The sequence below is a fragment of the Ipomoea nil genome, unplaced genomic scaffold (assembly GCF_001879475.1).
Source record: "Ipomoea nil cultivar Tokyo-kokei standard unplaced genomic scaffold, Asagao_1.1 scaffold3069, whole genome shotgun sequence".
In the NCBI taxonomy this organism is placed as follows: Eukaryota; Viridiplantae; Streptophyta; class Magnoliopsida; order Solanales; family Convolvulaceae; genus Ipomoea; species Ipomoea nil.
Genome location: NW_017619497.1, coordinates 8,222,820 through 8,289,800, shown reverse-complemented (window position 1 = coordinate 8,289,800; position 66,981 = coordinate 8,222,820). Strand labels below are relative to the sequence as shown.

The following is a 66,981-nucleotide window of genomic DNA, read 5'->3' as shown; positions in this document are numbered from 1 at the left end:
ACTATTGCTGTTAGGGCTTGATCTTGTGTCCTTGCCTACAATCTATCACCCAATAACCAACTAAGCTGCTCGTGCAGCTGACCAGGATTTTTGTTTTGTTTTGTTTTTGAGCAATATGTGTTTCTGCAGGTGGAGAAGGTGAAGAGATTGCCAGGGGTGAGGTTAGTGGAAAAGGACAGAAGGGTTAAACTCATGACAACCTACACTCCACAGTTTCTAGACATGGCATCAGCATGGAGTCAAGAAGGGGGAGACAGAAATGCAGGTGAAGGTGTAGTTATTGGATTTGTGGATTCTGGCATCAACCCATTGCACCCCAGCTTCAGCTATGATCCTGCAAATCCGTTTTCGTCGAAAGTATCCCATTTTTCTGGGGACTGTGAGGCAGGCCCTCTCTTTCCTGAGACTGCCTGCAATGGGAAGATTGTGTCTGCTAGGTTTTTCTCAGCTGGTGCACAGGCTGCTGCCACCCTTAATGCCTCCATTGATATTCTATCTCCTTTTGATGCTGATGGCCATGGAAGGTAGTAGGAGAAATCTGCATCTCTTATTTTTCTTCACAATATATATGACATTTCTTATGAAAAGTATCAATTTTGCAGCCATGTTGCTTCAACTGCTGCTGGGAATTCTGGAGTTCCTGTTGTGGTGGATGGCTTTTATTACGGAACAGCCAGTGGAATGGCGCCTCGAGCAAGGTTTTTCTTCATCTGTTCTTCGATATTTACTAGTTTTCTCGACAAAATATGAAGTCATTTTTCTTGACAGGATTGCTGTTTATAAGGCTATTTATCCAACAGTGGGAGTTCTCTCAGATGTCTTAGCAGCTATTGATCAAGTGATTATCAATTCTGAAGCTCTCAGTTCAGAGTTTTTTTTTTTGGGATCAACTGTAACTATCTGTCATCATATTTTGCAGGCAGTGATAGATGGAGTGGATATCTTATCACTCTCAGTAGGTCCAGATGAGCCACCAGGACAGGCTCTCACATTCTTGGCACTTTTCGAGATCTTCATGTTGGCTGCCCATAGGGCTGGAGTTTTCGTCGTTCAAGCTGCTGGGAACCACGGGCCTGGTCCTTACACCGTGATCTCTTACAGTCCGTGGGCTGTGGGGGTTGCAGCCTGTGACACAGACAGAAGTTTCCCCGGGACTCTCATTCTTGGTGACGGTCAGAAGATCAGTGGAATAGGCCTGTCAGGTCTGTGTGAATTGAAAAGTTTGGTTTTTTGGTTAAATTTGACAGATTCCTGAGAATGGGATTGTTTTTTTTCTTAGGCTCGACGTTGGGTAGTGGAGTTCTTCGATATAAGCTCGTTCTTGCCAAGGATGCAGTGAGGATAAACGGGGCGTTTCCCAGAACTGCAGAGTACATAGAGGAGTGTCAGTATCCAGAGGCATTAGACCCTTCTGTTCTTGCAGGAAGTTTGGTGATCTGCAGCTTCTCAGCTGGCTTTTCCAATGGATCATCTAGCCTAACAGCCATAATACAGACTGCAAAGGCTCTTGGATTCTCGGGATTTGTATTTGTTGCGAATCCAACCTATGGTGACTTCATAGCTCAGCCTCTCCCCTTCCAAATCCCCGGGATTATGATCCCCAGAGCTGCTGATGCACAGGTACTAAAAGTCTGAAACATACCAAATCAGAATGGGAATTTAATTTTCGCCTTTTCTTGACAGATTATACTGAGCTACTATGAAAAGCAGACTGCCAGGGACAACAGAGGCTATGTAACGAAATATGGCGGGAGTGCAGCCATAACCGAGGGAAGAATTGCTTCTTACACAACCCGAGCTCCCGTTGTTAGCAGATTTTCTTCCAGGGGTCCTGATTTCAGTGATCAAACCAGGAATCCAAACGATGTACTTAAGCCCGATTTATTGGCTCCCGGGAACCAGATTTGGGCAGCTTGGAGCCCCATGAGTGTTGCAGATCCCATTCTATCTGGTAAACCTTAATATCTGAGTCACTTCTTCATATGCAAATGTTGTTGTTGTTGTCTTTTACATCAAGAATGATGTTTTTAGGACAAAACTTCGCTCTGATCTCGGGGACGAGCATGGCAACGCCGCATGTTGCTGGCGTGGCAGCGCTCATCAGGCAGCAGAATCCCTCGTGGACGCCATCCATGATAGCGTCGGCCATGTCAACCACTGCCACCACTCAAGACAATCTTGGGGAAACCATGATGGCTCAAGGGTCTGAGCTCTACAGCTTGCATACTTCTGCTCCTTTTGGTTTTGGCTCGGGCCTTGTCAATCCCTCCCGGGCACTCGACCCCGGGCTCGTCTTCTCAGCAGGCTTCGAGGACTACATCGGGTTCCTCTGCTCTCTCCCCGACATCGATCCTGAAGTGGTGAAAACCGCGACTGGGGGAATCTGTGGTGGCATTTTTGACCACCCTTCTGACCTCAACTTGCCTTCGGTGACCATTTCAGCTCTAGCTGGATCACGGGTGGTCCACCGGAGGGTCTTGAACGTTGCCAGCAAACCCGAGAGCTACCTGTGTGCCGTGCTGCCTCCAAAAGGAGTGGCGGTCGATATACAGCCATCTTGGTTCAGAATACCCCCACAAGGAACTCAAGATCTGCAAATAAGGCTTAATGTGAGCCTGGCAAGTGAGGACTTCTGCTTTGGTGAAGTTACCTGCACTGGAAGCTTGAATCATATCATGAGGATTCCCTTGTCAGTTTTGCCCATATCCGCATTCCAAACCGAATAGAAATCCTCTTCTGAACAAGCTCTGATACCATGTTTCTAACATTGGGTCAATGCCCCGGCCCCAGGCCAAACCATATTAAAAAGATTGAATCGAATCACTTAGCTAGTCTAACTCATAATAAACTCTTATTTTTCAATGCGGGGCTCTTAATCCCGATTTGAAGGTATCAAGATTAGCTCAAAAGGTAAATCAAGCAATCAATGAGTCTCCACAGCAACATCCAACTAGGAATGTAAATGCAGCAAGAAATTTGTCTGCAGATATAATGCCTATATTGAAACTCCCAAGTTCTTACAAAACAGGAAACTGCAAAATAATTACATATTTGATATTTCTTCTTTGGCTCTTTGCATATAAGATGGTAAGGTATCCTCTATTATTCGCTTTTTTTATCTGTCGAAATTACTTACAAAGTTGCAAAAATTTATAGTACTTATAACGGCATGTCAGTAGAATCATGGTCTGGAGTCCTGTATGAAAATCCATGTTCATCGCTCGATTGTCTCGTGACCACACTGGCTCTTTGCACTAGCCGGACAAGCGCTTGAACAACCTCAGACATAGGAGGGCGAAACTCGGGTTCAGGCTGTGTAAAACAAACAATTGTGCAGATTTAAGTCCACAAATAGCCGGTTTCTTATGGAATAACATCATAAATGAAGCAATATAATGTAACCATTGAGACCAAAAAGAAATCTATAATGCAGACAATTGAAGCATGTGCTCCATCTCAACTAAAAGTCTAAGCTAATAGTTGGACTGCACATTAATGGCTACATGCTCAACACAGACCATTTTAATAGTTACCTGAACACAAAGAGCAATGATATCAGCAAAGCGGGATAATGACTTGGCAGGATACATGCCATTTAGAGCGGGATCAACCATTTTCGCCAAGGCATCTATATCATGGAGCTGAGGCGTGGCCCATCTCACTAGAGACTGTTCTGATCTCGCCCTTGAACTAAACGACGAGTTACACAAGGCCAAAAAATCATTGCAAGTACTCGAGGAGATATATTATTAACTATTTGTATGTGTAGTATGGAACTTACGTATCGAGTGGCTTCCTTCCTGTCAATAACTCGAGCATTACCACTCCAAAACTATACACATCGCTCTTAACAGTATATATTCCCGACAAAACAAACTCAGGCGCACTATAACCAAACGAACCAACCATCTGTGTTGATGTAACCTGTGAACATTTTTTATCCTTAAACAACTCAAATTTGGTCGGTCCTATGTTAAAAAGTAACACATATATAGTACACTAGCTAACCTGGTTTTCCATGTTTGGTGTGAGAGCAGCTAATCCACAGTCGGATAATTGGGGATTGAGGGCGTCGTCTAGCAAGATGTTTGCTGATTTGAAGTTTCTGTGTACGATCGAAGGCAGACAAACTTCGTGCAAGTACTCTAATGCTCGAGAAGTGCCAAGTGCAACTTTAACCCGAGCATTCCAAGTCAGCATCTTGTTCCTCTCGTCTCCAAAATGCAGCATATCGTGCAAGCTGCCATTTTTGACATACTCGAAGACGAGGAGGCGTTGGCCATGCTCCACACAGTATCCCACGAGTGGGACGATGTTCGTGTGCCTCAGCTTTGACATCTTCGTGACAACTTCAAGAAAATTATTGTCTTCCTCTTGCAATGACAACACTGCAGTGTCAATCTTTTTGATGGCCAGTATCTAGCATAATATAAGTATAACATGAAGAAGTTAACCACTCGATCGAGAGATCAATATAATGTGTTTATAGGAAATGATCGAATTTACCTTTCCATTTGGAAAATCTGCTCGGTATACACGCCCAATGGAGCCTTCACCTACAAGATTTTCTTGGCAAAAACTGTTTGTGGCAGTTTGAAGAGCAGCAACAGTATAAGGAGTGGCACTTATAGCAGAGTTCACTCGCTTCAAAGAACCGTTCCTCTCAATTGTCATTTTCTCCATTGGTAGAGGCTTCAAGTCTATTGCCCTTTGCTCGAGCGCTTCCCTACTCACAAGAACTAAAGACGGGAACAAAAAAAATGAATCAACTTTCATGACACTTCACCAAAGTATGATGTATAATGTTACCTTTATTTGTGTTTCCAGTAAAACGTCTTGCAGAGGGTCTAGCTGCAATTTCCTTCCACTTGAATCTCCGAAGACAAAACAAAACTCCAAAAATGGCGAAGAGAACGAATGATAAAGATCCAAGAACTATGCCTATGATAGCTCCAGCTGACAAACCTTTCTTTCTACTTCTATTACTATTATCTGGATTGGGCGGTTGGGCATCAGAGCCTCGTTCTTTATGCAGCTCTGGTGGAGAACGACTCCGGTTGTGAGATCTTCTACTAGGAGGAGGCGGTGGAGCAGAAGGACTATTGGCAAACGAGTTTCCATCGTATCTGTTTTCGATTGGAGAATGAATGAATATCCATCACAAAACACACATAATTTAAGAGCATTTAATATATACTTACATGAAAATAGGAATGGAAATGAGTTCATCTGGTATCAATCCACTGAAATTATTGTTTGCAACATTCCTGCATAGTAGTTTGGCATCAACATATCTATTCAAAGGCGTCGATCCGAGGAGCTAAAGAACTTGAAAGGTAGGAATCAATGAGACTTACAAATCATTCAAAGGTAAATCAGCCAAGACATCAAGAGTACCCCTCAATTGGTTGTCCTGCAAGTGACTGCAGACATCATCATGAGAAAGCTAAATAAACCAAATGGATAATCTTAACAAGCAACAACTCGGGCACTCTCACAGTGTAGACAGCTTTGGCAATGAACTCAAGGAAGGAGGAAGATCTCCGCTAAAATTGTTGAAAGAAAGATCCCTGTAGTAGATGAGAATTGAATATTAGTGCTTAAGCTTCAAAAACAGATCCCAAAGATGATATCAAGAACACTAGTTGAGATGGCTTACAAGGTTTCGAGGTCAGAATGGTTGGTAAACACATCTCCAATCGATTGATAGAGCGAGTTGCTGCTAAGATTCCTAAATCACGATTTTCTTAAGGTTAGGCACTTCAATAATTGCACACATAGTTCTAAATCTTACAATTGCACACATACACTAAAGAAAGCAATGAAATTAAGCAGACAAGTGAAGCTACTCACAGATAATTAATCGAAATCATGTCATTGATGGAATAAGGAAGACTTCCACTTAAATTATTGTATGCAAGATTCCTGAACACACAAACCAAAACACTACTACTTAGAGAACTAAACAAAAACATAAATACAAAATAAAAACACTTCACTAATAATCAACATTACAAGCTTGTGAGATTGGGTGGTAGCTGATATGGTATGGAGTCATGGATGCTGTTACTGCTCATATCCCTACGAGGGTCAAAACCATACAGACAAGTCAGATCAGTCTGAAACTCGATCGATGATGCAAAATAGGTTTTAAGCTCTTCAAACCGGGGGAGAAAGAAATCTTACAATGTTTTCAATGATTTAAGACCATTGAGCATGTAACCCAGTGTTCCATTCAGTCCCAGTCCAGAAATTTCACTGCTCCAAGAAAAATTTCAAGAATACAGCCAAAAATGTTTGGAGATTAGAGAAACTCAGTATTCGTAGCATAAACTCACATCGAGACAACAGCAGAGCCCTGACAAGCAACTCCTTTCCATGACTCGCTGCAAGGATCTCCACCATTAGCCTTCCAGCCAGTCAGCTGTGAAGGACTGTTTAGTGAAGTATATATAACCTCCAGTGCTTGCACTGCAAAACAGAATAGATTTTACTTCATATCACATTAAGCACAAACACAATCCCTCACATAATATAATTCTCTTTGTAGATGCCCTGATCCTCAGGAGCATTTTTAAATGGCTATATATGCACCCATAGACACAAACATTCACATATCAGAAAATCAATATTATTCAGTTTTCTTGAAAAGTTTTCATCTTTTTTTACTGGCATTGTCTCCAAGACTCTGAAAACAGAAAAAGAAACTACTCATAACTCATAAGAGATAATGGTGCCAAAACAGACAAAGATATACATACATTTTCAGCACACAAATCCAAATCCTTTGATCACAATCATTGAAAATAGAAATAATGCTAAAGATTCCTCCTTTATACCATATTGTTCCGTACAAGAAAAGAAAATAACATTCACATAAAGTTCTTCAGGCATCATTCACTTAGAAACGTTAGAACATCAAAAATCAGAATCACAAGTTACAAGTTCGAGTTATCACCCAAAAAAAAAAAAGAGAATTTTTTAAAGCAAAGAGGTGGAAGAAACTTACAGTCCATGGGATCAGTCGCTGCTCTTACAAAACCCAATCCTGAAATCCAAGCCATGATCACTGAAACAAGCAGAGATATACCCTTCACCATCTTCATTTCTCTCTCTCTGTTTATATAGCAGTATTTGTTCATCTATTTTTTTCTGTACGTTTAAGCGGAGCCAAGAAGGAAGATAAGAGAAATGGAGCTGGCAGGAGGCCGTATCGCCATAGATAAAAAGGAGACAGCTTGGGGCGGTCTGAGATTCGAAACTTCATTCATTAACATAAACAGAAACACTTTTGCATATCAATCGAGTGTGAGACTGTGAGGTAAACGTGTATACGGAAACTGCAGCTACAGGTGTCGGCGAAATTTGAAAACTTTAATGCCAAGTAATTATAAATAAATGCCAACTAAATATAATGTGTTTTTTGTAAAACTCAAGCTCTAATCTCAAGTTTAAGGAGCCTTCCTGTTACTGTTATGCCCTGTGATCATTGGACAAGAAGAATTAGAATCTTTATGTTTAAAGATGACAATTAAATTATTGATAAGATATTATATTGTTTAAAATGTTCTCATATTATAAAGTCTTCAAATCTCCGATGAGTCTATTGCATAAAAACTTTTTAGTGTAATTTACCTCTTCTTTCTAAATACAGCCTATTGAAACCAGTGAGTTTAGCGGGTGAGAGCAACTTATGCAAACTCTTGGTTAGTAATGTATAAATTTATAGTGAAAAGATCTATTTATTTATTTGATTATTCCTTTTTTATTTTCTATCATTTTTAAATATAATTTTTTTTTTTGATAATCTATTTTTTTCCACTTTACACGAACTATATCATGGACTTCATGAACTCGTCTCAGTCCCATGAAAAAGTATATAATTTCAATTTTCTTCCTTTATGTTTTGGACTTGGTTGTAAAATTTGTCATCTTTCTATTTTAGGCAATCCAACAATTAGGGGTGTTCAATCGGTTAACCGTTCGGTTAACCGAACCGAATTAACCGAAGTTTTTTTTCTTTTAACCGTTAACCGAACCGAAGTTTTCTCTACCGAATTCACCGAACCGAAATTTTTTTCGGTTAATCGGTCGGTTAACCGATTAACCGAACTTTTTAAAGTTAAAATTTAAAATTCTAAAAATAACACCTAAAATAATAAATCCAATTAAAATAAAATACATATTATAATAAATTCATAACAAAATATACAAAAACATTAATTATAAACTCCAAACATCCATAACTTCAAATTAGTATTTATATTTATATTATTATTTATATATATATTACAAACTTCGGTTAACCGTTCGGTTAATTCGGTTAACCGTTCGGTTAATTCGGTTAACCGACCTTTCGAACCGAATTAACCGTTAACCGAAGTTTTAAAATTTCTTTAACCATTAACCGAACCGAAAAAGTTCGGTTCGAAAACGGTTAACCGAAATTTATCGGTTCGGTCGGTTAACCGAAAATTATCCGAAGTTTGCACACCCCTACCAACAATTGTTTACAATGTTATCCTATTCTGAAAGTTAAAGAAAGATTGCTGCAAAGGATACCCTTTACTGGAATTTCGAAGGGGGTGGGGGGTGTGGGGTGTGGGGGGCGGGGGGGATTTCACTTTGTCTAAAGTGACCAAATTTGTAATTTTGTATTGATGTGAGTATTGAGGTTGTCTGTCCTCCATAGTTCATAGCTTTGTTGACTTTGACACTTTTGCACATGTTTGTATGTAAATTGTAATGAATAATAATGACTTCTTTTGTTAGGGGAAAAGGGTGGAAAACTACAGAAAAAGAGGGGCAAAAAGGAGAGATGAAATTATTAATTTTGAACAATTAATTAGCACCAAAGAAAAAAAAAAAAACCTTAATTATGAGGACCTCTACTTTAATTAATCAATGAATTCATCTTTATGAAGAGTAGTTTTAAATTATTGTACTATTAAATTTAATTTTAGTTCCTTTCAATTTTTTTTTTTTTTTTTTTTTAATTTTAGTTGGCTAAAGACTTTGTGGTCAAGTAGCATGAAATTATTTTTCTAAATGAGAGGTCATGAGTTTGAGTTTTAGTGGAGACGAATGGTATATATAAACGTAATTTGTTTTTTTTTTTTTTTTTTTTTTTTCCCTCAATGCCCTAAATCCCCTAATATAATCAATGAATGATAGTAAAATGAACTTATAGTAAAATAAAAATCAAATTGTGACAGTGATCCACTTTACAATATAAATCATATATAATTCATGATCTAATTTTCCTAAATTAGATCTACTTGCTGCGAATCTAGGGTTATACCTCTAAATTAATGGGCCAAGCACATTGGCCAGCATGCTAAGAATAGCTCGTGGAGGAAAGAGAGCAATGTCACGAACAATTTAGGAGTATAAGCTAGGTAACTTGTAAGGACTACAAGTTCAAGTGACTTGTTCAGTTAATCTTTTAAACCTTTGACATAGATCGTTAAAATCGTTGACTAGGAGTAGTTGATTCACTCTACTGATATCATCTTGACACTAGCAAGACGTGACAATGGCATGTAGCTGACAAACATACTCATCTTTTCACATTGTCGTGTCTATTATATATTGTGCATGTATTTCTCACAATAAATAGCTATAAAAAGAATCCATTAACTCATTCGGTGGGGCTCTTCCACCTCCTCTCCTTCTCCAATACGTTCTCTCTCTCGATCAATCTCTTCATATGTGTGCACACGTACATATTATCTCATAATGCTACGTACATTATTATTAAATTAATTTAAATGAATATGTCACCATTGCATGCATCACCTACCTTCAACCTACTAAAGTACTAATAACAAACACAATAGGTTTTTTGAAAACTTGGTGCATGCTAAGCTATAGATTATCTAACACTATATATATAGGAGTAATATTGAGTAATATATAACTACTTATCTAGCTAGTAATTAATTACAATTTACAACTAACCTTGAAACCTTTAAGTTGACATCCATCAACTGCCCTGATAAAATACTACCACCCATTCTATTCTAGCTACCCATTTCAATGTATATATGCACCCACCCAACTAATACTTCAAAGCCAATTAAAACCAATATCTCAATCAGCTTGTCTTTATTTATATAACAGCTAGTCATCACATTTTGATAGTAAACTGCATGCTGAACTTGATCTTTCAAACCTCCATCCAACACTGATCCTTAAAATGATCGAAAAGTTGGTTGGAACTTATTACCGATCAGTACTGACCAATGCATTCATTCCCTCACATCGCGTCAAGATAAAGATCGACAAGACAACCTTAATATTCTAATGTATGCATGCATGCTTATCAACCAATCCTCTCAAGTCTCAACCATGAATGAAAAAGAGGGAAGATTAGAATACTTTTGATAGCTTCATTCAAGAACTTGTCTTCCTTAATGCACTTTCTATACATGACTTCACATAAATATAGTTTTCTTTTTTTCTTTTTAGACACACATTCCCTAAAGTAGATATAGAGTAGAGATCAGATGAACTACTTTAATTTCTTTTTGTTGACTTGAGATTAGAGGCAGAAATATATTCCATTTTGACACCACAAGGCAATGTCGTAATGTAATTGAATCCACACTCAAATTAATCTATACCTTGAAGGACTAAGACCAAGTGACCAACCCTCTACAGGAAGGTTAATTTTGATCAGTTTGAGCCTAAAATTTTTCAAAAATAAGTCCTGTGAATCGGCCTATGGGCATCCTGTTGGGAATCAAAGGTACTTTCCAGTTTCCATGCATTATTATTAGACTGATACATCATATCAAAGCGATGTCATTTTGAACGAATAACCTTAAAAAATCGCTATGTTTGTTCAAAGATGTCCAGACGGACAAACCAGAGACTCTAATGCTGCCTCCGCCTCCACCTCCATATAGCACTGTCGCTCGCCGCCAGTGGCGGAGCCACATGTGTGCACTGGGTATACCCAAATTAAACACTTTACAATTATTAACTCTTAACACATTGTTCATTACACACTCATAAGTACTAGGCGCGGAATATATTTTTTTGGTCACCCAAAAGAAAAAAAAAAAAAAAGGGGGGGGGGGGGGGGGGGGGGGGGCATTCTTGTGGATTTGGAATATCATATACGTCGCATTCAAAATAATAGAGGTCCCATAATGCGCTGAACAAGACACTATCATACGCCATAGGCAGTGTATGTATATTAGTTATTATTATGTACTGTGATTTCACCATTTCTTTATCACTTTAAAAAAAAAAAAAATTGGAATGCCGCATGTGCTGAGCAAATATTCCGTAATAAATTAAATGTGCAATTTAACTATCCGTTTAAATTTTTAGTCGAAAGAAAAACATCTTTAAATTACATTAACATGAACTTTGTATTCCTTGTCTATGTAATATTATGTGATATTGGATCCCAAAAAAAAAAAAAAAAAAAAAAAAAAAAACACTAGATGGTAATGACTTTGAAGTGCACTTTTTTTTTTTTTTTTTTTTTTTTTCTGTCATCGATTACAAAATTAGTTTCTACCCTCTTAGTAAAAGACAAAATAATGATTATATACTTCGAAAGGAGTTGCTGGGTAGTGGAACATGATTCTCATACTATAAGGTCACACGTCCGATTTTTGTCAACACTATCTCGGTTGAACGTAACCTATCATATCACACCGAGTCTTTTTAATGTGATTTATATATCATATGTGATTTATAGACTATTACACATAAGTAGTCTAGGTGGCTGGATCCTGAAATTCTTCATCAGTTCATCATTATATGAGAAAAAATAATTTTTAAAAAAAAAAACGATAAAAAATAATGAAGGAGCCCAACTGCATATTGATCATTCATTCCAATTTGGGCTTTCTTGTTTTTGCATATTACCCAGGCATTATAAGTCTGAGGCCCAACACATTTGCTTGATATAGGCAATGACAGTTGTTATATTATAGACCCCGGTGCATAATCGATTATGCACCGCGGCCCATATACGGCGCCGTTTCTTTAAGTAAAGAAACGGTCCGCCGTTAGAGTTAACGGAGTCCGTTTGTTTGGTCTATTAAACACTAACTGACATTACAGTATATTCAAACCGACACTGCAGTTATATCAAAATGATACTGTAGTTATAGTGAAATGAAACTGCAGTGTATATAAACTGAAACTGAATAACATTTCACATATTTGAGTGTATATTGTACAATGAAGCTGTAATTATATCAAAATGATCATGTAGTTGTGTTTTAATAAAACTATAGTGTATATAAAATAAAATTAAATAACATTTTCACATATTTGAGTCTATAAATATCGAATGAAACTATAGTTATATCGAAATGAAACTGTAGTTGTGTTCAACTGAAACTGCAGTGTATACAAAATGACACTGAATAACAGAGTTACTTTTTGTAAAAGGGTGCGAAACGACGGGAATAAACACTGTTAATTTTCATTTAAAAAAAAAAAAGACGCGCGGTGCATAATCGATTATGCACCGCGGTGCATAATATAATTTGCCAGGCAATCAGCAGTTGTTATACCTGGAGTAGGGCAAATTATATTATGCACCGCGGTGCATAATCGATTATGCACCGCGCGTCTTTTTTTTTTTAAATGAAAACTAACAGTGTTTATTTCCGCCGTTTCACACCCTTTTGCAAAAAGTAACTCTGTTATTCAGTGCCATTTTGTATACACTGCAGTTTCAGTTGAACACAACTACAGTTTCATTTCGATATAACTATAGTTTCATTCGATATTTATAGACTCAAATATGTGAAAATGTTATTTAATTTTATTTTATATACACTATAGTTTTATTAAAACACAACTACATGATCATTTTGATATAATTACAGCTTCATTGTACAATATACACTCAAATATGTGAAATGTTATTCAGTTTCAGTTTATATACACTGCAGTTTCATTTCACTATAACTACAGTATCATTTTGATATAACTGTAGTGTCGGTTTGGATATATTGTAGTGTCAGTTGGTGTTTAATACACCAAACAAACGGGCTCCGTTAACTCTAACGGTGGGCCGTTTCTTTACTTAAAGAAACGGCACCGTATATGGGCCGCGGTGCATAATCGATTATACACCGCGGTCTATAATATAACAACTGCTGGAGTAGGGTTCACTTTTTAAGGTGGACCATGATTTTAAATTGTGTATTTTTAGTATTAGAATTATGGACATTTAAAATATAAATTGTATTTTTAAGTTTTGTGAACTTGTGAATGGTCATTACAAATTGTGAATTTTTAAAAGGTAAATTGTGAACATTTAGTATGTAAATTGTGTATCATTGGACTTGGGTCTACATAATAATTTGCCGGCAATTAGCCACATGGCCTATTATGTATCAAACATCAAATTTTATGTGGACCTTGTCCAAAGACATACAATTTACATACTAAATGTTCACAATTTACCTTTAAAAATTTCACAATTGTGATGACCCTGTATTGTATTCACAAATTCTCAAAACTTAGAAACACAATTTATATTCTAGATGTTCACAATTCTAATACCTTACAAGGTGGACCCTGGTCCATAATATAACAATTGGTATCAAACCTATCTATTAGCGTTCCCTTAATCCCTTAATGTTAAAACAAGCTCACACACAGATCCCCGACTCTCTAATTGGCTCACTACTCTAACCCGACCAACTTAGCTGGGTTACTATTTTATCATGAGGTTGGAGAGAGTCTTTGTTGGTTCCATATTCTCCCAATGACATTTTGGTGAATAATAGAGTTGGTGGTGTGGTAAAAAACCAGGTTGATGCACTTTTAAGGTGATCTTTTCCAAGTCTCCCCATCCCTACTAACCCAAAAAAAAAAAAAAAAAAAAAACTATTTACGTGAGGTTCCTGAGGTTCAAGATATAGTACTCTAGCGATGTCAAAAACTTGAGTTATAAAAAAAAAAATCCCGAATAAGATAGATGACTAAATAAGTGTAGCATGATTTTCATACTTAAAGGTCACAAGTTCAATTATTATCAAAATATGTCCATTGAAAAAAGTAATAATACTACATCAATCCCAATTCTTATGATCTAGCTAAAAATTTTATTTATTTATTTATTTTCCATGAATCAAATCATGACACAAAACTTAAATTCATACATCATTTTCCAAAAAGAAAAGGAGGAAACGTCTTTTTCATGTCAATGTTTACTAAATTCGCTTATATATATATACCACCAGCTGCTTCATCAATATATATAATTCCATTATTAACGGAGCATATAATTTTGTTCACACGAATCATCCAATCAACGCAAATCGAGACAAAAGGTGGCCATGCAACACTACAAGTTGCTCACATATAAAATTCATTCACATGACAAATGCAGACAACTCCCCGCCTGGAGACAAACAAACAAACAACAACAACAAAAACATAAACATCTTTCACATATACAGTACAAGACGGCAATTCAATCATCCCAGAATATGCCTTCCAACAACTTCCTCATCATCATATATATATATATATATATATATTTCTTTTTGTCTGATAAGAAAAAGTCACAACTATTATTTGAAGTGTACATTACTCTCTTGTAACCCTAATAGGATTACAAAGAAGTAAATTAATTTAGGTTGTCTATAACTTATTAGCTTAAACTAAGAAGATCAATAGGTCGATCTCGTTAGAAATCGAACTTGTAACTTGTTACTGTTAGTCTGACTAATTTGACTGGGTTGCCACGTAATCATCATATTACTACATCTCAACTACTCGTCACTTAGCTTCCTCCCACCATTATCTCTTCGATCTACTTCAATTCGCCATGACCATTCCTGTATCCAAGGGAAAAAAGGCTGCTTTTTTCCACCTTAGGTTTTTCATATTCTTCTTGACATGCTTCAATGGCGGCGAAGCTAATTGCGGGAGTGGTTGCGGGCTTGCCTTAGCCTCGTACTATGTCTGGCAGGGGTGTAATCTTTCCTATATTAGAAACGTTTTTGGTCGAGAAATCCCAGATATTGTCCAGTACAATCCTGGGATTCGTAACTCGGATAGCATTAGCAGTGACACCAGAATAAACGTGCCGTTCTCCTGCGACTGCATAAACGGCGATTTCTTGGGGCACACGTTTCAGTACGAGACCGTCGCCGGCGATACGTATCGCAAGATTGCGACGTCGGCGTTTGCTAATCTCACTGATGAGTATTGGCTGAACCGGGTGAACCGTTTTGGCGCTCACGACATACCGGACAATGTTCCCATCAATGTCACCGTGAATTGCTCCTGCGGGGATGGAAGCGTTTCCGAGGACTATGGGTTGTTCTTGACGTACCCGCTTCGCCGCGGCCAGAACTTGTGGTCGGTGGCTCAGGAGTGCGGCCTTCCGGCTGAGCTGTTGCGCCGGTTTAACCCGGGTTCGGATTTTGCTGCCGGGTCGGGGATCGTCTTTGTGCCGGCTAAAGGTTAGTGTGGCGTTTAATTATGTCATTTGATTAAAATTTGCTTTTAGCCATATTTACAAATATTAAGGTATTTGGTTTGAGTTTCATGTGTAAAGTGTATAGTTTGGTGTTAAGTATCAAAGTTAGATTGACTCGATTTACCTTCCCATTAACTTAAGATGCCAGTTCATAGGATTCAAGATATAGTCCAAAAATTTGAATTATCAAAAAAGAGTTATATTACTTTTGTGATTTTTTAAAAACATTTTGTGACCATTTTTGTTGAAAATCACTAACAACCACCAATTTTTTTTTAGTTGGTTTAACTGTTCAAAATTTTTAACAATTTTTTATGGTCGATGTTACTTACAACTTTCTACTACGTACTAATTACAAATCAGTGCAAAAATTGGTCGGGATTTAGTCATATACATTTGTGATTTTTTAAAAAAATTGTTTTCAACCACTTTATTGTTGGAAATCACTTATACAACTATAAGTTGTTTTAGTTCGTCTAATTGTTACGTTCAAAATTTTCAAGAGACGTTTTAAATGGTTGATAATACTATTTACAACTTCCGACTAGTAATTAGCAATGGGTCTAAAAATTGTTCGGGGTTCAGTCATTAGAATAACATTTTTTGTGTTTTATTAAAATATTAATATGCTTGTGTATATTATACGTTACTATTTAATTTATACAATGTCATCATTGTAACATAAATTATATTAAACTTTGTGGAATATCTTCCTACTTGACTTGGCATGAAGTATTATAACCATTTTCTTTAATTTTGATTAGGCCAGCAAATTAAACAATAGAGAATTAAAGGGTGTTACGTAAATGGCTCGTTCTAATTATGCTTATTAATATATTTGGACCAACGTAATTGAAGTGATGGGAAGGATTATTTAAGCATGAAATGTATGTATTTAGTTGAATAATGCCACATTGTAGAGACAAGTAATAATGGCAACCCAAATCCACTTGTCTGTTTAAGGTTGTCCGTTTTTGTTGGTCCGACCGTAATCAATGTATTAGGCGCCATAACCGGGTGGCAGGTAAGTAAAAATAATGGGATATGATTATGCTTCTCCAAAATTAGGATGATCACAGGACGAGAAATATGTACTGATCAGTAATGTTACAAAAATCGTGTTTAGGCGTCGAGCGGTGACTGATCGCTTAAAATTTTGACAGAATCGTTGTTCTAAGCGGCTGGCTGCTTAGGCGACCTAGGTGTCGACTAGGTCGCGGACTATGTGGCCTAGGTGGTCTTTTAGGTGGTCTAAGCGAACATTTAGACTCTTGATTAGTTATTAAATAATTATTTTTTAAAAAAAAAAGGTCGCGTCTAGGCGTCCAAAGAAAACTTAGCTATTTTTGCAACCTTGCTGACCAAACAACTTTTTTTTGTCCTTAAACTTGATTTCTCACCCCAATTTTCGTCATCGTACGCGGAGGTAGGGTATTTGTTGACTTGTACTACTACTCGAGATTAGCTCAACTACTGGATGCGTTTTGGGCAAGGTAAACGGCCATGTACGCACTAGAAGAAAATTTCAACGGTATTTTATAGTTTGATTTTTGCCGGGAAATTTCCTCATAATTTCCGATCACTCTAGTCAACCCAAAATCTTCACAAACCAACTTTTTGATTCACGCCACGTTGAATAATGGCAGAAACAACACTAAAACAGCATTGTTGACTCGTAATAAATGAGCCCATTTACTCGTAATTGACGTGCTGTAATGGCCACTTCACAATCTTTTCAAAGCTCTCTGCATTTTACAGATTAGTGGGTGTTGTTAGTTGTACGACCAAAACTCCTAAACTAATTCCTGGGATTGGTTTGCTTTCCTCGTATGTCTAAAACATTAGTAGTTAGCGGTTTGGGCAATTCAATTGGTTCCTTGATAGAATCTTTAGAGTTGGTTACGCGAACAGTTCAGTTGATTCTTGCTTGATAGAATCTCTAGAATTAGCCGCTTAGACAGTTCAGTTGGTTCTTACCTAGTAGATCCCCGGCAAGAATCTCTAGAGTGTAATGGGTGTTGAAGAACATAGAATCTTGGGGCTTATGCTGTGCGTTTCTGGGCTGATCGTTTCTTGGGTCGGAGTTGAATCCCAGTGTAGCGACGGGTGCGACGCATTAGCATCGTACTACGTTTGGAACGGAGCAAATCTAACATTCATGTCCAAGGTTTTCTCGACCTCCATAAAAAACATCCTGAGCTACAATCCTCAGATAACCGACCCAAACTCCATACAATTCCGCAGCAGAATCAATGTCCCCTTCTCCTGCGGCTGCGTCAATGGGGGCTTCATGGCGCACCGGTTCGATTACCGGGTCAGGCCCGGCAACACTTACAACAGAATCGCTAAGCTCATCTTCTCCAATCTCACTTCTGCTGATATGCTGGCCAGGCCCGGGAACATCTCTGTCGGTAGTGTACTAAATGTAACTGTGAATTGTTCGTGTGGGGATGGTCGTGTGTCCCAGGATTATGGGTTGTTCATAACTTATCCTCTTCGCCCCGGTCAGAGTCTGCCCAGTATAGCCTATGATTTTGGGCTGGCTGCAAAGTTGTTGCAGGATTATAACCCTGGTGTGAACTTTAGCCAGGGAAGTGGTCTGGTTTATATTCCTGGAAAAGGTAATTGTTTTGATTACTAGTTGATATTTTGAGCATATAATATATAAAATATAGGCGGTGTAGTAGTTTTTTCAGTTTTGTTACTGTTGTGTATGTCTCATATTTATTGGAAGATGATACGCTCTCTGGGTAATTTAGTACATGTACCTTGTTTAGGGTTGCATATAAATATGACACCTGTAACCCATAGTAAAGAGCTCCTATAGACATAAACACATTGCAGAACCACCTATATCTTGTATTTTTTTTTTTTACTTTTCTGCCATTATTTTCGATTCTTGTTCTGGTTATCTCAACGGTTACAATGCTTCAATTTGGTATAGACATGTAGTTTAGTGTTTTAGTTAGACCAAATACATCATGCAATCCAATGTTGAAGAAAGGCACATCTTAGTTGGTTATTGTGGGCAAGAACATAGAATCAGTCCTGACAGTCGCAGTGTGGGAGTTACACCTGATGTGGTAGGCTCCTTGTGGGCACTAGGCACTGGTCCTCTCATCTAATGGGTCGCTGAGTCATGTGGTTTACCCGCCTTTGTGGGCAAACTATGATCGGGATTAGGAAACAAGAAATTTGATGTATGGATTGATATGATTAATGTTTGACAAGTGTTTTATGGGAACTGTCTATGCAGATCAAAATGGAACTTATCCACCTTTAAGGAGAAGGTGAGATACTCTATATAATGAAAATCAATAGATTTGGTTTCAGTTTATCCAGCCTATAGTTAATGTTCTGATATGTTGCTTTCACATTGTTCTTTTGCAGCTCAAGTGGTTAGCTCTACTTTGCCCTGATAATTCTCATTCTGAGTGGTTTCTGCTGTTACCATAATCTTAGAATGTGGTGAAATCTTGAATAACAGGAGGGATATCGGCTGGAGCCATTGCTGGGATAACAATTGGGTCGGTTTTTGGGGTCATTGCCCTCGCAGCTTGCTCGTATTTCATACTCTACCGAACCAAGAAAATCGAGGAAGAATCATTTCTCCAAACAACATCAGACGAGCATAACACTAATGAACATGTTCATTGTAAATGTCACATCTTAGGTTGTGGATGTTTATCCTTATTCACTTTTGTTCTGATAATGACTATGATGTTCTGCTATCAGGTCCTGCAAATTTGATTAGAAACACTTCGGTTTCTGGTCTTATTGATGCCACTTCACCAAGGCCGACAGGGATCACTGTGGACAAATCGGTGGAATTCTCATACGAAGAGCTTGCCAAGGCTACAGATAATTTCAGCATGGCCACTAAGATTGGGCAAGGCGGTTTTGGATGTGTTTTCTACGGGGAGCTAAGAGGCGAGGTATAAAGTTAGGCAAAATGCAGACAGATTACCAGTATGCATTTTCAGCTTTTGCTCGTTCGTTCTGACGTTATATTTCTCCATGAAATGCAGAAAGCTGCGATTAAGAAGATGGATATGCAAGCATCGAAAGAATTCCTGGCCGAGTTGAAGGTCTTAACGCACGTTCATCACTTGAACTTGGTAATTCATGCTTCCTGCTACTTGAACTTGTAGTTTCTTTTATGAATGTAAATTTTCGAGAACCAATCGGGTGATCTGAACCTTAAAACGCCCCGTTTGAAACCACTATGAATTTGTAACGTTTGGCATGATTGTATTGTTGCAGGTACGCTTAATAGGGTATTGTGTCGAGGGATCGTTGTTTTTAGTTTATGAATACATTGAAAATGGCAACCTAAGTCAGCATCTTCGCGGTTTAGGTAACATTATATATATATATACACCTTCCTGAGTTCCTGTCCTAATCAAAGTATCATATTCCATCATATTTTTTTTCATGAATGGTTGGTTATATGGTCTGTTTTTCCAGGTAGAGATCCATTGGCATGGCCTACGAGGGTGCAGATCGCTCTCGATGCAGCTAGAGGGCTAGAGTACATCCACGAGCATACAGTTCCGGTTTACATCCATCGCGATATAAAGTCAGCAAATATCTTGATAGACAAGAATTTCCGAGCTAAGGTTTGTGAAAAAGTTGATTCATTGATGACAACATTAACGCGTTTTTAAGTAAGTGTTCCAACTTCGCAGGTTGCAGATTTCGGGCTAACGAAGTTAACTGAAGTTGGAAGCACTTCTCTGCACACTCGCCTCGTGGGCACTTTTGGTTACATGTCTCCCGAGTAAGCATTGCTAAAAAGTAAAAACACACACAAAAACGGGCGAAGAAAACTTGTGAAATCGCTGAACTTTTTCCATAATGTTTTATCTGCAGATATGCACAGTATGGCGATGTTTCGCCTAAGATTGATGTGTATGCTTTTGGGGTTGTGATGTATGAGCTAATATCGGCTAAAGAAGCCATCGTCAAAACGAACGAAGTGGTTTCTGAAGCGAGGGGGCTAGTCGCCTTGGTAGATCCCTCGTACCCTTTCTTAGCAATCCTAAACTTCTGAAACATTAATGACAGTTCCAACATCTTATCAATCGTGTGCAGTTTGAGGATGTTCTTGATCGGGCAGACCCTGCAGAAGGGATACGAAAACTGGTCGATCCCAGGCTGGGCGACGACTGCCCCCTGGATTCGGTCGTTAAGGTAAAATACTAAAACGAAACATAGATGTGAGTGGAACAATATGGGAAGATGAGGTTCATTTTGGTGAACTGTTTTTGGGTGTCTTTGTTTGCAGATGGCTCATCTTGCCAAGGCTTGCACACATGAGAATCCTCAGCTCAGGCCTAGTATGAGGTCAATTGTTGTTGCTCTTATGACACTGTCATCCTCCTCTGAGGATTGGGATATCGGCTCGTTTTACGAAAACCAAGGTTTAGTACATCTAATGTCAGGAAGGTAGCTACCAAATCAGGGTCTCCAAAGAAGCAAGCTAATTCACAAAGCCTTTCACCAGGTCACATATGCCACTTCCACCTGTATATACATCTACCTCTAGTCCTCTGCTAGAACTAAAGGATTTTTTCCCTTTTTTTTGGCATTTTTACTTGTCAAATCGTTAATTTATTGAGAAAATTGTACTTCTGGTCCTAAATTATAGGGCAAGTGTAAGTTTAGTCGGCAAATTGACCCTTAATTAGTCATAAAAGTGATTACTTTTGTTCTTCGGAGATTTATTAGGGACCAAAATTGCAACTTTCACAAGTGGTTATTTTGGTCCGCCAACTGACGAAAACAGCCGCTTTTGTGGCTAATTAAGGGTCAGATTTACAATTCATGATAATTAAAAACTAAACTTCTACTTACACTATAACTTAAAGACCAGAAGTGCAATTTTCGGTTTTTAGATTGTATAGTTATGGTTGGCTAGGAAATTTGCAGCTCTATCTTCTATGATGATCTCTAAACCACTGACCTTCCTCTGTGCAGAAGTATTTGATGTCAAACCTGTTAAAAATCTAGATTTTTACCCCCAAAATATCTCAAAACCTTAATTAAAACCATCTTTTTCCTAGAATCTGTTGTTTTGTGTTTGAGAAATTTTCAACCTTATCATCTTGCTTTCTCAAGTGACCCTACTGGTTTATTTGTTTCCCTCACAACAACAGTGTGGTGAAGGGAATTTGAGCAAAAGCTACCAACTTGCTTAGGGGGGGACCAGCATGAAATGTGTTGCTCCACTTATTGTTATTTTTATATTTTCAATGATAAGACTATGCCACATGCCCCCATATGTTACCATACACAAGTGATTTTTTTTTTTTTTTTTTTTTTTTTGGTTTTAGATAACGAAGGAAACTCGCCGTCATTATTCAAGTCAAGAGTATGTATTAGATAAATTTTGTTTATGTGTAATAGCTTGCGAATCACACAGGAAAGGTAAATCGCACTAGAAAAAGTATGTGTATGTGTCGAACTCGATAAGGAGGTAAATCGTACTAAGAAATCCCTATGCATCAGGCTCGACTAAAATGGTGTTAGACAAGAATTGAACTGGTAACATTCTGATATAAGAATCATATTCCACTCATTCAGTCACCTGTTTGGGAGTTTTTGTTTGTTTGGATGGGTGGGGGGTTAGGTAATAGAGAGAATTGAAAGCTTATCTTGGCATTTATGAAATAGGTCTAAACTAAATCCAAACTAGTGAAATATCCTATCACACTGTCTCTTGATTGATGGAACTTTAAAATGTTAATAAATACTAGTTGAAAATAAAATCAAGAACTCCAATTAAGGTGGTTGGGTGATTTGTCACCAATACTGGTCATCAATAGTATTATTTGATTTGACTATTTTTGTAAATGTTTTCCCTTCCCATTTTATGAATACCAATGTACAAACTATTTAATAAGTAAATTATGAAATATTAAAAAATTATGCACTTCAATTACAATCGTTATATCGTGCACCATGTCGCACATAGCAATGTGAGCCCCGCGCCTCCCAAAACGACGTTGTTTTGTTAAGTTGTTAAAAAAAAATCATCTGTTTCGAATGCACATAAACTCATAACAGAATACACATAAACTCATAACATAATACACATAATCTAACATAATACATAATACACATAAACTCTTAACATAATACACATAAACTATAACATAATACACAAACTATAACATAATACACATAAACTCATAACATAATACACATAAACTCTTAACTGAATACACATAAAATCTTAACTGAATTCACATAAACTCATAACACAATACACATAAACTTTTAACTGAATACACATAAAATCTTAACTGAATTCACATAAACTCATAACACAATACACATAAACTTTTAACTGAAGACACATAGTGGGGTTTGGTTAACATAATACACAAAAACTCTTAACTGAATACATATAAACTCATAACACAATACACATAAAATTTTAACTGAATACACATAATGAGGTTTGGTCTGTTCAGATGGACGGAGTGAGGTCAACATGAAACGCGCGCGTTTTATGCCTGGGCGCACATTGTTATGTGCGGCGTGGTGCACGATATAATTTGCCCTTCAATTAAGTACTTCCTCAACTTACTGAATCACTTAAACCCAACAGGGTAGCTTAATTAAGTGGCAAATGAGCTCTCTTTGTGGGGGAGAATTCTGGAATAACCCGTGTTTAATTTTCACAAGTGACGATTTTCTTTGGGCCAGGACCTGGATTGTTAAGCGGATAGCCCAACCTCTCATATGTCAATACCACACCTTCATTGAGACTCGAATTCACAACCTCTCATATGAGAAAGCAACTTGATGATCTAGCTCAAAAATTGTCTACCTTTGTAGTGAAGTATAATTAGGTTATAACTTTTTAAAAAAATATGGGAAGGGTAAAAAGAGGAAGACAACCAAATTTTATATATAGTCTTGCACAATATCAGCAACAACAATTAAAAAAAAATAATAAATAACAAAAATCAGGTCTAATTAAGCCCTTTGGAGGTTTCAATTCTTGGAGATTTATAAACCTAGATCAAAATAATTATGGTATATTGCTGTCCAATTCAATTCGCACAAAAATTAACTTTCTTGTGTATGTGTTCGATAGAACATGACTAGTCTAACTGCTATACACATATAGTCATATACCTTTCTAATATTTTCAATCAAATAATAATGAAGATCCTCAATGTTAAATTCAAATTTTACCTTATTTATAGCCAACAATGAGCCACTATCAATAACAATGTAATCAAAAGTAAATTTTTTTTGCAAAGAATATCTAGTAATACACGTATATCTGGTATAAACTTGATGAATATAATATAAAATAACGTAACATTGGGACAACATTTGTTAATCATGTCATGATCAAATAAATAATAAGATCAGATTCAATTGTTTACAATAAAAGAATGGCTACTTACGTTGCCCTAATGGGGCCTGGGTGGCTTTTCCATTCCCACCATGGCTCCAATTAAGTTCCTTTTGCAGTATGATTAGGCTGTAAGGCATGCATGAATGATGATTGCATGGTGAGTCTCCATTTCTTCCTTTGGACAATGGGGACATTATCTTTTTCTTGTTTTTGTCATTTTGCATTTTCATTTCACCATCACCATTCATACTCATGTCCCACATGGCCGGATTATATTAAGTTAAATATATCATGTAACATGTATGGGCTGCACCCATATTTATTCATATAATTATAAACACTACACACATTTATTGGGAATACTTGTTTGGTAAATATTTGTTCACTGATTGGGTTAATAGGTTTGATCAGTAGATAACATTAGTTGATTGTAGAAAAATATTTGATATATTAATTGTTAGCTGATAGCTAATTATACACAAAAATGACTTTCTTAAAAAGCTTATCGAAAAAGCTACTTTGATCAGTTTTTTGAATTTTAATATGTTGGAGCAATAAGTTGTTACAAAAACCTAATTAATCAAATACTTATATTGAATGTTTAACAAAGTCAAACAGCTAATAATGGTCAAATAAACCTAAATTAGCTGATAAACTAACTATATTACCAAACAAAGCCAAGCGTTTTCCAAATTAATTTAATTCATTTAATCAAAACAAAGAATTTAAAAAAAATGATTCTATTTACAGATGTGTTATTGGCATGTTTAAAAAATGAGGAGAATTTAATTAGCATAAGGCATAATTATTTGATTGTTTCAAACTTCTGACCAAAGGCAGCTTGCATTATATTGGAATAAGTGAGATTCAAGAAAGTATAATTGTTTTTTTCGAAAGAAAGTATAATTGTTTTTATTTATGCACTGACTTGAGATTATATTTTATTTTTAAAAATTTGATTGTAGTGTCGACTTTTACTACAAAATACAATACAATTTTATTACAGCAATATAATAAATATACAGAATCATTTATTATAATATTATTAATCCTGAATTAATTAGCTCTCTAAATTCAAGAAATAGGACAATTAGATTCAACAAATAATAACATCACATTAACAATAGTCAAACTTCAAACTGTTCATTTGCCGGCTGGCTATGGCGTCTGACAACATTGTCAAAACAGCTCAACTCTATCCACACAATCCCAACAACTACAGCCTTGCTGCAATTTTACTTTAAAAAAAAAAATAATTAGTAAAACTAATATTAACAATTTAAACCACGAAATAAACATAATTTCGATATTAGATTCTAAACATGTAGCAATATATACTCTGAATAAAACATAATCATAATTATATAGTCACTCTTATTAACCCTGTTAATCCGACGGTCTGAGGTGTTTCCACGAGGAACAACCAAACCCCAGCACGGCAAACGTGTTCAAGGGTCTCAAGCGAGAAAAGTAGCCGTTAAACCAAATCTAAGTCCACGTGGCTTTGCCGACACCGAAAATGAAGTGTACGAACTATTAATTTATGTAAGAAGATAAAAATGAAAACTAACCGCTAACATTGAATACTAAAAATGTCAGTTCAACTCCTCCACTGAAAACGTTTTTAGAACTTGACGATTCACGTTGTCTTGTCCCAAAACCCCATACTTCATTTCCAAGACTCGCAATCTTCTTCCTCACTGAAAAAGTTGCTCCCTTTTCCCAACAAAGAAAATCCCCATTTTCCGATTGTTACGGAGTATGTTAACCTACGGTCTACGGGTAGTTATACTTTACGTTATAATAATGTTACTGTACTAGATTTGGGATTTGGTTTTTGTGTTCTGGGTTTGGGTAAAAGTGGGTGCGATGAGAGGGAAAGAGACAGATGTTCCTCTGGAATCTTCTTGACTTCCTTTCATCTCTGAAGCGATTCCAACACTCACCGTCCGGAAATTGAGTGTATTCCTCTCCCTGCCAATCTTCTGGGCACCCAGAAGAAAAAATAATTTCCAAGTAAAAGAGAAAAAAAGGTATGATCTTTTGCTCCCTTTTTGTTTAATTTTGTGTTTCTCCTTATGCAGTTGCTGTGGAAGGTGCAAAGTTGTGAAATTTGTGGGTTAAACTTCAATCTTTATGAATACTGTGACAAAGATTCAGTTTTTCAGCAGAGAACTCCTTTTGTAGTATGTTTTTGTTAGTGAATTGATTGTCTTTTCTGTTTGGATTTAAGCATTTGGCTCATGAAACAGATTATTACTGTGTGAATGTGTATATTTGTTTCTGGGAATCCTTTACTTTCTGGGTGGTATGGTGCAAATTGGTTTAATTTGTAGTACCTTTTATCTCAAATCTAGGCAAGTAATTTATTTAAACCATGAATTTGTTGATTGGATTGGTTCAGTATCAATTTGAACAGGAAATTCCTATTAGTTGCAGCATTAATGTTAATATGATGGTGTATCTCAGAACATGATTTGGTATATTATACTGTAAAATGATATGCCATAACACAAAGTTTCTATCTTTATTATTCAGGTGCTAGATGGCGACATTGGGTGATATGGGGGTTGCGGCCGCTATTAATATTCTCACTGCATTTATCTTCCTAGTGGCGTTTGCAATTCTACGGCTTCAGCCATTCAATGACAGAGTGTATTTCCCGAAATGGTATCTTAAAGGTTTGAGAAGTAGCCCGTCACAATCTGGGGCATTTGTGAAGAGGATTGTTAATTTGGATTGGAGATCGTACGTGAGGTTTCTGAACTGGATGCCCGAAGCACTGAAAATGCCGGAACCTGAGCTCATTGATCACGCTGGACTTGACTCCGCTGTATATTTGAGGATCTACTTACTCGGGTATGCCTGTGTCACTTCTAATTGCGTTTCTGAATTGTTCCGAGTTCTGATAACTCGTTATTTATTGCCAATTTCTGGGTTTTGATATGTGCAGGCTGAAAATCTTCGTTCCTATAGCATTGCTGTCGTGGGCTGTCCTTGTTCCCGTTAACTGGACCAATAGCACCTTGAAAGACTCTAACTTGACCTATAGCAACATTGATAAGCTTTCGATTTCCAATATTCCACAAGGCTCTCCCAGGTTTGAATCTTTTCTTCGAGCATTGAAGTTATCCAGCACTAAAAATACGTGTTTCCAGTTTCGTTAACTTAATAGCTTCACGATCTGATTAGAACATACGGTTTTTATGCAGGTTTTGGGCTCATATTGTGATGGCCTACGCTTTTACGTTTTGGACATGCTATGTTTTGCGCACCGAGTATGCAAAAGTTGCTGATATGCGTCTTCACTTTCTTGCTTCAGAAAAGCGGCGACCTGATCAATATACAGTAAGATGCGAATTCCTTGCTGAACTTTGATTCGGGAAGTTTTGACATGAAAGTATTGGAAAATCCCGAATATGTACTCCATAGTATTTTGATATTCTCTCTCTTTTCTTTTTGTTATAAAACCTTTTCATACTTAGGATTCCCTTGTCCCCGAGTCCAGTTTTGGATTCTGGCATTGTTATTGTGACTTTCGCATGCATTATTATGTCTACCCTTTGATATCCCGAACTCTTATATGCATAACTTGTTTACCCGTCGTTCTATTGTTTGCAGGTCCTTGTTAGGAATGTCCCTCCAGATCCTGATGAATCGTACAGTGAAAGTGTGGAGCATTTTTTCCTTGTTAACCATCAAGATTATCTAACGAATCAGGTTTGATCCGAACAAAAGCTCAAAGCCTTTTGATTTAGTATCTTTCACCGTTTTTCTTATATTACGAGACTCGTGCAGGTTGTATGCAATGCAAACAAACTTGCGAAATTGGTGAAGCAGAAGGAGAGTAAGCAGAATTGGCTTGATTATTACCAGTTAAAGTATTCTAGGGGGGGCGATATGTCGAAACGCCCTACGATGAAGGTATCGTTGGGTTACTTGACCTTATAAGTTGTTTTATTGTCATTCTTCGATGCTCTTTACTTTCAAATCTTGTTTGACTGACTCCTTCCATTGCATTCCATCTCGAACTTGCAGACTGGTTGTCTCGGCCTCTGTGGAAATAGAGTGGATGCTATAGACCACCAAACAGCTGAGATTGAGAGATTATCGAAAGAAGTAAGTACTAATGCTTTAGATCGATTTCCCAGACCACGTTGCTGTTGAAAATAAAGAGTTAGTTTTATCTATAGGGTTGTGTCTGTTTATGAATAGGTATTTACAGTTATGTATTTGTGTATATATATGTACTGTGTTTCTGTATTAGAAACAGAGAATACTAATATAATTTCAGTCTTATATACATTTCCTAGTCCTTGATTCTTCATATTGCTTCCACCTAACTGGCGGGTGGTATTATTCTCCACCCGCCAGGCTATTCCATCTTCCAAATTCAACATTATTCTAAGTCTTTCTTTCCGCACTTGTAGATTGCTGAAGAGAAAGAAAGGGTAAAAAACGACCCCAAAGCTCTCATGCCTGCATCGTTTGTCTCCTTCAAATCTCGATGGTCTGCTGCAGTTGCTGCACAAACACAACAGTCCAGAAACCCGACTTTGTGGTTGACAGAGTGGGCCCCAGAGCCCCGTGATGTGTACTGGGACAATCTGGCAATTCCATATGTCTCGCTGACGATTAGGAGGCTCATAATTGCTGTTGCCTTCTTTTTCCTCACTTTCTTTTTCATGATTCCTGTTGCATCTGTCCAAGGTCTCGCTAGCATTGAAGGTATCGAGAAAAGGGCACGATTTTTGAAGCCTATTATCGAGAAGTAAGTGGTGACACTTCTAGATGAGATCATACTTCATTGTTAAATTTTTTTTGCACTTGTAGATGGTATATAAAAGAGGAGTTATCGAAATAATTCCCGTTACCATGCAGAAAATTCATCAAAGCGTTCATTCAAGGCTTTCTGCCCGGTCTTGCGTTGAAGATTTTTCTCATTGTGCTGCCTTCTATATTGATGCTGATGTCCAAATTTGAAGGCTTTCTGAGTCTATCATCGTTGGAGCGAAGAGCAGCTTCCCGATATTATATTTTCAACTTCGTGAACGTCTTCTTTGCCAGCATAATTGCGGGAGCTGCCTTCGAACAGTTGAACACTTTCCTCCATTCGTCAGCAGACAGGTATGTTATTCCTTTGTTCGGTCCAAGTATTGATTTTTTCAAATGATACTTTCAAATGAATGCTTAGCGTCTGTTACCCGTTTTGCAGTATCCCGAAAACTATTGGTACTGCTATCCCGATGAAAGCCACTTTCTTCATAACCTATATAATGGTCGATGGATGGTCGGGAACTGCTGGGGAGATTTTGAGGCTGAAACCACTTATAATCTACCATCTCAAGAACTTTTTCCTGGTGAAAACCGAAAAGGACCGGGAGGAGGCAATGGATGCTGGAAGCATCGGTTTTAACACGGGCGAGCCCCAAATCCAGTTGTACTTCTTGTTGGGCCTTGTCTATGCTGTCGTCACGCCAATTCTTATTCCTTTCATAATCGTGTTCTTTGGTTTCGCCTTCCTTGTATATCGACATCAGGTATTTCATTTCCTGGTTCCTAAGTTACTCGGTTTGTTGTTACAACCTTGGTGACAATTGACAATGTTTTAGAGGAGTCGTTTTTTTATATGACGAGAGAAACCTGCAGTCACTATCTGAGGGTGTGCAGTCGTTTTTGACAGTACAGATGGTCTGTCTTTAAATGTTCTGTCCATTAACTGAACCATTTCCCCGATTCGTCTGACAGATCATTAACGTGTACAACCAAGAGTACGAAAGTGCTGCAGCGTTCTGGCCAGCGGTCCACGGGCGCATAATATTTGCATTGGTCTTCTCTCAAATCTCGACATTGGGATTGCTGAGCACGAAGCACGCTGCTACATCAGCGCCATTCCTGATCGCTCTTCCTGTACTAACCATCTCGTTTCATTTGTTCTGCAAAGGCCGATATGAGCCAGCATTTACCAAATATCCACTACAGGTACTATTCTAAGCTCGGGTTAGCCTAGTGGCCGGGGGTCAAGTCTTAGCATTCTCCCGCTCGACTGTTATGCAAGTATAAGGAAATAAAATTTCGCCAACGCTATCAGCTATAGCTGACAGATATCGTTTTGGATTTCAGGAAGCAAAGATGAAAGATACTCTGGAAAGAGCAAGAGAGCCTACTCTGAACCTGAAAGCCTACCTGCAAGATGCTTATGTGCACCCGGTTTTCAAAGAAGGCGACGATGATGAGGACGATGAGATGAGTGAAAAGCTGGAGATGGAGGGCATATTGGTCCCCACGAAACGCCAGTCCCGGAGGAACACACCGGCTCCAAGCAAAGTCAGCGGCGGCTCCTCACCAGACGTGATTTTGGAGAAAGAACCCTGATGGTTTACTAGTTCTTTAGGAGCTTGATGAAAATACAGTGTAAATTATCATCTGCCATGGCAGCTGAAAGCCACCTTTGTATAGGACTCCCATACCATATTCCATGAAGGGGCATTGGGAAATCTGTAGGTTAAGGCAAAATGTTGAGGTTCAGTGTGTTAGATATGTGTGGTGTTTTCAGGAGGAAGATTCAATTTGAAGTGTTAGATATTTCTGTAATTTCATCTCTCTTATTCCTTCAGTCTAATGATTTGGTTCCAAACATCCCATGTGTAGTTGTATGTACACTTACACCCATAACAAATACCCCCCAACATATTAAAATTTGATATTCTAAGATAGTAGGGGTCAAATAGGTCATTGAACTGCACACGATAATGCAATTAGGTCACTGAACCTAAAATGTTGATAATTTTGAATTTGTTACATTTGATTTGAGAGGATTATAGGTGAATTGAAGTAAACTAGTCTAAGTTACTTAAAATTAACGCCTATTTTTGTTGTACATGATATTCTTGCGAAGACTAATTGCAAAGAGAAAATTTCAATTTTGATCACATGACTATGGACATTGTTAATTTCAACATCTGACTTTTAAAAGTGTCAATTTAGTGCATTGACTATGTAATTTTTGTTAATTTTAGTCACTCCGATCAAATTGACAATTAAATTTGACCCGAAAAATTTAATCCAACATTTAGTCTAAAAAGGATCAAAAGACGATTTTGTCCCTCAGATTATCCGCCCAAACTTACCGCCAAGTCGCAGGCTACGTTATCTCCATCTTCATCATCGAACACTGTCCACCACCACTCAGCCACGCCTCACTTCTCCCTTCCAAAGCACAATGAACACCCAATTCGAGATTCACTCGCGCCTCCGCTTGCTTCAACAGCCCTTTTCTCAGCCTCCGTTTTGCCGCCGTGAGTTGCTTATCTCCACCCACTTCAGGCCTCTTCTCCGCCGTCGCTCATTCTCCTTCCTCCGCCTCAGGCTCTCCAATTGTGTCAGCAAAACCAATGGTATAAGCTGCGTTAAAGTGGAGGATGAGCAGAAGGAAAATGAAGAGCAACAAGTGAGGCGAGCCTACCCCTTTCACGAAATCGAGCCCAAGTGGCAGAAATTTTGGGAGGAGAAGAAGACATTCCGGACCCCCGATGAAATTGACACTTCGAAACCCAAGTATTATGTTCTCGACATGTTCCCATATCCAAGGTTCTTATTTTCTCTCATACTATATACCATTAATCAATTACTCTACTGTTCTCAGGAAGGGGATGCTGTGGGAGCAGAAAAGATAATGACTTTACTATAACTCTTGATTTTTTTCTTTTTTAGGGTAAAGTTTCACTTTTGGTTCAGTTATATCCAACTTAGTCTTGAGTTATATGCATAATCATAACCTCTAAGTTATGCTTAAAATGGGCATTTTAGTATATGAAGGACCGAATCAGTCATTTTATTAAATGATATATTGGTGGCAAAAATAATCCATGGATAAGTGACGACTAAGTCTGTACCACGAGTATTACATTGACCAAAAATTTGGGGGTGGTGGCAAGGGAAGCTGGTGCCTGGTGGCTACTGGCTACATAGAAATCGAAAAGGTGGAGCCTTTAAGGATTCACAACTAGCATTTGCCTCTAAATGCCATAGATGGTGATAAGCTGTTCATATGATTTTAATGATTTAGCCTTTATCAGTTTCAATCAACTTTAGGACTTTCCTCATGATGATCTCCCATTTGATCGTTTCTTGCAGTGGAGCAGGTTTACATGTTGGCCATCCTCTTGGATACACTGCTACAGATATCCTTGCTAGATTTAAGCGGATGCAAGGTTACAATGTTTTGCACCCAATGGGATGGGATGCCTTTGGCTTACCTGCAGAGCAATATGCAATAGAGGTTGTTTTCATTCTTTTTATCATGATTAACTTTGATTCCTGTGTTTTGGTAATGTATCTTTATATATTTTTTTTCTTGCCTTTGTTTGATAGACAGGCACACACCCAAGAATCACAACAATAAGAAATATAAACCGCTTCCGGTTACAGGTACCTGCCTCAGTGTCTCATATTGCCTGATATTTGACTTATTTGCTACAATGATATTGCTTCTATTTCATGTATCTTGCCTCTAATTTAACTTGGTGAGTTGATAAATAAAAAAAAAAAGAAAAAAAAAAAAAGAACTAATTGACTGACATCTAAAAATGACCTTTCAGCTCAAATCATTAGGCTTCTCATATGATTGGGACCGTGAAATTAGTACAACTGAACCTGAATACTATAGATGGACGCAGTGGATATTTATTCAATTATTGAAACGCGGGCTAGCATATCAGGTATGGCGTACTCTTAGAATGGTAGTAATTTCTCCTAGAACTGGACTTAAAAGAGTTTTTTTTTTTTTTTTTTTTGCTATATTTTAGGCTGAAGTTCCTGTAAATTGGTGTCCTGCCCTCGGTACTGTCTTGGCAAATGAAGAGGTAATTGATGGAGTAAGTGAGCGTGGAGGGCATCCTGTCATTAGAAAGGTATGCTTTTGTTATACACAATTAAGTTGTTTTAACCCTCTGAGTAGCTTTTGCTTTTTTATTCTCCCTTTATTTCCTTAATTTTTGTTTCTTGAATGCTTTCATGATTTTACAGTACATTGTTTATTGCAGAGCAGCCTATGCGGCAATGGATGTTGAAAATTACTGCATATGCCGATCGCCTTCTTGAAGATTTAGATGACCTTGATTGGCCTGAAAGTATTAAGGAAATGCAGAGAAACTGGATAGGGAGGTCGGAGGGAGCGGAGATGGAATTTTGTGTCTTAGATGGTGATGGTCGAGATAGAGATTTGAAAATTACTGTATACACAACACGGCCTGATACTATTTTTGGGGCAAAGTACGCATTTTTGCTTTCTTTTTTACTACTTCATGCCCCCCTTAGTTCCTTTTTTTTTTGGCAGCTTCACTAGTGGTAAGTTTTTTTTTTTTTTTTTTTTTTTTTTTTTCATGCAGCTATTTAGTCCTTGCACCTGAGCATACTCTAATGTCGTCAATTGTATCAGAATCCGAAAAACAAAATGTATGTTTGTCTGGCCTCTGAAGTTGTTAATCTCGCAGTTCTCGGGACTTGGGGTTTCTAAGCTGCTACCTATTTTAAGCACAGGTGGAGGCGTACACAGAGCTTGCCTCAAGAAAGAGTGACCTTGAGAGGACTGAGCTTCAAAAGGAAAAAACAGGAGTATTTACCGGTTGCTATGCAAGAAATCCAGCTAATGGGAAAGCTATTCCAATTTGGGTTGCTGACTACGTCTTGGGAAGGTTTGTTTGTCCTTGTTGAGCATACATACAATATATAAACATAAATGTGTGGTTCAGTTATCAGCTTAAACTTTTAGTTGGGACAGAACGCATTATTCAATTTGGTATCAGTGCCAATCCCATGCACATGGTCATGGGTTCGAATCTCCCTGTCACCTGATAAAAAGAGATTATGGTCCAAAGTAATCGGCCCTTGAGCATAAAATATATAAACATGTTTAGTCCAACTATTAGCGTAGGCTTTTAGTTGAGACGGAACACATTTTCAATTGTCCTTTCCCGAATCTGACTGTTATAACCTGTATTGCAGCTATGGAACTGGAGCAATAATGGCTGTGCCTGCTCATGATACACGCGACCATGAGTTTGCACTGAAGTATAATATTCCAATTTCATGGGTTATCATGCCCGTTGATGATACTCTCAGAAATCTTGAGAAAGCTTATACGGGTGAAGGAACAATGATGAATTCATCGAGTTCATTGACAGGGCTCGACATTAATGGCTTGCCTAGCAAAACCGCAGCTTCTAGAGTCATTGAGTGGCTTGAAAAAAGTGGGTCTGGAAAGAAACAGGTGCTTCCTAGCTCTTACTTTTTACGCGATATAAATCTCGTACTTTTGGGGACTCTATTGGGAAGGTATTTTTACAATTTATCTAATTTCAGGTAAATTACAAGCTGAGAGACTGGCTTTTTGCCCGACAACGTTATTGGGGAGAGCCTATTCCTGTTATGTTTTTGGATGAAACTGGAGAATGTGTTCCGGTTCCTGACACTGAGCTGCCCCTTATCCTTCCTGAGCTCGATGATTTTACTCCCACGGGGACAGGGGAACCACCCCTTTCTAAAGCCGGATCTTGGGTATGTTTAGACTTCTTGTCAGCTTCTTAATCCAGTCGATATGTCGGGCAAGTTCTGAGTTGCATAGAAATTTTGAGTTACACAATCTTATACCTTTTATTTCAGGTTGAAACTAAAGATCATCTGTCTGGAAAGCCCGCCCTACGTGAAACAAACACTATGCCACAATGGGCTGGTTCTTGCTGGTAATGGGTTTTCTAGAAGCTATAAGCTACATTTTCGTGATTTGCTGTATAGTATCTACATGATATAGTTACCATCTGTATATTTCAAGGCTATATATTTTCTATTTATTTCAGGTACTATTTAAGATTTATAGACCCAAGAAATTCCAGTGCATTGGTTGACAAGGAAAAAGAAAGGTTAGTCGGTCTTTTCTCTAGGCACGCTGCTTAGGTTCTATTTATTTATGCTTAATTTTGTTTTATTATCGCAATTTCTACGTTCTTCAAATCTTCATGAGCTTCAACGTATTCTTTTGTGCAGGTATTGGAGCCCTGTTGACGTTTATGTTGGTGGGGCAGAACATGCTGTTCTTCATTTACTTTATGCCCGATTCTGGCACAAGGTACGAGTTATGAAGCATCGAATATTCTTTTTTGTGCATCTCGAGACTCGAGGCATTATTTTTTATGGCTTAAGAAGCAGCTGGAGGGCAATATTGGTATTTAAATGTGTCGATTGTTGCAGGTTCTCTATGATATTGGTGTAGTTTCGACAAAAGAGCCGTTTAAATGTGTGATAAATCAGGGAATCATCCTTGGAGAAGTAAGTATAGCTTTGCTGTGGGAAGGGTTTCATTACGTTTCGTTTTCGATCATTAATATGGAGGTGTTTATCTCAAAATGAAACATGATTATGCCACAGGTTCAATATATTGCATACAAAGATCAGAATGGCAACTTGATATCAGCGCACTTGATTGATGAATTGACAGAGTGTAATCAAGAAAGAATACCAGAAGAGAAGGTATGTTCACTTCCCGCTCTTAATTTGTTTAGCTTCGGTTTTTGTTAATCTAAACAGATTCCTTTGAAGACCTTTATTGGCCTCCGCCCAACAATTCCCCTTACCCAGCACCAACCAGTCTTAAATGTTATTGTTGGGACTCGAGAACCCGTGACCTGGCTCTGATACCACTTGTTAGATCAAGCGCTTACCACTACGCCAAAAACTATAGCTAGTAGCGAATGCGCAACTTTATTTCCTTGTAGACTGCCATCACATTTTCGAGAGGCTGGGTGCTGGACTTGGCCTAATTTTAAGCCCTTTATCGGCCTCCGCCCAACAATTCCCCCCACCCAGCACCAACCAGTCTTAAATGTTATTGCTCGGACTCGAGAACCCCTGACCTGGCTCTGATAGCTTACCATTAAGCCAAAAACTATAGCTAGTAGTGAAGGCGCAACTTTATTTCCTTATAAACCACCATCACATTTTCGAGACACTGGGTGTTGGACTTAGCCTTTTAAGCCCTTTATCGACCTCCGCTCAACAATTCCCCAGCTACCAGGTGCTAGACTTGGCCTTTATCAGCCACCGCCCAATAGTTTTACAAATACCATTTTGAACAGAGTTGATTTCTGAGAAAACATGTAATTTTGGATGATGCAGGTCATAAAATCTGGGAATTCATTTGTGTTAAAAGATGATCCAAGTATACGTTTGGTTACCCGAGCTTACAAGATGAGTAAGAGTAGGGGAAATGTCATAAACCCAGATGATGTTGTTTTTGAGTACGGTGCAGATTCTCTTCGCTTATATGAAATGTTTATGGGTCCATTGAGGTATCTCTCACTTTCTTTGCCCCATCCTTATCTCCTTTTTGTTGCGAAAACTTATCGCACAGCTTTCATCATCTGCAACAGAGACTCGAAACAATGGAGTACCAGTGGCATTGAAGGTGTTCATCGTTTTCTGGCAAGAGTTTGGAGATTGATAATCGGTCCACCTTTACCCAACGGTACGTTTCAGGATGGGACTGTAACTGTGGACGAGAAACCGTCAATAGAACAACATCGTTGTCTCCATCGCACCATTGAAAAGGTAAATACATATTCTTCTTAGAACCGTCAATAGAACAGCATCCCTATCGGCATTACATAGAGAACCTCGAGGATGACACAGAATCTCTTCCTAGGATGTTTTACCATATCTTTTCGTCTGGTGAATTGGTTTTTGCAGGTAACCGAAGAAATTGAAGGAACGCGATTCAACACAGGCATTTCTGCAATGATGGAGTTCATAAACGCTGCATATAAGGTCTCGTCGTCTCTCTTCCTATTTCACCATTAACGCCTTCTTCTCCCGAGTTTCTGTATAAAGTTTCTTAACAAGTTTTCACTTCACACTTTCAGTGGGACAAACTTCCAACCTCAATAATAGAACAATTTGTTTTGCTGCTTTCACCATATGCACCTCACATGTCTGAGGAGCTCTGGTCTCGCTTGGGACACGCAAAATCGCTCGCATATCAGCCTTTCCCTAAGGTACGAGTTTATATGTGTTCTGTCTCAACTAAAAGTTTAAACTGATAGTAAGATTACTGGTTTATCTTTTATCTTCGACTCCAACCCACCCTCCCGGGCTTCCTTACTCAGGCGGATCCCGCTTACTTAAAAGACAGCACCGTGGTTCTCCCCGTCCAAATCAACGGGAAGACGAGGGGAACCATAGAGGTGGAAGAAGGATGCACAGAAGAGGATGCTTTTAGGTTAGCTTCAGTTGATGCAAAACTGTGCAAGTTTCTTGATGGGATTAATGTAAGGAAAAGAATATATGTCCCTGGCAAAATCTTGAACGTTGTTGTGGAAGCCCCCAAGAAGGTCAAGGTGGTTCAACAATAGTTGATTTAAAAAAAAAAAAAACATTATTCTCCCATCTGGGTCCCACTTGTCGCTGTCTAAAACCTTATTACAGAAGAGATAAAATTGTAAAATGTATCTTAAACGTTTTACGGTTACCTTCCATTTTGACTAATTGTAATGCAATAATTAATGTTAATGTGCGTGTTTTGTTTGGTGGACAACATGTACCAGATTACCAGATCTGACATAGAAAATCGCGGCGCGACGTCGCCGTCCATTGCTGGTCTGTCAGATGCGTGTTTCCATTCCTTTACAACTCGGCTTTGGTCCTGCCACGTCCCCGTCGCTTGCACCGCCCGCCGCCTAACAATCCTAAAATTATAAAACACAAACATAAATAACTACGCAAAACTATCCTAAAATTAGAAAACCATCATATAAACGCAAAACTATCCTAAAATTAGAAAACCACAGATAACTAGATAATATTTTCTCAACAAAAAAAGTCAGTGAAGTTCGCATTTTGGCTTTAAAAGGTAAAGAATTATAATGAGTAAGACGAGATTATAAAGATTAAAAAAAAAAAAAAACAAAGGCTCTGAACTAACAAAGTAATAATTGCTATATTCTGACTAATTTAATTAGGTTGTCATGGTTCTTGGTTTAAGTCATTCAGTTAATTTTTTGTCGTTACTCAGAGTACAACATTTAAATAGTGATTGCAGAATTTATTATAAATTATAAAGATAATATTTATAAACAGCTTGGTTGGTATAAGTGGACGTATACTCTCATCCTTATAGATTGAGAATTTTTAATCCCTCTTATATAAAAGAAATCAATCCAACAAATTAACTTGTTGGCCAACACCACACTTTGTCCCTTAATTGAGTCCTCGGGGAAGTTTTCTTCTCATAAATAAAGTTATAATCTTTATGGCTTATCAAAGGGGAAAAAATGAGTACTTTACAGCGAGGAAAAATAGCAGAAAATCACGAAGAAAACGACGTCGTATTGACCTCCTCACCGCTTCGCAAATCGCAATCGTAGGGAACAGAAAGAATGCACGGGTGTGAACAGGGGAGGAGGGAGAGACTTCCCTGAGACCCTGAATGCTGCTGTGCTGTCTTACCTGATTCCCATTCCCTTCCACCGCCGCCGCCTTAATGTATCTATCCTCTCTCTCTCTCTCTCTCTCTAAAACTATACATGTATGTATCAGCTTATATACACGCGCTGATACGTATATGAATCATATATAATTCATACACAAATTTGAATTACAGGGAGGAGAGGAGAAGCTTCGCGAAGTATGGCGAAGAAGCTAGCGGCGGCGGCGGCGCCGCCCTTATCCGTGCGCCACGCCTTGTGGTTAGGGTGGAAGCTGGTGATCGCTGCGTCTTTCGTTCTCTGTATCTTAGCTTTCCTTAGGCTCCAGCGCTACTCCCTCTCCGATTCCGACCTCATCCCTGCTCCAGAAACCATACTTTCAGTTTCCCGTAACTATAAACCTTCCAACCACAACTTTTCCGGCAATCCCAAGGTAGCTTTCCTGTTCCTAGCTCGGAGAAATTTGCCTCTGGATTTTCTTTGGAGAAGCTTCTTCCAGGTCAGCCGAATTCAGTTTTCTTAATGTTTATAATGAAAGTTTCCAACTTTAGGATTTTTTTTTTGGATTACGAGGAGTTAACTCGAGGTTGGTTAGAAAATTTGTTGGCTGAGAAAATTGATGTTTGCAGGATGCTGATTCTGCCAATTTCTCTATATATATACACTCGGAGCCAGGGTTTGCATTTGATAAGTCTACTACAAGTTCCCCTTTCTTTTACAACCGGCAGCTGAAAAATAGCATTAAGGTAATTTCTTCAGCTTATTGGTTGTTTAATTGTTAAAAGATCCAATTTTGATGAGTTTGAACTTGGGAATCTGTGTTAAAAGAATTTTAGCAGACTCAATATTAAGTTGCTAACTACATGCACATATTAAGAATTTCACCCCCCCTATCCTGTTTGGCCGGGCCGGAGTGTGGGGCTTGGGGGGCGAGGGAATATCCTGTCGGGCTGGGGTGTGGGGGCTTGGGGCGAAAGAATTTCGCCTTTGTGGGCAAGAATCTCTTTTTGCCATCATTTAGTTTTTCTTAGTGGATATCTAAGATATAAAGAATTATAAATTGCCATTTGCTTCTGAATCTTCTTCTTGTTAATGGCATTAATGGTGCAAATTGTGGTTTTATGTTTGGACTAATGTTGAGGGAATGTATAGGTAGCTTGGGGAGAATCAAGCATGATCGAAGCAGAGAGGTTATTACTTAATGCAGCTCTTGAAGATCCAGCAAATCAAAGATTTGTTCTGTTATCGGAAAGGTTGGTGCTTTTGCTTTTGAGAAACGTTGAATAGAAAATACTTGACAAAATGAAAACATAATAGAAAAAATGTGCTTGCTATTTGTGAATTTCTATATATTTCTTTTAACTGATGAACGAGAAAATGTACCTCCTCACTTCTGCTTTAGGAGGGTGTGTTTTTGGCTCCCTTCTACATGATGTGCACAATATTTCAGTGAATATATAGATACGGGTGGTGAAAGGAGAGGACGATGTGAACATGCCAAATGCCCCGTGCAATATATATATATATATAATGTAGAAAAGATTTGCAACCTCGTTCATAGGAATAATGACCCAAACTGGATTTTTATAGATACGAGTACTATATATTTTTCCATCCCTAGTAAATTTAAAAAGGTCGTTGCTTTTCTGGAAGGTGCAAAGTAATTACTTTGAATCTATTATCTTTCTTTTTTAGTTTTACCTATGGTTATTTATATATATTATTATTTCTTTTTTGTGGTTTTGTTGCCCGGTATACTATCTGTGAATTCTTTGAAGGAAGACAATCTCCTGAAGGTATAACGCTTTATTTTTGCAGCTGTGTCCCTTTATACAACTTCAGCTATGTATACACATATTTGATGGGTTCTCCAAGGAGTTTCGTGGACAGGTAAAATGGATAAAATTCACGGTTTGACCCGTGGAAGATTTATGTATTCTTGATTATGGATTTTATTCAAGCCTTGTGTTTCTGTTTTAGTTTTTTGGATGAAAGTGAAAAAGAAAAAGAAAGCCGCTACAACCCGAGGATGATACCGTATATACCAAGGAGCAAATGGCGGAAAGGATCACAAGTAAAGTTTCTAGATCTTCTTTGAGTTATTAATTTACTATTATTAACATCCTGATACCAAACCAATTTAATTTGCTCGCTTTTATTCCAGTGGATCAGTTTAATTCGAAAACATGCGGTCGTTGTTGCAGATGATGAAGTTGTATTACCAGTTTTCAAGAAGTTTTGCAAGGTCCATGATGCATTAATCTGTTTTTCTTTTTTTGTGTCTCTGAAGTGATCATTTCTGGTTTTTATGGCAATTAATGCGCATAATATTGTTGTATTACTGACATTTTAACTTTTTTCACCTTTTAGAGGCGTCCACCGATAGAGGCCAGTCTGAGGAATCCGAATCTTGTAAGTGTGGGTTTTACGGGTCATATACTTTTCATTGCGTTTTAACTATAATGTTGTGTTTTTCATCGAAGAAACATGCAACACTGCTTCCTTTGAATTATTTCCTAACGGAGAGTAGTTCTTGCAGAACCTTCAAAAGCAGCATAACTGTATCCCCGATGAACACTATGTGCCGACATTACTTGAAGTAAGTAGTATATCGATTCGATTTCTGGTACTATAGAACTGTTATCGTGTCATGTTTTTGTGTTCACGTTGTTCTGATTCTTATATCGCGTGTATAGATGCATGGACTCGGAGGTGAACTGGAACGCAGAACCGTGACTTACACGGTATGGAACCAATCTTCAAACAATATGGAAAAAGGCGGCTGGCATCCTATGAGATTCACTTATGCCGATGCAGGACCCGAAAAAATTAAAAGAATAAAGGTACAAAGAATAAATTTTGCGTATTGCGTTATACTCTATCAGCAAACTTAGAACCACATTCACCCGCTCCCGAATTGTTGGAACAGGCCATCCGCAATGTATACTACAAAACCGAGGACAGAACAGAGTGGTGCAGTAATAACTCCACGCTCGTCCCCTGCTTTCTCTTCGCTCGGAAATTCTCCCGAGCAGCAGCAATGCGCCTTCTGAGTGAAGTAGGGGGGGCTCGGTTTGATGTCTCTGCTCTCATGGATCCACCGACGTGATTTCATCCATGCTCTACATATCAACCAACTGTGCATTCTCATCTCCCGAAGCCCAACGAGGTGATTCCCGTGACCCTGACATAGATAAACCGATGACATTTTAGCTCGACTGATGCTAGGCTCACATCGTTCGTACGATTCGTACAATTTGAACTGCATCTTCTTCTCTTGTGTGGAATCAACATGAGGTTGTTATTATGGCTATATAGATTCTAGAATCTACTTTCAAATGTATCAGACAGAATTTTAAGGAAAAAAAGAGAACATCTACAGATCATTGAGAGACATGGTTGTGTCTCCACCAAGAGCAGCTTGGACACTTTCAATGCTGGCAGCTATGAGGTTGTCTTTCCAGCCTTTCTGTCGAGCCCGAAGCTCCCACATGGCGGTAACCCGTCTTTGCGCCTCCAGTGCTGCCTCGGCTTTCTCCCGGGCCTCCTCGCAGGTTTCCATCCCGGAAGTGCACTTGTCTGCCTCTTTCTGATACTGGGAAGTCAGCTTCTTTGCCTCCAAAAGTGCCTCATCTGCTTTCTGCTGTATTTCTTGAACTTCACTTTCCCTTAGCTCAAGCTCCTCCACCAAAATAGTTGTCATATTCCTCTCTGACCCATCTCTCAGCTCCGGATCATGCTCCATGCAATCTACCCAAAAAAATAAAAATTTGCGTTTATTTCAATTCTCTGTTTTCATTTTCTCAGTTAATAACAGACTCGACTCTCAACTCGCCCAAAAAAAAAAAAAAGGCTTTTCGAGTTATACTTACCGATGAAAGGAGTGACATTTAGTCCTGCAGTACAACATGAAAATCAAGTCAATCATTGTATTGTACATAAATATACAACTCAACCAATATGTATGGTAGCTAACTAGTTAAAACTCGAAACTCTGTTCAAGAAATTTGATCATTCAATTCAAGCTCGAGTATGATAAATTCAAGTTCTATATCTCATTATAGTTATTTATATAATAACATAAATACGAATATATAAAGATGTTAGCTAAATTTATAATATAATATTATATATGAAAGATTAGAAAAACAGAAAGGGTTGATTAAGTTTTGAGCTCCTGGAGATGTTTGAATAGCTTCAATTTAACTTGACAGCATTCCTCACCTCTACATACATTATTCACCGAAACTACGAGCTCCAATTTAGGTTGACGATAACTGAATCAAATTTACACATTCGTCACCTCTAAATGTAATCGTAAATTCGTAATAGGGTGGAATGAAAAGAGAATTGAAGAACGTACGTACCGTTAGGGTGGGAAAGGAGGGGTTGAAGAGAGCAATCGCAGTGACAAGGAGGGCAAGAGGAAGAAGAATAAGAGGAGGAGGTGGCGGCGGCGGTGAAGGTGTCGGAGAGGAACCAATAGAGCGGCGGTCCGATGACGTAACCGGCAATGCAGACGCCGATCATCACCATAACCACCCTCATCGTCTTCGGGCTACATGTTCCTCCGTTGCTCCTTCCATGTTTGTGCTGTGAATTCATCTCCGATCTCATCTCATCACCCAAAAATTTCTCTCTTTGCTTCTGAGGGTTTTCAGGATGCACTCAAAACTGTGACTATAACCTCTTGCTGCTAATTCGGTATTCCCTTTACTTTTTCCTTTTTTCTTTTTTAATAATTAACAATATAAAACCTCCCTTTTATTTGGATTTTTTTAATTAAAAAAATCACATTTTATTGTATATATGTGTAAAATCAATGATTAGCATATTCAATTCCCATCAAACCACCCTTAAATTATTAAATTAAATTAAATACATTAAAAGGAAAAAGTAAGGTAAGTGATATTAGTTGAAGATATTATGATAGAAATTATTAAAATACCTTATTTAATAATTTATTAATTAGAAATTTGGCGGGAAAATATGCTACATTTCTTCAGTATTTTTAATTTATTAAAAAATTTAAAAATTATTTGGTTCAGATTGTTATTATACTTTTTGTTCTTTATTATGCTCTCAAAACGACATCGTTTTGGCGTTAAAAAAATTATTATTATACTTTTTGTTATTTATTATGCCCTCAAAATGATTTGTTTTGGCGTTAAAAAAAAAAAAATTTGTTGGTCAATAACGACGTTTGTTGCAACCTCTTATGTGTTAGAATAATGAACTTTCTAGGATAAGATTAGATAATATACTTTATGAGTTATAAAAATATATTTTATGAGTTGAAATAAATGTACTTTGTGCTTCAGAATAATGTATTTTGTGTCGTTTTGGACTGTGGTCCACACAATAATGATTGCCGCAGATCATGTGGGCAGATAGTGTTGGTCAAATTGACCCGGGGATGGTACTTAATATTGTTCGATACAATTCTCATTAGATGATGCTTGAATTCACATTGTAACATTCTTATATTATTTTGCTACAATGATCTGAAAACAATCTCCATGGAGGGGTGCTAGGAGTTGGTTAACCACATTAGCCACACCAACCAAAATGAAAAATGAAATCTATAAAAGAAAGAGGAAACAGAAAAAAATAAAGTGCGAAACTGTTTTGATTACTTGAAATCTATAAATGCATTTGTCAAAAATCTTGTAGTCTAGTGACACAGATTTGAGATTCTTTCTATCCAGCTCGGTCAAGTAGCCGGGGGGGGGGGGGACTATCGCTTTGGGTACTATGTTGGATAGTAGCTAGTTTGATTGCTTCTTATGGTATTCCCTTGGTCCAAATATAGTTGATCCAATTCTAACATTTGTACTGCCCATTTCAATCTGCAGCAACCAATTATTACGATTCGGTTTCTTGTGCAAGAAGTAATTGGAATGTGTATATATCCACATCATAATCTATATATACAATGGTAAATTAAGGCTCATGGAAAGTTTACTCACTGCAAGTTCAAAGTCACCAGACATGCCCATTGAGAGCTCACATTGTTCTTCGGATATTCCAAGAGCCTTGCATACCTCGCTTCTGCATTTCGCTAACGTCTGAAAGCAACAGACTAAGAGTTTTGGCTATTTATAGTGGATAAAGTGGAGGAGAAGTTAACAGCAATAATGGGCGTGACAAAGAACATGTTAAACCGCTACCTTAAAATTCTCGGGGGTGGAAGTGTAGTCAGGCATTCCGATTGTCATCAGGCCATGGAATTCGAGGTTGGGGCAGCTCGAGGTTACATGTTTGACGAGCCTCACACACCCATCTGGTTCAACGCCAGATTTAGCTGCAGCAGGTGGAAATTAAAAGCCGAAAAGTGTTATTGAGATCCATTCTTGTATACGTAAACATTTTACATATACGAAGGAAGAGAGTGACCCTACAAAATCAAGGACCATTCGCCATTTTACCCACTTTCTTCTCCGCTTGTATTCACTTGAACCAAAACCTTCAAAGGTTTTCTTCCAACGTTTCCAACCACACGGTCGAGCTGATTCGCTATCTGGACATTACAAAATGTTGGCAACAGGTGAACTTCTATAGCTTTGTTGAGCATATAACCATTCATGTGCAATCTAACTATCAGCTTAGGCTTTTAGTTGAGATGGAGCTTCAATTTGGTATCAGGGGCGTATTGAAGCATATAACCATTAATGTGCAATTGCCCCGCTAGAGATATGAGCATATAACCATTAATGTGCAATTGTCCCCCTAGAGATAATTCATAGTGGCGTCGTTTATTTACCTTCTCATCATCGACGCTCTCCACCATGGAGAGATTTGGAACAGCAGCTGAATAGTTGCAGAAGTCACACCGTATCAAAGACATTTTTACAGTCAGTAACTCAGTATACACCTTCTAAAACTCATCCCCAATTAATATAGATAAATAACTAAGAAAAGAAGTAAACATAGCATCTGCAAAGCAAAAGTAATTTTTTTTTTTTTTGCTTGGGAAGAAAGAGTGTGGAGAGTTTAGGGATAGAAAACATACTGAGGAGAGGCTTAACTTTATTTCTCTGTAAATTCCCAATGAAATGCCACTCTATATCATCTGGAAGCTGCAATATGCCCAAATTTTGAAATTCAAACAAACATACAAATGCAGTTCTATGGACACACAACACTGAGGCAATTCAATTCCGAAAATCTGGTAAAAAGACATAAGAATTTGGGGGAAATGATTATTTTCTCATTTAATCTGCGGTAGCAAACAAGAAATCTGCAGATTTTATTTTCCGGAATTACTAATTTCTCATAGATTAACACTTCAATAATCCAATTCGGATTATCAAACAGGAAAAAAATTGGCAGATTTAAGAAGAGAGACCTTCAAAATTCAGAGGCATTCAGAGAGAAGGAAACCTGAGGAGCTTTCTCGACGAGTTCTTGCACGTAATTTTCGCCGAAGCAGCGGTGGCCGGCGTCGTAAACTTGGCGGATAATAGGTACTGGCTTCGTCTTGCTCACGGCGACGATGCGAACCCGGTCTGACCGGCGGCCGCAGCGCTCGGCTGCCAGCTGCACACGCTGCAGCACCGATCTAAGCGCCGCCGCTGCTACGCCGTCCATCGCTGAAGCAGCCATCCCTGATTCCAACAGCAGAATCAAACTTCTCCGATTGCAAGAAAATCTTCGCTCCACCTGCTACTGCGGGTGCTCTTCTTCATCATCGTGATTTTAATTTTAATTTTTTTTGTTAAATAATCATTCTTTTTTTAATTATCTCATGCTCCTTACACAAATATATTAAATATTTTTAGTATGCATAATATAACTTGCACATTCTTTTATTAATATACCAGGAAATTATTTCATGAAAATTATATTTAGTGTTGATTATAACACACAGTAATTTATAAAAGTAGCTCTTAGCATATTATGTTCAATTGACACATATGTGATTCTCATTGACGGAATGTCACAAGATTAAACCAGCTATATATTTCAATGGGGACATTGAATCTTAAACTGATGTATAAAATTACAATCAGTTATAAACTAGTCCTGTCGAGTCACGAAAAAAATTATTTATGAACATTATATTATTTGAACATTGCATTTGAATGAATTTAAAATTTAAGGCAGCAGCTAAAAAGTTCCAAAACAAGGGCAGTAAAGGCGAAAACTCCCAGAATAACAGCATAACACCATTTCCATCTGCTGCCATGGCTGATCTGATGATTGTCTATTCCTTGGAATATATTTGCTATTATGAGAATGATGAGTGCATACCCCAAAACATTATGATATATCACCCAATATTTTCTGTATCTATTTTCTTCTTCATCATGTGGTTGCAACCACACACCCAACACCTACACTCATAACATATATGAATCTCATTAATTATATATTCATTTTTTGATGGAAGAACACATATTTATTACTCCTTAAATTATATACACATTACTTGTAATGTGGAGAATGAGAGTAGTATAGTGCCAAGAATTCCATGGGTGGTCATAGGGTGCTGTTTGGCTGCAGAATTCCTCAAAGAGATCCCTAGCCCCCACCCTACAGTGCCCACAATGAACCCTGACACTTGGGATACTGTGTGTAGAGAGTAACATTCCTCACATCTCAGCCGCAGTTTCCTGTAATACCTTGCGCTTATTGCCCCCGCGGGCACCAGAATTCCCCATCCGATGATGTTCACAACACCATGAACCTACATGCAATCACTTACACACTTAAGGAATAATGAAAGAACAATATTGGAAATGGAGACCTGTACGGGCCCGAGGATTGCCCCTGAGGCCCGCTCTTTGACGGGTTGCCCTGCCCCATTTGTAAGACATGTAAAATTGGACGGGCCCGCAGGTTGCCCCTGAGGCCCGCTCTTTGACGGGTTGTCCTGCCCCATCTGTAAAACAGATAAAATAGGACGGGCCCGTAGGTTATCTCTTAGGCCAGCTCTTTGGCGGGTTGCTTGGTCTGTAAGACAGGTAAAATAGGACAGAGAGGGTAATAGTGCTCTTACAAATTTGAGATGAAGATGTGGATGGCGGGAGTGTTTGGATTTGGTCCAAGATTTCAGGGGAGTTGCAAGAGCTTCATAGTGTTGAAGGTGATGATGAGGCTGGTTTGTGAGATGGTTGGAGGTAGAAGAAGAAGAGTGGGCATTTGCAGAGAGGAGCAAACTGCAGAACAAACCGACAATTATGGGATAAATCCCAGTCATAGAATGATGATGTCTGGTCGGATATGATCGAATTGAAGCTAGCTTAATTAGGAATATAGTTGCAGAAATGGAGTTATAGATTTTGAGTGTCAGATGGAATATGTGCTTTGCTTGTCAAAACTTGCAGGTTGGCCTGGGGCAATAGGCTAGGCCAACTGGTATATGTCTTTTAATGGCTTTTATTATTATGGTACCAATTAATTAAGATTTTATTCCAATCTTCATCATCTTGCATGATTCATGGTCGTTTGTCACGCAAGCCATGTGGATTTAATATTCCCACGTCCTTATAAACATTCTCTTTTTTAATGGAAGACTGCATTTGTTACTCGAATATGTGCTATAGATCAGATAAAACACATTTTGTAATCTTAATGAGTTTTTTGCACTTTTAGTCCCACGACTATAGTGACACTGGCAAGATTGATCCACGACTTTTGAACCTTGCAATTTTAGTCCACGACTATTGATTTTTTTGCAAAAATGGTCCTTCCGGCCACTTTTCCGTCAAAATTTCACCGGAAAAAAAAAATTCTCTATTTTTAGTCGGGTTAAAATTGACATTTTACTTATCTCAAAAAATTAAAAGAAAAAAATTGATATTTGACTACATACAATATTACTGGGCTACATACTACTGCCCCAGACGGCAGAGTACATGTACCACTCCAATGCTGCTGCCGGAGCCCGGGGAACGCCACGGCCGCTCCGCCACTTACTGACAGCCCTGCCTGCTCCAGGAACTCCGCCGCCTGGGGCAGTAGTATGTAGCCCAGTAATATTGTATGTAGTCAAATATCAATTTTTTTCTTTTAAGTTTTTGAGATAAGTAAAATGTCAATTTTAACCCGGCTAAAAATGGAGAATTTTTTTTTTCCGGTGAAATTTTGACGGAAAAGTGGCCGGAAGGACCATTTTTACAAAAAAATCAATAGTCGTGGACTAAAATTGCAATGTTCAAAAGTCGTGGATCAATTCTGCCAGTGCCACTATAGTCGTGGGACTAAAAATGCAAAAAATTCTAATCTTAATTAACAAATAACCACCAAATCAAAGAGGCAAATAGAAAACTCTGCAGGGAGCTATTCGACTTGAAGTCTTGAACTTGCTTATAAACATCTATATGAAATGGAAAATGATTATTTGATTTTGCATTAAGCAATTTGCTTATTATATGACACATTATATTGCTTCCCTAAGAAATAAGGTTCATGTATGTGAACCATATAAAATAAAGAACATATGGAGTAATATATATTATTTATTTTTAAAACTTTATGTCAATTAATCTCAATTTATACCAAGTGGCTTGTTGGCTATTGGTATTTGATTTGGTCTTTTATGTGAGAGGTTTAGTATAGGCGAATATTGTGTATATGTGGGTGTCCCCCTTCTTTTATAATTAAAAAAAAAAACACACACACACACACAATTTATTGAGTATACGTGGGTGTCCCCCTTCCTTTGTAAAAAAAAAAAAAAAAAAAAAAAAAAAAAACACAATTTATATATCAATAGATTATAAACGATATGATTAAACCCAATTCATATATCTTTGTTTGATTAAGATAAAAATTTCTAAATAATAAATATAAATAAGTTTGGTCTAAAATCTAATGGGATAATGGATCTAGCTAGACAAACCCAAATAGGTCATCACAAGTTCACAACTCACTCTAGTTGCTTTAGTCCCAATGGTAGTCCACTAGTCCATAGAGTTGTTATACCATGGACCAGAGTCCACTTTGCAAGGTGGATCCTGATCATAAACGACATATAAATTGTATATTTTTTAGTATTGGAATATAATTGTGAACTTCTAGAATATAAATTGTGTTTCTAAGTCAAAACACATAACAACTGTAGAAGAGAATTTATAGAAACAATACAGGGTCATCAAATCCTAATATGTTAATATTGCGTGAGTGCAATATTTAAAAGTAACTTGCGAATACAAAACAAAGTAATTAATTACATATAAATTAATATTGTATATTCGTAGTATACAATTTGTAAATTTTTAAAATTTAAATACCAGCTCACGAGAATCTACTTAAAAGGTACATTGACCCATCTTCAAGGACTCAACTCGACATGGAGTGTAGTACTAAGAACATTGCAAGAATGCCAAGAGACACTTCATTAATTAACATTTATAAAGAATATCGCCATATTATCTTCTCCTATGTAATAGCACGCAAACTACATACACGAGATAAACTATACCAAGAAAATTATGTATGATACACGTGATCGAAATAATGGTGACAAGAATTAGACTCACGGGGAATTTAATTAATTTTAAACAGAAGGCTGATCTTGAAAGCAATCAAGCAAGAATAGTACGTATTCCAAAAATGTGCTGTGAAGTGCAACTCTAACTGAAAAAAGCCGGCCTTTCCTTGACACGCATCTACCTTTGAAATTAAACTCAGTCCCCATTATTCAATACTTTGTTTTACTTAACCTCAAAAAGTCAAAACAATACTATCAATCATAAACAAAAATCTAAACTATGAATATATATATATATATATATATATATATATTTGAAAATATATGCGAGACATCCAAGGAGTTACCTTATCTCCCAGCCTCCAAGGCATAAGCAAAAAAGAGGTATATATTTGGCATGGTTATGTGTATTAGTGTACAAGACACATCTGATTTTACGGTGATTTGCATAGGATTTGACATTGTTATGGTCATTAGTGTACAAGATACATCTCATGATTTACCTGTTTCATCAATATAATCATTAAGACAGGAGTAATAACATGTGATCAAATAACATCTTACCGACTAGAAAACTCACTTTTGAGAAAACAACTAACAATGAAGTTTCCAAGAAGTGAAACAAGATAACAAGTCCTATTTAATTTGAATGGCATGCATATGGACATAAATTGGCACAAATAATTCCACAATTTGTCAAAAAATCTAAATTCATATCCTCTTGCAGTCTTGCCTAATAATTATACTTGAGAATTTCAGTCCTGCAAAATTGTTCATTAATCCTCCACAAACTACCATTATTTCTTAAACATAAGTTCACGTAACCACCAATGACTACATTTCTTCCTCCTAAGAAACTCCATATTTTTTCACCATAAATACCTCTCCTCCTTCCCACCATTCCATCCACTTCAATTCGCAACTTAAACTCTACTCATCATATCTAGCTAGGTAAATCAGTCTGATTGTTTAAATCAATCAGACTAATAGATAGCTCTTACGAAAAATCTACTCTAAAATTCTTTTTATTATCAAATTAACTGTTCCACCTCTTTCCCATTCAACACAAGATGAACTCGCCAAAGTTCATCGCAATTTCAACTTTCTTATTCGCTTTAACCATTCTACTTCTCGCTTCACCGTCCAATCAAGAATCATTACCGGACGCCTATAACCCTCCCGGCCGGGGAAACAACCCTCGGCTGGCATACACGTGCGACAAGTACCCTAGGGTCTGCCGTGCCGGAGGCCGCCGCCCTGATTGCTGCAAAAAACAGTGCGTAAACGTGATGAGCGACAGAGTGAACTGTGGGAAATGTGGGAGGAAATGCAAGTTCTCAGAAATATGCTGCCATGGGGATTGTGTGAACCCAAATGTTGATAGGAGGCATTGTGGCAAGTGCAACAATAGGTGCAATAAAGGAGACTCGTGTGTGTATGGGATTTGCAGCTATGCTTAATTATAATATATATATAATCTCCTACTAATTATTATCAAATATGTTTATGTAATTGGTTTCATTTATACGTGTGCATGCATGCATATATGGGTGTCGTTAAATTTGTTGTGAGTTATATATGTGGTATGTTATATAGCTATGCTAGCTGAATATATTGTAGTATATGTAATCATGCATATTTAATTTGAACTACAATAAAAATGTTGGGTAAATTAATTAGTTTTGTTGGTTATTATTATTATTATTATTATTTTTTAATTTCCGCACACTTTCTCTAATCTGTTTGTAAGTGAAAAAATAATATATGTTGTGTAGAGTATTTCTTGGTAACATATTTGTCAAATTAATTTTAAGTTTAAGTTAGTATTTATTTATGGTCTACATTAATAGATACATCATCATATTAATTATGTCCGAGGTCTCAAATTAATTATGCTTGAAGACATAGAAGTGGTTGGAGTTTTATTCAAACAAGAATTTGTTAGTGAACTCGCACGGGCTTAGCTCAATGGTTTATTGGGCAGTATTTGGGGTAAGAGATCAAGGTTTGAATCTCGGCGGCGGCAGTGTGGGAATTATGTCCAAAGTGGGCAGATTTTTTGTGCGCACCGGCATTGAGTTAGAAACCAGTTAGGATTTTACCAGGTGGGTTTCCTTGTGCGCAGTGAGCTCTGTGGTTTATGTTCAGTTGAGTTGAGTTAGCACAGGTCTGGCAGTGTGGGAATTATGTCCAAAGTGGGCAGATTTTTTGTGCGCACCGGCATTGAGTCAGAAACCAGTTAGGATTTTACCAGGTGGGTTTCCTTGTGCGCAGTGAGCTCTGTGGTTTATGTTCAGTTGAGTTGAGTTACCACAGGTCTAGTCTCTGTGGTTTATGTTCAGTTGAGTTACCATGATTTACATCCTCCCAAATGCTCTGTCAGGTCGGAGTGTGGGGGCCTGATTTACATCATCCCAAATACTTTGTCGGGTCGGGGTGTGGGGACCCTTAGGGTTGGGGTTCAGCCTTTTGGAAAAATGACTTAATTTATTAGTCCACCAGAGATCTGAGTGGTTTGTGTTTCTCGAACTCAGGAATTCATTTTATTAATGTGCTTTTATTAATTTTATTATTCTGGTTTGCTGTTTATAGTGCATTTAATTTAGGAGCGGTTAAACTTAATCCTACCACCCTCAAAAAGACAAATGAAATGATTGGTTTAGCAGATTAGCTCATTAATCAAATTACAAAGAATATATAAAATTTTCAATTGAAAGTCGTGTATAGTAAAAATTCGTTATTGTGATTGGAGCATGCAGTTTTAAGCTCTCTAATCTCACCACAACTACTTTTAATAAATACGTGTTCCAATTAAACTCATCATGTACTGTTGACGACCAAACACTGCAACTTGCATGTACTGTTGTCAACGTTGAAGATAAATACAATATTGTAATGCAAGTCAAAGCATACACATACAATACATTTATACATGTACAAAAGTGCTTCTGTAACTGCTTTTTTGGTACAAAAACTTCAACCATGACTGGCCTGCCATTCAATTCTCTGTTTCCCACTTGAATCAAAGACTAGATTGCACTATTTTCATCAACTATCAACGCTCCTCCTTGAACATCGATAGAAAAAATAAATCATGAAATGTGTCTCAACTAACACACACACACACACACATATATATATATATATATATATATATATATATATATATATATGCTCTCAAATACTTATACATTATGCAACAACTAATAAATTATCAATAACAAAGTGTCAAATAGGTCACTGAATTTTTACACATTGTGCAATTGAACCACCAAACAAAGAAAGTGTGCAATTAGACCATTAAACATTCAAAAATTGTACAAATATCATTTTTTTGCAGGTTACTAGCTTCCAAGTTTCCTATAAATATGATGTCATAATATCAAATTATATATAAAAAAAATTATTTTAATTAATATTTTTTAAAATTAAAAAAAATAATTTAAAAAAAAAAGAAAGAGAAATAATAGCAATGAAATGTACTCCGTAACAATTAACTCTAACAAATGCCACAATACATGATCTTACCTCTATGGTTAAAGGTAGTAAAGACTTCTTCCCTTTTAGTTCGTTAATCAGAATGCTATGAAGTTTTTTTTTTTCTTTTAATTTTGAAAAATAATAATTAAAATAATTTTTTATATATAATTTAACATTATGACATCATATTTATAGAAAACTTGGAAGTAATTAATTAACCTGTAAAAAATAATATTTGCATAATTTCTGAATGTTTAATAGTCTAATTGCACACTTTATTTTTTCGATGGTTCAATTGCATAATGTGTAAAAATTCACGGGCCTATTTGACACTTTTTCCAATTATCAAAAAGAAATAACTAACTAGAATATAATCATTCTTCCAAAAGCTGAACCCAACCCTAAGGGCCCCCACACCCCGACCCAACAGAGCATTTGGGAGGGCTAGAATATAATCATTATATTATATTATGTCGCATGCACTCCTATATTATTTTGACTCTTGATGTTTAATAGTTACATTTAATTTAAACATGATTATTCAAAGCTGAAAGAGTTTCTTCGTATTCACGAATTTTAAATACAAAATATTACATAACTCGTTGGATGGATCACAAATTATTGTTAATTTATTTGTTTGACATACTAAATTAAGTGCCTAATTTTAGTTTTTTTTTTTTTTTTTTTTTTGAAACCGCCTAATTTTAGGTTAATTATCTGAATTTTATATCTAGACCACTAATTATGACCACTCCACTAGCAAGTAGGAACAACCAATATTCCTCCATGCAACTAATTAACATTTCCCCTATAAATACCCATTATCCATTCCCCTCCCACCCATCATTCATCAAATCAAACCAAAATCTTCATTTCTGCAAGGAAAGCAAAACAATGAAGATCCTTAAAGCCCTTTTGTTCTTAGCCATTGTAATGTCAGTAGCCGCCATTTCTGTTTCCTCAGCTCAACCACCATCAACTAAAACCAAAGACTATAAAGAACAAGCCGCCGCCGCCGGCAAACCGTTCTCTTTTGACGGCGGCCTGAAAGTGGCGGAAACGCCGACGTCCCTCCGGGGGATCGGCCATTTTCTGGCGCAGAAAGGGAAGGAGAAGAAGGCGGAGAAAACGCGAAACCAGACATGCGACAAGAACCCCAGAATCTGCCGTTCGAAGGGCAGCCCGGGGCCGGATTGCTGCAAGAAGAAGTGCGTTAACGTGATGAGCGACCGACAGAACTGCGGGCTTTGCGGGAAGAAATGCAGGTACGATGAGACCTGCTGCCGAGGAAAGTGTGTGAGCATTTTGTTCGACAAGAACAACTGCGGCGGCTGCCGGAACAAGTGCAAGAAAGGGACGACGTGCGTCTATGGAATGTGCAGTTATGCGTGATAATGAAGCAATTGCATGCTTCCATAGAATTTAATTAATTAAGTTAATTAATCTTGTTTATTTTATAGATATTTGTTAATTAAAACAATTTTTATTTTCAAAGAATAAGGTGGTGCATGCATAAATATAATGCATAATTAGCCAGCTTGTACGGTTCTGTATTCTTTCCGTTCTTTATACATGTAATTCTGTGATATATTTGTATGAAATGGAAAATACTAGCTATTTAATTTGCTCATCATCATAATTGAAAAATTAGTAAGGGTTTGTTGGTAAGTTTGGAATCGCTAATCAAGGATTTGTTAATTAAAACAATTTTGGTTGTCGTGAGTACGTGACCGTGCACTCTCATCCGTCAATCGTTATGCTGTGCATCCGTATGCACCATGCATGGTGCATACGGATGTCAAAACGACGTCGTTTTATTAAAAAACGCGCGTTTTCCCTTTTAAAAAAATTCAGGTTCAATTCCCAGCAACAACATTATATTATTCATTCATTCTGGAATTTTAGTTCATAGATTATGGAATTATAATTCATTGATTATGGAATTATAGTTCATCGATTATGGAATTGTAGTTCATCGATTCTGAAATTTTAGTTTATAGATTATGGAATTTTAGTTCATTCATTCTGGAATTTTTAGTTCATAAATTAGATTATGGAATTATAGTTCATCGATTATGGAATTATAGTTCATATGTTGTTGCTGGGAATCGAACCTGATTTTTTTTTTAAGGGGAGACGCGCGTTTTATTAAAACGACGTCGTTTTTGCATCCGTATGCACCATGCATGGTGCATACGGATGCACAGCATAATTTGTTCTCGTCCCTTAAGAGAGGTTGGGAGTTCAAACTCCTTTCGTATGAAAAAACCAATATGGCTAGCACTTTACCCATTATTTGGGTCGGCCCAGTGCGAATGAGGATTAATCTGAGTATAGTACGGGCTTAAATGTGCCTCCTACAATTAAGGATTGCGACAAAAAAAATATGGAGTAAATTTTTTTATTAAAATTACATCTTTCATAAAATAAACAATTTACTAGATTCCTCAATTCCTCAACAACCTTGAATCACCCATTGTCCTAATTGACGGAATGATTTTTTTTTTTTTTTTTTTTTTTTTTGTCACGCCCAGTCCTAGTCAGATAATTTGCTTATAGGTAATCACAAGATTTCAAATTCGACTCTTTGTAAGAGTTGCTTAGTAATTTAAGTTTGATTACATCATTGTAGTCCTTTGTCAACTAGTACCTTACAAAGAAAGTTTTAATCAGAGTACATGCACCTTCGAGTAGCAACTATGAATTTTTTCATTGTTAATAAAAATGTTCTTTTGATGAAAACAATAAAAGTGTTTTCTCCTCTGGGTTGTTAAGTTTTATGGAACGTACAAAGAAGTTGTTCACATTTTAGTTCATTTTATGTAAACCTTGTTTAGAGCTGCACAACATCCTGACAGATCAATATCAAGACCAAGCTAATTAAGCCGGACCAAGAACTACTACCATATATCAACTTGTTCAGAAGTTACTTCAAGGAAGTTGAAGTCGTTATTGAAATTCTGAAAGTCATAAAAAACCAGCTGGATGTTGAGAAGAAGGGAATAGAGAATTTACAGAGATCTCACCACTATTCTTAAAATATCAAATAATGCATTAAACGTAGGATTTGAAATTCCAGACTTATTATTGAAGATTTGAATCATCATTGGATATCAAGTCATGAATCTGTTCATAGTCTTCGCCTCTTCGGGGCCTCACTACCCCACTTACCGTTTCCTTACCTTTTTCTCGAGAATCATCTTTTGAAGGAGGACGTTCATTACGCCTTTGAGTGGTGAAACAAGCTAAGTGTTGTTCTATTTTGATGCACCATTGTTGGACTTGTATATTTTCATCTCGTTGTAAGTTTCAAGGAAGCCTAACTACTACCTGAAGGTTATTCTTGTATACTAATACTTTAAATTAAAATTTTATTTTTAAAATCCTATATATGGTTGCCCTTAACTAATAATAAAATAATATATAGCTAATCTATATTCAAATGGGATGTCAATTTAGCCCTGAACCAATGAGCTGGCCCAATAAGCCCTAAAAATTGCAGGGCTAAAATCCAAAAAGATCAATCCAATAAAAATGTAAGCTCATTGGGTTGGCCCTATCGGGTTACTGGATTGAGTTGGGCCAGCTCATGGATTGTTGAGCTGGCCCGTGTAATATCCAATCATTATTGGATGGACCATAGTCCATACAACTTGTGTGGACCATGAATATAGGGTACATTTTTAATATAATAAATGTACATTATTTGTGTATTGAAGGTACATTATTTGATAGTATATATAAAATAATGTACTTTTATACACTACACACATTATACACGCGCGCACACACACACAATATATATATATATATATATATATATATATATATATATATATATATATATATATATATATATATATATATATATATATAGTTATGAACCTACTCTATTTGTAATAAAAATTTTGTTTATTGATTTAGCCCGTTGGATTAGCCCAACAACCCGTTGTTTAGGATTAGGGCCAACCCAACTCAAAAATAAAAAATAAAAAAATCATTTAGCCCAAGCCAACAAGTCCACCAACCCTGTAGGGCTAGCCCAAAACCTAGCGGGCTAGCCCATTTGACATCCCTAGAAAACTGTCAATTTTGGAGTAAAAGAAATAAATAGAGAAAACTGTTGACGACCAATCATGCATCCATACATTGCATGTAGTGTTGTCAAAGTTGAAGATAGATACAATATTGTAATGCAAGTCAAAGCATAGACAATAGATTTATGCACAAAAGTGCTTCTCTAACAGCTTTTTTGGTACAAAAAGTTCAAACATAACTGGCTTTCAATTCTCGACTTTCCCACGTAATTAAGGAAAAAATCACAGCATTTCGTGCCACTCAAGGATAATTTCATTCAATTCTAATATAAAGTGCCTAATTTTAGGTTAAATATCTGAATCGTATACCTTGGCCGTTAATTATGACCACTCCACTAGCAACTACCAATATTACTCCATGCAAAATTTCCCCTATAAATTCCCATTATCCATTCCCCTCCCATCCTTCATTCATCAAATTAAACCAAAATCCTCATTTCTCCAAGGAAACCAAAACATTTCCTCAAAGAAACAATGAAGATCCTTAAAGCTCTTTTGCTCTTAGCCATTGTAATGTCCATAGCCATTACTCTTTCCTCCGCCCAACACAAAGACGAGGACGAAGAAGAAGCTGCCGGCGACGGCCTTCTAAATGCGGCGGGACCGCCGCAGTTCCTCCGGGGAACGGGCCGCTTTCTTGCGCAGAAAGGCAAGGAGAAGAAGGTGGTGGAGAAAGCCCGAAACTACCTGACGTGCAACAAGAACCCCAGAATCTGCCGCGCCAAGGGCAGCCCGGGGCCCGATTGCTGCAAGAAAAAGTGCGTTAACGTGATGAACGACCGACAGAACTGCGGGCTTTGCGGGAAGAAATGCAGGTACAATGAGACGTGTTGCAGAGGAAAGTGCGTCAGCACTTTGTTCGACAAGAACAATTGCGGCGGCTGCCGGAAAAAGTGCAAGAAAGGGACAACCTGCGTCTATGGAATGTGCAGTTATGCCTGATACGATGAGCAACTCAGTTGGTTTATTTGTGATAGATTGTGAAAAGGACAGAAGATCGAACAGGACAGCAGTTGCATGCCTCAAGAGAATTTAATTAAGATAATTAATCATGTTATTATTTATAGCTATTTGTTAATTAAAACAAATTTTTTATTCAATTCTAATTTCTTTCCATATATAAGGCTACTCTGCATGCATAAATGCAGCTTGTATGGTTCTGTATTCTTTTCGTTCTGTATATGCGTTGTTATATATTTGTATTAAATGGAAAATGTTATTTGTTCAAATTGAGAATATAATTATGGATCAAATTTATAATAGGATAATCTAAAGTTATAAATTAAACGAATTATATATCGCTCATCTATATAAGATCTTAAGAATCATAAAGTGTTCATTGTAGTTTATAAATTATTAGTTCAAAGTCGTTTCCTTAGCTTGGTTCAATTTGCATATTCTAGATTTAAAGGTAACAGTTCATTTTTAATTCTTTTTTTAGAACATTTCTCTTTGGTCTCAATATTATTGTGTTATGATCATTGATCATCCGTCAACAAAATCATTGAAATATCGTTAAATATAATGACATTTCGATCATTTTTATACAAAGTGGATTGACTCGTTATATTTTAATTTTAATTTTATTTTTTAAAAAAAAATCATAATTGATCTAAGACCTAAATATCCTTATATTTTACCGAGTTTAAACAGTGTTGCTGATGAAGGACAAAAAATGGTCATGCTAGGACCAAAAAGATGTTCTGAAAAAAAAAAAAGACTAGAAATGGATTGTCACCAATAAATCTATCACAAAAATTTAATTAACTCTTAACTATGAAACTTGTCATAACTTTTAAGGGGTTTTTTTTTTTTTTTTTTTCTTTTTTAAGGCAACAAACTCAATCATTGATAATATTAAGGGTTTATTATTAATTATTGAATAATATATTTAGGAAATTAAATTTGGGTAGGAACTTCTGATCCGATCCGATGGCATTTGTCCTATTTAGCCTTCAATGGATTCTTTAGGTGTGGTTTGGTGAAGCAGCATTATGTGATCTTTTTTTTTTTTTTTTTGTTCTATTTCTTTTGTATTAATAAAATGACTAAGAAAAGAAATTAGTTATATTAATATTATCTCACATAAAAAAAATAGACACTACTTGTTTTAAAAAGAGTGACTGAATGAATGAAGTATGATTTTTATATTAGAAAAAATTGGAGTAGACACTATTTCATGAGAATATTTATTCCAAAGAAGAATTTAGAGAGAAAGAAAGGAAAAAAAAAAAGATAAAAAGAAGAATACAAGAATTAACACTTATCACCACCATTATATAGCTTCTAATAGTACCCAATAATAATAAATATTTCAGCCTAATTATAGTTAATTATATGATTATGCTCAAATCATACCCTTAGCTTGATCCTTACAACATGTTACTAATGATCATGCATAAATCTTTCCCATGTTCTTGAATAATTAGTATAATAATTGTTAGTTTCTCTTCCATTATGGTGAATTAATTACGTTCAATGGTAAACTTTACTATTTAATTTGTTAATCTTTAATTTGTACAAAGTAATTGAATGTCAAATTTGTATAAAGTCTTTTATCAGTTACGTCACAATGCAAGACGAACCTCATCTAAAACGTATTATTGAGTAATGACGACAAACATTTTCATAAATCAAAATTTGTACAAACTATCACTACTCTTACTCCACAATGCAAAGTATCTATCTACTATACCTAGCTTGGAGTAGCTCGTGCAAACACGTTCATATGAATCCCCCCAAAATCTTCCCAATCAACATGTCCACCACTTTCTTGCATTTATTTAAATTTCTGCAATAATATTTGCATCCCTCAGGCCTCATCCTAACCTTTACCCAGCCATGGCAGCTTCAATTCCATCTCTATTACTACTCTCATGGTTCCTATCAGTATATTCACCCCCAACATCACTAGCACACCAAACAAGCCACTATGCAACCAAAACCTTATTAAACTCTTATCCTCCGAATAATCTCATGAACATGATTGATTCGTGTTGGAGATCTAACCCACACTGGGCCAGCAATCGCCATGCATTGGCCGATTGCGCAATTGGCTTTGGGAGTGAAGCAGCAGGTGGGAAAAACGGGAAGATATATGTAGTCACGGACCCTTCTGACGACGACCCTATAAACCCCAAACCAGGGACGATACGTTATGGGGCAATCCAAACCGAGCCGCTTTGGATGGTTTTCGAGAAGGACATGGTGATTACGCTAGAGAATGAGCTGATGGTGAATAGCTACAAGACCATAGATGGGAGAGGTGCTAAGGTTGAGATTGCGAATGGGCCGTGCGTGACAATTGAGAATGTTACGAATGTTATTGTTCATGGGATTAGCATTCATGATTGTAAGCCGGGGAAACGTGGGATGGTCCGAAGTAGTCCCGACCACGTTGGAGAACGAATTGGGTCTGATGGTGATGCGATTAGTGTTTTAGCATCCTCCCATGTTTGGGTTGACCATTGCTTTCTTGCTCGTTGCGCCGATGGCCTCGTTGATGTCATTCACGCCTCCACTGCGATTACCATCTCCAACAATTATTTCACTCAACACGACAAAGTAAGTGGTGTTTTTTAATCCTAGGGTAATTAATGGTACCAAATTAAAAGAAAACACACTGCTGGAAATTTTGAAATTTCCGACCACCTGAAAGTAATCTTAAATCAAGTCGAAAGCCTTGTTCCGATCACTTTTGGTATCGGGAAAAACCTTTGTTGTTATTTCTGACCACTTTTTGCTTTCCACTTTATTTAATATCACTTTTACGTGGTCGGAAATTTCATAATTTCCAGCAGTGACAACTATATATATGTTTATTATTTCAGGTTATGTTGCTTGGACACAGAGACAGCTACACGGCAGACCGAGTTATGAAAGTCACTGTGGTGTTTAATCATTTCGGCCGAGATCTTGTTCAGAGAATGCCTAGGTTCGTATACTTTAATTTAATAATGTGTCTCCCATATATAACCTAGGAAATTAAACTTAACTGAAGTTAATCATATATGTATGTATTTCTGGGTTTTAATTAACGACAGGGTTCGACACGGTTATGCTCACGTAGCCAACAACTACTACGACCAATGGCTACAGTACGCCATTGGAGGGAGCGCAGGTCCGACGATACTAAGTGAGGGCAACTATTTCGTGGCTTCAGATGATGTTCCAGCCGACGACAAAGAGGTGACGAAGAGGGAGAGTAATGGAGGTTGGAAGACATGGAGATGGAGGTCTACTAAGGATGTTTTCTTGAATGGGGCTTACTTTGTTCCATCTGGATATGGGAGCTGTTCTCCCTCGTACGCCACATCGCAGTTGTTTGTTGCTGCTCAGGGGTCTTTGGTTCCTTCCTTGACCTCTCATGCTGGCCCCTTGCAATGTGTTGTTGGTGAAAAATGTTGATGGGGTGTTTTGTTTTTGGTTTTGATTAAGGTTTGTTGTTGATGAAAACTTTTATATTGTACTAAATTTGATAATTTGTAGAGATGAAATTAATTCAATCAGGACTCGATGAGACCTCATTTCACTACTGGCATTTCACGACGTTGGGCCAATGTCGCTTTGTGATAACAACACATAATGACATCAATGGAATATTGAGAGAGTAAGGAGTCTCGAGGCCAAATCCAGGTTAAGGAGCTGAGTCTCGAGGTCAAACCCAGACTTAAAATTAGACCGTCTTATTGTTTTAATTATAATTTGGACCTATGCAAGATGAACATACACAAAGATGAGTGAGTGCCATACAATGAAAATCATAAACTTATTACAATCATCAAATGTACAAGCTAAGCCATTTACAAGGAATCAATGATCGATCGATGTGTTGTATTTATCTTCTACATTGGCTATAAACTGGAGAGAGTATGGAGAATTGACCAATTAAGGGGCATTCCCGAGTATTGATGTGTTGTATTTTCACATCTGCTAAAGGTGAAACTAATTCAATCGAGTCTCGATAACAGTTCATTTTACTATTGACATTTCACGACATAGAATCAACTTGGCTTTGTGGTGACACCCTATAATGGCATCAATAGAATGTTGAGAGAGCAAGGAGTTTCGAGGACAAACTCAGTCTTAAAATTAGACCGCGTCGTCGTTTGAATTATAATTTAGACAAGTGTTTTCACCTATGGTTTGTCGGATCAAGCTCAAATAATATCTCTCAAAAATGGCGTGAAAGAGGGTGATTATGTCCTTGCTCACTGTACACACGGTTTGTCACTCTTACCAATTCACTGATCTGGTGAAGTGTTTGGATTGTGATGAAACATATCATTTAGATTGAAATCTTGCAACTCATAAAATCCTTACAATTTCGGAATCCCAATATATATACTAAGCCCAATCCACCAACGACTAATTTTAAAAAGTTTTAGACCAAATATAATACCATGCTCTTTGGGCCCACCAATAATAATAATAATAATAATAATAATAAGGGAAAATTGTATTTTTTCGTCCCTAAGTTATAGGGTAATTGTAGAATTCGTCCCTGAGTGTTGGTCATGCTCAATTTTCGTCCCTAAGTTATCATTGGTGTTGCACTTTTCGTCCCTGAGTTATAGAGTAATTGTAGAATTTGTCCCCGATTGTTGTTTATGCTCACTTTGCGTCCCTAAGTTATCATTTGCGTTGCACTTTTCGTTCCTGAGTTATACTAAAATTGCAATTTTCGTCCCTAATCACTACTACATAAATGGTATACTACATCACTTAATAGACGAATGTTTTTTAAATAACCACCATCTTATATATTTTGTTATACTACGTCATTTAATAGACAACGGGTTTTTAAATAACCGTCGTATATAACTTAATTATTTTTTTTTTTTACGTCATACACTTTAAATAACCACCGGCGGTTTTTTTACACATACACGACAGTTTTCGAAGTGTCGCGCGTGTAAGTGACTGCCGTTGTAAATATACACTTTCTACAACGGTTTTGGAAATCGTCGTGTATGTTAACTATATACGGTGGTTAAAAAACTGCCGTGTATGTCAACTATATAGGTAGTTATTTAAACAACCGTCGTCTATTAAGTGACGTAGTATAAGTGTATAACACAATATATTAGACAACGGTTATTTAAAAAGTGACGTAGTATATATACCATTTATGTAGTAGTGATTATGGGCAAAATTTGCAATTTTAGTATAACTCAGGGACGAAAAGTGCAACGTCAATGATAACTTAGGGACGGAAAGTGAACATGACCAACACTTAGGGACGAATCTTACAATTACCTTATAACTCAGGGCCGAAAAGTGCAACACCAATGATAACTTAGGGACAAAAAGTGAGTATGACCAACACTTAGGGACGAATTCTACAATTACCATATAACTTAGGGATGAAAAGTGCAATTTTCCCTAATAATAATAATAATAATAATAATAATAATAATAATAATAATAATAATTGATAATGATAATAATGATGATAATAATGATGATAATAATGATGATAATAATAATAATAATAATAATAATAATAATAATAATAATAATAATAATAATAATAATAATAATAATAATAATTTTGAGGTAAACATACATTTCTTTTGGGGTAAACATACATTTCTTTTGGACTCATCATATGGGATAATATAATAACCTATCGTTGTTTGTTATATTAAATATTAAATAGTAAAAATGAAAGAGTAGAAAAAACTCTAACTAACTCATACTTTTAAGTTTTACCGGACTTCCTTATTATTCAGGAGTAGTATCTATTCAAACATATTTTTTCAACCTAATGAAGCACACAGAGTCAATAACGCCTCCACTAAGACACAATTTCATGATCTCTCACATAGAAGAGATCATTACATGCCATTTGAGTACAAAGTGCTTGGACAGAGTGTTATTTTTAATTGTTCTAGATAGCGCATTTGTACAAGAGATAATTTGAACTTATTATCTCTTTTATTTGCTATTAAATTTTAAAAAGTATTCTATCTTAATGGAAAGTTTAAATTAATAATAATAGTTTATATTTAGTATTTTAATACTTACACTTTAATTTATGAAAAAGCATGCAAATTAATACTATCCAAACATACCTTCTAGGTAAAACTGTATTGTGACCTTAGTCAGTAAATGATCATTAAAGAGATAAATAAGTCCAGATTATCCATAATTGGCCAGCACAAATCGAGGTCAATAAGCATCTCCCACGTGAAATCAAACTTGAATTGAATATTAGTTATGGTGAAAAGCTCGTAACCATTACCCCAATATATACTCTAAATAAAGCTCACTTTTTAATCTTAGTCAACAAAAAATTTAAATATTATAATTATCAAACTAATTATCAGACCAACTCCATAATATTGCGCGTTACACATACATGTAATATAAGTGATTATGATGTCGGGATCCCTTTTTATTAATTTAAATTTAAATTTCTTACACGAGAATTTAAAGGTGATTGGTCTGCCATCGTAGTCGTCATTAACAGTCCATTTTTGTCTATTTTCTTGGTCCAGAAAGGATGCTTTTGACTTTTGAATCACTCCACAAAGAAATTGGTTTGAAAGGAAACCCAAAAAAATAAAATTAAAATTAAAATTAAAATTAAAATTAAAATTAATTGCATGCATTTATTAATTAGGTGAAAAGCCAAAATTCAAAAGCTAGGCATTCCCAATTTAAAGGAATAAAATTGTCAACATAATTTGCCCAACGGGGTTAGATCCATATCGATCTCGATCCGATATGTGATTCGTGTGAAAATTTGTTGATTCTTTTCTTATCTATAGTTTAAAATTCAAGTCTTGTAGACAGTGTAATAAAGCTTAAAAATAACTTATTTATACAGGGTCTACGTGAGCTAAATTCAAGCTAAGATTAGTTGAATTGTCAAAATCGAATTTAGTTCATTACCAAATAAAACCATGGATTGTGAAATTTTAACAAAAAATAAGTATATAGATCTTAAAGGACTGGTCGAGTTGGTTGAACATGATTCTCGTATCTGAAGATTATAAGTTCGATTCCTACCAACACTTACTTGGTCAAACCCATCGGCCATCACATAGGTCTTCCTAGTGTAGTTTACTTCTTTTGTGTAGTTTGTGGGTTAATACATATGAACAGAGTTTACCCATTCTGTACCTTGTGATAATTTTTTTTTGGGTATATCTAAATTTTCACCGTCGAACACAATGACTAATCTCATCACTGAATTGTAGGCACCTCTTTTGGGTGACCTGGAGAGTACTCTGGGATAATGGTTATGGGTTTCAATCTCAAAAAAAAAAAAAAAAAAAAAAAAAAAAAAAAAAAAAAAAAAAAAAACGACAACAATAGGAATTGATTTAATTGAGTAGCTAAATAGAAAATTGAATACTGTTTGATTATACCTCGTTTAGAATTTATTTGGTTAATTGAAAATAAATTTAAAATACAATTCAACATGGGAGTGAAAGTTATAGTGTGCAAAAAGAAAAAACGAAAGATTCTTTAGTAGCCGCAGCCGAATATGAAGAATTGAAGATTGTATACTAACTTATGGAAAAGGGAAAGCAAAACATATTTTAAATAATACTTATATTAATTTTTTTAAAAAATTTAAAAATAAATCTACATTGACATGAAATCATTACTTAGGTATATAAATTTGGATCATAAAAATCATTACTATAAATACATATATTTATTATTGTAGGCTTATAAATTCACTATTGTAAATACATAAGTCCATAATATAGGTACATAAGTTTACTATTGTAAATACATGCAAAAATCAACTAGTATAAGTACATAAATTCACTACTTTAAATACATAATTCCACTAGTGTAGGCACACAAATCCACTGTATGGTAGTTGATGTTCATTTTTATATACATACTATTATTTTTATGTACCTATTTTTGGTGAGCAACAAGTGTCAAACAAGTCACTAGACTTATCGTTTTTCTGCATTTGGGTCATTGAACTTAAAAAGTGTGCAATCTAACAATCAAACAAGTAAAATATGTGCAATTGAGATATTTTTATGATTTCTTCTAATAATGCAATTTAAGTTAAAAATATTTCAATCTTTTTCTCACTAATATGACAGAGGAAATGACAATTCCTAGTACATATCATTGTAATTAATATGATTGGATTCTATTAAAAAAATATCTTTAAAAAATGTCACAATTACATATATTTTACTTTGTTTAATAGTTTAATTTGCATACATTTAAGATCAAATTGTAAAAAATAAAAAAAATAAATAAAAAGCATGTGTGGTCTTTTGTTGGCCCTTGATTTCGGGTGATCTAAGGGTTGATATTTACTGTGCAATATGTCTAGTTATTTGCATTGTGAAATATGTATAGTTATTTGCACTGCACAAATAATGAATTGCACGGATCTAATCATGGCCGTGCAAAATCAAACATTCAGCCGTGTGGTTTTTTGTTGGTCCTTGATGTAGATTTGACCACACATTTTCACATAACACCTTGTTCTCACCTAACACCTTACACTGACGCACTTTAAGTACACAACACACGCACATTAAACACACAAACAAAATACATTCAGAACACAAACTCACGCACATTAAGCACAAAAGTCACACATCTTAAGCACAAAACTCACGCACCTTAAGCACAAAAACACACACACCTTAAGT

At 36.8% G+C, this 66,981-nt stretch overlaps 11 protein-coding genes across 16 annotated transcripts in view; 7 read left to right on the top strand and 4 right to left on the bottom strand.

Annotated features, from left to right (window-relative positions):
* The window catches only part of LOC109164624 (subtilisin-like protease SBT2.4), a 3,493-nt gene extending 749 nt beyond the window's left edge, over positions 1-2,744 (top strand). Inside the window, exons 3-9 of the mRNA XM_019313142.1 lie at positions 130-524; positions 603-698; positions 769-838; positions 920-1,202; positions 1,280-1,620; positions 1,684-1,951; positions 2,032-2,744. Coding sequence (XP_019168687.1) covers positions 130-524; positions 603-698; positions 769-838; positions 920-1,202; positions 1,280-1,620; positions 1,684-1,951; positions 2,032-2,726 — 2,148 coding nt within the window. The 3' untranslated portion in view covers positions 2,727-2,744. The remainder of the gene's footprint in view (positions 1-129; positions 525-602; positions 699-768; positions 839-919; positions 1,203-1,279; positions 1,621-1,683; positions 1,952-2,031) is intronic.
* Positions 2,745-2,951: 207 nt separating this feature from the next.
* On the bottom strand, positions 2,952-7,506 carry LOC109164625 (protein STRUBBELIG-RECEPTOR FAMILY 8-like). The gene is made up of 15 exons (XM_019313143.1): positions 7,010-7,506; positions 6,339-6,471; positions 6,187-6,258; positions 6,016-6,081; positions 5,854-5,925; positions 5,660-5,731; positions 5,499-5,570; positions 5,358-5,423; positions 5,202-5,267; positions 4,810-5,126; positions 4,507-4,739; positions 4,009-4,419; positions 3,782-3,924; positions 3,534-3,690; positions 2,952-3,312 (listed from the first exon to the last, which is right to left on the bottom strand). Exons 1-15 carry the CDS (start codon positions 7,140-7,142, stop codon positions 3,160-3,162), a joined length of 2,166 nt encoding a protein of 721 aa, XP_019168688.1. The 5' UTR covers positions 7,143-7,506; the 3' UTR covers positions 2,952-3,159.
* A 7,274-nt stretch (positions 7,507-14,780) lies between these two features.
* LOC109165327 (lysM domain receptor-like kinase 3) lies at positions 14,781-21,536 on the top strand. Of its 2 annotated transcripts, none has more exons than XM_019314039.1 (12): positions 14,781-15,455; positions 18,729-18,762; positions 18,863-18,870; positions 18,960-19,127; positions 19,208-19,407; positions 19,501-19,590; positions 19,736-19,829; positions 19,940-20,091; positions 20,161-20,252; positions 20,345-20,483; positions 20,567-20,665; positions 20,760-21,536. In XM_019314039.1, the coding sequence occupies exons 1-12, from the start codon at positions 14,816-14,818 to the stop codon at positions 20,922-20,924; spliced, it is 1,881 nt and encodes a 626-aa protein (XP_019169584.1). In that variant the 5' UTR covers positions 14,781-14,815; the 3' UTR covers positions 20,925-21,536. The 2 variants fall into 2 exon arrangements, with proteins under 2 accessions (XP_019169584.1, XP_019169585.1); XM_019314040.1 differs by lacking the exon at positions 14,781-15,455 and adding an exon at positions 17,413-18,093.
* Positions 21,537-25,440: 3,904 nt separating this feature from the next.
* On the top strand, positions 25,441-30,484 carry LOC109165326 (protein OSCA1). Of its 2 annotated transcripts, none has more exons than XM_019314037.1 (12): positions 25,441-25,879; positions 26,386-26,708; positions 26,803-26,949; positions 27,062-27,197; positions 27,471-27,569; positions 27,648-27,773; positions 27,888-27,968; positions 28,280-28,620; positions 28,731-28,976; positions 29,065-29,389; positions 29,598-29,831; positions 29,973-30,484. In XM_019314037.1, exons 2-12 carry the CDS (start codon positions 26,395-26,397, stop codon positions 30,222-30,224), a joined length of 2,301 nt encoding a protein of 766 aa, XP_019169582.1. In that variant the 5' UTR covers positions 25,441-25,879; positions 26,386-26,394; the 3' UTR covers positions 30,225-30,484. The 2 variants fall into 2 exon arrangements, with proteins under 2 accessions (XP_019169582.1, XP_019169583.1); XM_019314038.1 differs by having other exon boundaries at positions 25,441-25,882; positions 26,387-26,708.
* Positions 30,485-30,960: 476 nt separating this feature from the next.
* LOC109165325 (leucine--tRNA ligase, chloroplastic/mitochondrial) lies at positions 30,961-37,409 on the top strand. Of its 2 annotated transcripts, XM_019314035.1 has the most exons (20): positions 30,961-31,439; positions 31,986-32,130; positions 32,223-32,279; positions 32,450-32,569; positions 32,657-32,761; positions 32,899-33,122; positions 33,239-33,305; positions 33,390-33,544; positions 33,855-34,119; positions 34,212-34,406; positions 34,512-34,591; positions 34,706-34,768; positions 34,893-34,974; positions 35,097-35,174; positions 35,274-35,375; positions 36,021-36,193; positions 36,275-36,452; positions 36,591-36,668; positions 36,764-36,895; positions 37,007-37,409. In XM_019314035.1, the coding sequence occupies exons 1-20, from the start codon at positions 31,072-31,074 to the stop codon at positions 37,250-37,252; spliced, it is 2,913 nt and encodes a 970-aa protein (XP_019169580.1). In that variant the 5' UTR covers positions 30,961-31,071; the 3' UTR covers positions 37,253-37,409. The 2 variants fall into 2 exon arrangements, with proteins under 2 accessions (XP_019169580.1, XP_019169581.1); XM_019314036.1 differs by lacking the exon at positions 30,961-31,439 and having other exon boundaries at positions 31,990-32,130; positions 32,227-32,279.
* An 836-nt stretch (positions 37,410-38,245) lies between these two features.
* Positions 38,246-42,159, top strand: LOC109165328. Of its 2 annotated transcripts, none has more exons than XM_019314042.1 (11): positions 38,246-38,382; positions 38,506-38,822; positions 38,953-39,069; positions 39,476-39,576; positions 40,142-40,213; positions 40,304-40,397; positions 40,488-40,568; positions 40,694-40,735; positions 40,863-40,922; positions 41,020-41,166; positions 41,253-42,159. In XM_019314042.1, the coding sequence occupies exons 2-11, from the start codon at positions 38,526-38,528 to the stop codon at positions 41,430-41,432; spliced, it is 1,191 nt and encodes a 396-aa protein (XP_019169587.1). In that variant the 5' UTR covers positions 38,246-38,382; positions 38,506-38,525; the 3' UTR covers positions 41,433-42,159. The 2 variants fall into 2 exon arrangements, with proteins under 2 accessions (XP_019169587.1, XP_019169586.1); XM_019314041.1 differs by having other exon boundaries at positions 38,275-38,381; positions 38,500-38,822.
* LOC109165329 lies at positions 41,622-43,037 on the bottom strand. Its single transcript, XM_019314043.1, has 3 exons — positions 42,691-43,037; positions 42,196-42,219; positions 41,622-42,073 (listed from the first exon to the last, which is right to left on the bottom strand). The coding sequence occupies exons 1-3, from the start codon at positions 42,938-42,940 to the stop codon at positions 41,700-41,702; spliced, it is 648 nt and encodes a 215-aa protein (XP_019169588.1). The 5' UTR covers positions 42,941-43,037; the 3' UTR covers positions 41,622-41,699.
* Positions 43,038-43,765: 728 nt separating this feature from the next.
* On the bottom strand, positions 43,766-46,022 carry LOC109164635 (proline synthase co-transcribed bacterial homolog protein-like). 2 transcript variants are annotated; one of them, XM_019313154.1, is made up of 8 exons: positions 45,707-46,022; positions 45,336-45,402; positions 45,087-45,133; positions 44,756-44,843; positions 44,494-44,627; positions 44,293-44,391; positions 44,055-44,172; positions 43,766-44,006 (listed from the first exon to the last, which is right to left on the bottom strand). In XM_019313154.1, the coding sequence occupies exons 1-7, from the start codon at positions 45,926-45,928 to the stop codon at positions 44,092-44,094; spliced, it is 738 nt and encodes a 245-aa protein (XP_019168699.1). In that variant the 5' UTR covers positions 45,929-46,022; the 3' UTR covers positions 43,766-44,006; positions 44,055-44,091. The 2 variants fall into 2 exon arrangements, with proteins under 2 accessions (XP_019168699.1, XP_019168698.1); XM_019313153.1 differs by having other exon boundaries at positions 43,766-44,172.
* A 349-nt stretch (positions 46,023-46,371) lies between these two features.
* Positions 46,372-47,552, bottom strand: LOC109164661 (cytochrome b561 and DOMON domain-containing protein At5g47530-like). Its single transcript, XM_019313188.1, has 3 exons — positions 47,325-47,552; positions 46,755-47,012; positions 46,372-46,659 (listed from the first exon to the last, which is right to left on the bottom strand). The coding sequence occupies exons 1-3, from the start codon at positions 47,523-47,525 to the stop codon at positions 46,414-46,416; spliced, it is 705 nt and encodes a 234-aa protein (XP_019168733.1). The 5' UTR covers positions 47,526-47,552; the 3' UTR covers positions 46,372-46,413.
* Positions 47,553-54,086: 6,534 nt separating this feature from the next.
* Positions 54,087-58,573, top strand: LOC109164662 (stigma-specific STIG1-like protein 1). The gene is made up of 2 exons (XM_019313189.1): positions 54,087-54,382; positions 58,030-58,573. Exons 1-2 carry the CDS (start codon positions 54,135-54,137, stop codon positions 58,277-58,279), a joined length of 498 nt encoding a protein of 165 aa, XP_019168734.1. The 5' UTR covers positions 54,087-54,134; the 3' UTR covers positions 58,280-58,573.
* Positions 58,574-60,178: 1,605 nt separating this feature from the next.
* On the top strand, positions 60,179-61,744 carry LOC109164827 (putative pectate lyase 2). Its single transcript, XM_019313374.1, has 3 exons — positions 60,179-60,901; positions 61,168-61,271; positions 61,381-61,744. Exons 1-3 carry the CDS (start codon positions 60,179-60,181, stop codon positions 61,742-61,744), a joined length of 1,191 nt encoding a protein of 396 aa, XP_019168919.1.
* Positions 61,745-66,981: the final 5,237 nt, after the last annotated feature.

Excerpts from the sequence above, each read along its gene's own strand:
- LOC109164625 (XM_019313143.1), bottom strand. The coding sequence starts at position 7,142 with ATGAACAAATACTGCTATATAAACAGAGAGAGAGAAATGAAGATGGTG. Across the intron at positions 6,472-7,009 it reads AGCGACTGATCCCATGGACT|TGCAAGCACTGGAGGTTATA; the intron begins GTAAGTTTCTTC and ends TCTGTTTTGCAG. Across the intron at positions 5,268-5,357 it reads GATTTACCTTTGAATGATTT|GAATGTTGCAAACAATAATT; the intron begins GTAAGTCTCATT and ends ACTACTATGCAG.
- LOC109165329 (XM_019314043.1), bottom strand. The coding sequence starts at position 42,940 with ATGAGATCGGAGATGAATTCACAGCACAAACATGGAAGGAGCAACGGA. Across the intron at positions 42,220-42,690 it reads CCTCCTTTCCCACCCTAACG|GACTAAATGTCACTCCTTTC; the intron begins GTACGTACGTTC and ends GTTGTACTGCAG. Across the intron at positions 42,074-42,195 it reads AAATGTCACTCCTTTCATCG|ATTGCATGGAGCATGATCCG; the intron begins GTAAGTATAACT and ends TTTTTTGGGTAG.
- LOC109165325 (XM_019314035.1), top strand. The coding sequence starts at position 31,072 with ATGAACACCCAATTCGAGATTCACTCGCGCCTCCGCTTGCTTCAACAG. Across the intron at positions 34,407-34,511 it reads TTTCTAAAGCCGGATCTTGG|GTTGAAACTAAAGATCATCT; the intron begins GTATGTTTAGAC and ends CTTTTATTTCAG. Across the intron at positions 34,975-35,096 it reads ATGCCCGATTCTGGCACAAG|GTTCTCTATGATATTGGTGT; the intron begins GTACGAGTTATG and ends CGATTGTTGCAG.
- LOC109165327 (XM_019314039.1), top strand. The coding sequence starts at position 14,816 with ATGACCATTCCTGTATCCAAGGGAAAAAAGGCTGCTTTTTTCCACCTT. Across the intron at positions 19,128-19,207 it reads CACTAATGAACATGTTCATT|GTCCTGCAAATTTGATTAGA; the intron begins GTAAATGTCACA and ends TTCTGCTATCAG. Across the intron at positions 20,253-20,344 it reads TTTGGTTACATGTCTCCCGA|ATATGCACAGTATGGCGATG; the intron begins GTAAGCATTGCT and ends TTTTATCTGCAG.
- LOC109165328 (XM_019314042.1), top strand. The coding sequence starts at position 38,526 with ATGGCGAAGAAGCTAGCGGCGGCGGCGGCGCCGCCCTTATCCGTGCGC. Across the intron at positions 38,823-38,952 it reads TTTGGAGAAGCTTCTTCCAG|GATGCTGATTCTGCCAATTT; the intron begins GTCAGCCGAATT and ends TGATGTTTGCAG. Across the intron at positions 39,577-40,141 it reads TTTGTTCTGTTATCGGAAAG|CTGTGTCCCTTTATACAACT; the intron begins GTTGGTGCTTTT and ends TTATTTTTGCAG.
- LOC109164661 (XM_019313188.1), bottom strand. The coding sequence starts at position 47,525 with ATGACTGGGATTTATCCCATAATTGTCGGTTTGTTCTGCAGTTTGCTC. Across the intron at positions 47,013-47,324 it reads CACATCTTCATCTCAAATTT|GTTCATGGTGTTGTGAACAT; the intron begins GTAAGAGCACTA and ends GATTGCATGTAG. Across the intron at positions 46,660-46,754 it reads TCTCATTCTCCACATTACAA|GTGTTGGGTGTGTGGTTGCA; the intron begins GTAATGTGTATA and ends TTATGAGTGTAG.
- LOC109165326 (XM_019314037.1), top strand. The coding sequence starts at position 26,395 with ATGGCGACATTGGGTGATATGGGGGTTGCGGCCGCTATTAATATTCTC. Across the intron at positions 26,709-26,802 it reads TTGAGGATCTACTTACTCGG|GCTGAAAATCTTCGTTCCTA; the intron begins GTATGCCTGTGT and ends TGATATGTGCAG. Across the intron at positions 27,774-27,887 it reads CGAAACGCCCTACGATGAAG|ACTGGTTGTCTCGGCCTCTG; the intron begins GTATCGTTGGGT and ends TCGAACTTGCAG.
- LOC109164635 (XM_019313153.1), bottom strand. The coding sequence starts at position 45,928 with ATGGCTGCTTCAGCGATGGACGGCGTAGCAGCGGCGGCGCTTAGATCG. Across the intron at positions 45,134-45,335 it reads TAAAGTTAAGCCTCTCCTCA|CTGCTGTTCCAAATCTCTCC; the intron begins GTATGTTTTCTA and ends GCAACTATTCAG. Across the intron at positions 44,628-44,755 it reads GAATACAAGCGGAGAAGAAA|CTAAATCTGGCGTTGAACCA; the intron begins GTGGGTAAAATG and ends CACCTGCTGCAG.
- LOC109164827 (XM_019313374.1), top strand. The coding sequence starts at position 60,179 with ATGGCAGCTTCAATTCCATCTCTATTACTACTCTCATGGTTCCTATCA. Across the intron at positions 60,902-61,167 it reads ATTTCACTCAACACGACAAA|GTTATGTTGCTTGGACACAG; the intron begins GTAAGTGGTGTT and ends TTATTATTTCAG. Across the intron at positions 61,272-61,380 it reads CTTGTTCAGAGAATGCCTAG|GGTTCGACACGGTTATGCTC; the intron begins GTTCGTATACTT and ends AATTAACGACAG.
- LOC109164662 (XM_019313189.1), top strand. The coding sequence starts at position 54,135 with ATGAAGATCCTTAAAGCCCTTTTGTTCTTAGCCATTGTAATGTCAGTA. Across the intron at positions 54,383-58,029 it reads GAGAAAACGCGAAACCAGAC|GTGCAACAAGAACCCCAGAA; the intron begins ATGCGACAAGAA and ends AAACTACCTGAC.